Source organism: Dreissena polymorpha, chromosome 14, assembly GCF_020536995.1.
Source record: "Dreissena polymorpha isolate Duluth1 chromosome 14, UMN_Dpol_1.0, whole genome shotgun sequence".
Taxonomy (NCBI): domain Eukaryota; kingdom Metazoa; phylum Mollusca; class Bivalvia; order Myida; family Dreissenidae; genus Dreissena; species Dreissena polymorpha.
In genome coordinates, this window is record NC_068368.1 from 7,954,703 (window position 1) to 8,026,791 (window position 72,089).

The 72,089-nt window shown below is 32.2% G+C and overlaps 2 protein-coding genes across 2 annotated transcripts in view; one reads left to right on the top strand and one right to left on the bottom strand.

Moving 5' to 3' along the window:
* The first annotated feature begins 31,764 nt into the window (after positions 1 to 31,764).
* LOC127858586 (uncharacterized) lies at positions 31,765 to 49,966 on the top strand. The gene is made up of 6 exons (XM_052395789.1): positions 31,765 to 31,868; positions 34,326 to 34,409; positions 46,640 to 46,780; positions 47,135 to 47,266; positions 48,134 to 48,219; positions 49,738 to 49,966. Exons 1-6 carry the CDS (start codon positions 31,851 to 31,853, stop codon positions 49,964 to 49,966), a joined length of 690 nt encoding a protein of 229 aa, XP_052251749.1. The 5' UTR covers positions 31,765 to 31,850.
* A 20,292-nt stretch (positions 49,967 to 70,258) lies between these two features.
* Positions 70,259 to 72,089, bottom strand: part of LOC127858588 (neuronal acetylcholine receptor subunit alpha-9-like) — a 10,924-nt gene continuing 9,093 nt past the window's right edge. Inside the window, exon 5 of the mRNA XM_052395790.1 lies at positions 70,259 to 70,390. Coding sequence (XP_052251750.1) covers positions 70,259 to 70,390 — 132 coding nt within the window. The remainder of the gene's footprint in view (positions 70,391 to 72,089) is intronic.

Below are 72,089 nucleotides of genomic sequence, written 5' to 3' on the forward strand. Positions count from 1 at the left end.
CCGTCATAATAATTCTTTCCAAGTTATAATTTATTTTAAAAAATACGGTCTTACTTTTTATGGTGACGTATGCATTTACGAGCGAAATCGTAAACGGGAATATCAAAATTAAAACGCGATTCGCTGACGCGGGAAATGAATGCCCGATTATGCTTATGCTTAAATATATATATGCAAGAATCATACTTTGACGTAGCATTTTTTAGCAAATCATGTGCAGCATATCGTAGCTGCCCTGGTGAGCCGGACAATAGCCCTCCCGAACATATAAGGGCATAGGAGGACACATGCCTCCCGTACACACGCCTTACCTGACATCCGCCCCTTATTTACATTTTTATCATTCATGACAAATTGAAAGGGGCGTATTCCGGATTGAGATTTGTTCTCAAATATGTTTTGGTGCAAAATTTTGGTGCACGAGATTTATACAAATATGTGTAATGAAGCGTTATGTGTTAAGGAGAAATAGACGGCTTGTCGATGTATCAATTTTGCTAATTTTAGTTTTTCATCGTTTTAGCCAATGTTAATCAGATATTACAACGTTTTAGGATCAGTATTTGCTCTTTCCGAATTTTTATAAATAAGTGTTGAAATTCAATTTTATTTAAATTTAAATCTGTTTGCAAAACATTTGAGTGCCGACTCGAAGTACGATGACAATGGCGTGTTTTGAACTCTCGAATTTAGTCTCCAATATCTCGAAACAAGATTGCTTATTCGTGATTTTGAAAGCACAATATGGGTATGATTGTTTTCAATTGGATCTGCAGATTTTCACTGCCCCCAGTACCTCTACCGTGAGTGGGAAATCTTAGCGTAAATGATCAGATAAGTGGCAACAAATCAGTGTATGCAATTCGGTATCAGCTTTAACCATACTTGCCGGTTGTTTGTCTAGTTTTTCTGGGATAAGCAACACTTTTTTTACTTTGGGCAACGCATATTTGTTGGAAACATATGTTTCTTTTTAAACGTATAACGTAAGGCACATGCATAATATTAGCTTTGGGTTCAGCAATTTTCTTCCAGTGCCGCTCCCTCCCCTTCCGGTAAACATTGGCTGGTCCAGTACGAACATGTTTATTGTGTTCTCACTCATAGCTGTTTATCATTTTAACGTCCGTATAAGCGTGAATTTTATCTATCACCTTTAAGCATTAAGTCACACAATTAATACAAATACGAGGTATGTTTAAAATGCAAATAAAGCTGAAAGAGCATGTCCCGTTAAAGGAGCCTTTTCACGTTTTTGTAAATTGCCAAATTAAAAAAAATTGTTTCAGATTTGCAATTATATAGAGGATATTTGTTGGATTCGGTGGATTATCGATTTTAAATCACGAGTGATCATAGAAAATGCGCCACGAGTGAAAATATATATTTTCTATGATCACGAGTTAATTAAAATCGATAATCCACCGAATCCAACAAATTTTCTTTTTATTTTATGCTTTTTTCACCGTTTCTATACATTGTTAAAGAGTTTAACTAAAGAATTTCGCCGGGATAATGACGTCATTTCGTAAAAAATTGACGTCATTTCACAGTTAACAGTGAAATTATCGATAATTTTCACTGATAATTTTCACTGTTTGAAACAGTGAAATTATCAGTTTTAATTCACTGATATTTCTCTATAAACCACCGGAAAGCATAAAATAAATAAATATAAAGCGTTGCAACGAGAAACAATTGCATAATTTGGAGAATTCTGTTGTTGTCGTTATATTTTGGGATTCTACCAGGATTGCTTATACAAAGTATAAAATACATCACTCATTGTATGAGCACGAATGGCAGAGTAGTCTAAACATAGACTTCTACTCCAGGGGTCAGTGGTTTGAGCCCCATTAAGGGTTACTTTTTTTTTTCTTTAATTGTATTCTTGTTTTTTTTTACTGTTTTTTAGATCCAATGTTCACATTCATCAATATAAAGCATTAAATGACAAACTTCAATACATGCCAACATCTGTGAAAAGGCCCATTTAAATGTAAAGAACGCTTTCATCTCGTAACGTGCAATTAAAAAATAATGTCAATTTACGATGGGTAAAAGCTTCACCGAAAATCATTTCTTGATGTGGTCAATCGAAATTATCAAGATCTGCGATGTACAACCTACTTCTATTATAGGCAATTTATATATCATTTAACGGAATTCATAAAATCTTAAAGCTTTGGAAAGAGCATTATAGTTAAGTGTTTAACCGATTCCCTGGCGTTTTTCACCTTGGTCTTCAATTCTTGTTTTGTCGTTGAAACTGTTTGTGTATACAGCATTTAAATGCACCTCTGTGAATAAGATTGAAGTCGTGATCATATCGCCACATTGGTGCAAAAAGGTACCACGTGACATTGAAATTAGAAGGCACATAGTACCTTTTTGCACCAATGGGGCGAATTATGACAAGACGATATAAAAGCACTAAGAGAAACTGACTCAATATCTACATGGCATTGCTCATCCGCGAACACTTTACTCTGGATGATGTAAGGGGTAGGGCCGATATGCATTTTAGTCGACTTGAATGTTTAGTAGAATTAGTCAAACAAAATAAAGTTCATTTGTGTGAACTGTAATGACCATTTTTGCGACTAAAGTCTTAGTTTAAACAAAAAGTAATGGACAAAACGAATGTATTCATTTTTGTGGATGTTATGACGACCAAAATATAATAATATTCGTTTGACAAATATCCATTTTTTATACATAAATGTTTGAAGCTGTTATTTTATTGCTTAGTACTCCTCAAAGGTAAATACTAACGATGTCAATTTAAGTGGCCGCAAATAAGTTGACTTTGCACTGACATTATTTTTTTTATAAATTTAAAAAACTCCACATCGAACAATTAAGAGTTGGTTAAAATACTTTACTGAGATTTCCAAATATTCGCTGTATCAATTGAGTGCGTAAGAACATCACTTTGAAAGTTACGTAACGTTTAATAATAAACCTTAGAGACAACCCAGTTATATTTCGCCATACGCAAGTCTCAACGTTTTCTATGCATTCATTCGTTAAGAAAAAGAAAAACGCTAGCAGTGTAATTTTCTCACCACAAATAAGTACATTTAATATACATCATTTTGTGTTGTTATTTAAGTTTTCATTTTCTCAATATCCTAAAACTGTTACTTAATGCTTGTATCATTAGGCGATATAAGAAGAGACAGTTGGGCCACTAGAATAAAAAATACTTTTGTTTACATACGGATTTGGATATGCCTTGATAAATCACGAACTAAGCGATAACACCTTATTTATTAATATATTCAAACTACGTATTATTGACTGGAATACACAAAATTGGCACTACTCAATACATATTCAAGTCATTGTTATCGTTGTAAATGTTTTAAAACGCATCTAGACCCCAAGATATATCTTTCCCTGAATATGCAAACACAATTTTAAATTGCTTTTGCACAATTTCGCAGTGTTAACCATTAACTCAAGGTTAAAAATTTGTAGACATTTAAAAGTACCTTTTGAATCGCGATAATTTACTTATTGTTAAAATTGTAACATCGCCAAAATTAAATGCAAATGCCATTTTTTGAATGTGGTAAGTGTCGTCATATAAAAATTTATAATGTTTGTGGTACTCTTCTAGAGAGAAATTAACCGATTTTAAACGACAGCACTATTAGGAAATTCACATGTTACCCATACCATTGTATTATATTGTGTTATGTATTATGGGCCGGTTTCCTTGATTTACTTAGTAAACTGTTCTGTTCTGTTCTATAAGTTTAACCAAACTTCTAATTCAATATTGTCAGAAACATTTACCAGCATAGAAAGAAGATTCATGGTTACAAAAAGTAAGGTACATATTTTGTACATTTAAAATGTACTCCTTGATTAATATTAATGATAACGATTACACTTTCTTTTTTTGCGAAAACATGTAGATAGTGCACGAGTACTACACAAGCAGTGAAAATATACTTATACGTTTATTTAAAAAGGCGTTACAAAACAAATCAATATTTTGTAATTAATATTTTAATAGCTGAAAATTCTAGTTCAGGTTTCTCTTCTAGAACACAATCATTAATAGAACATCAAACATCAAACTTAAATGATTAAAAAAAAGAAAACACTAAATATAAACCTGTACGAATAACTAAATGATAATCGTATTCAAATACGTAAATATGTTGTAAATAGTTTCGAGAGCGAGCGTGTATGCGTGCGTGTGTATTTGGATACCTAGAACCACTTGATATTTTAGGAGGAAAATTGAACAGCGTACACAATGAATATATTAAATTTACTACTCAGTGTCGCATTGCAGGAAAGAAACTATTTGAGAGAATGATGGCAAAGACGGATTACTGACAGCTGGCAAAGACGGATTACTGACAGCATACGTTCAACTCGTATATAATTACACGTCGGTCAAGAGCTGAAAAATGGAAGCTTTCTTCTGTTCAGAGGCGGAAGTGTTATGACGTTTAGTCTTCTTGGGCCATGATAAAACGGAAGAGGGATAACGGTTTATTAGACCTAAATTTATTTTTAAAAGACGATATTGGTATTGATTGTTAAGTTTTAAGTAGCACGTTATTACAAAGTGATGTAGTGAGGTAAGAAAACAATTTCAAAAAGTTTATGCGAGAGAAAGTGTTATCCAAAATTAGTCAGCATTTCGCACGATGTAGCCTTTGCTTAGGGAGAATGTCAAGAAGAAATGGTGGTGTAATTCTTTTTTTGTTATTTTTAAGTTGTTCGAAGTATTTGAAATCTGTAAAACGGCTGTCTTTAATAACTTACTTTAACTGAATACAATAAAGGATCATTGATAAACGTGTGCTAAATGTATAGGTTCATTTCAAGCGTCAAGAACATATTACATGATATTAAAGCATGTCTTGCCTTATGAAAGGCGAAAACAACTAAGACAGTCTGAAGCAGCCTATTGTATTCATCTGAAACAATACCAGTCTATGCTATACGTAATATGTTCAAACAATACATGATAATACATTTGAATACACCGTTTCAGTGCGATTTTGAAGCAATTAATCATTTTATAGTAATTCTATAAAATATAAGTAATTGACAATAATTACTCTATCAATTGATTTGTAATATTTATTTACTTATTTAACTATACCGAATGTTTAATTTAAAAAAATATTTAATGAATCATTTTTTTTCAGTCAAATTATGAAATAATTATAGTAAATTTAAAGATAAAAAAATTATTTCTACACAACGAGAAGTGTTTTTGAGATTTTTATATTGGTACCACATCGTCCCCCTCTCTACTTAAGTACTATTCCTAGTCTGAAAATGGGGCCGCCTTAATTTTATTTCGCATTAACATGCCGAATAAATATTTGAGTAAAAACTTATGTAACATACACATATGGGATAATATTAAATTACATAATGAAACATGCGAATTGTGTAATAAAGATATTTAACAAACTTCTTGTTTAATAACAATAAAATGATGTAAATCAAATATATTCTTAAACATCTGTATATATGCAAAATATAATTCCAACACAATGTAATGAAAATTTAACCGAAGCATATATCATATTACTGTACATAATTCATGTTCTAGACACTATACTAAAAGCATATACTGCATAATGACAATTTAAAATCAGACAAGTTTATTATAACAATATTAGCAATCAGTATGTATGTTACATTTGACCTATTTCTTAAGTACACTTGTATTCAGAAGTTTCCCAAAAAGATTGATTTATATAGCAGATAATAAGAGATTAACTTGGAAGCACCGATCGCTATTCCAGTTGCCCCGGGTTCGATCTATTCTATATAGCGGGTTTCACTCTCAGTTCAATAAGACAACAGTGTCCATGTTCTAAAAGCTGAATGTTTAAAGCAGGATAACTCATTTGTAAGCGTTTGTGGTATACACTAGATTTAACTTCTTACTTCATGTTTATTCGCTACCATGCTGTGGTTTTGATGTAATCGATTTTTTCGTACCTCGTTGGGTTGGAGACGTGTATGCCGTTATGCCTGGGGTCTCTGACATCTGTGATATGTTCATTTGTAACTGTGGATGCTGAGATTTGTTCAGTCTTCGAATTGTGTAAATGTTAATAATTGACTTTATAAGCCAGATTTTTCCATAAGATGTTATTTTATCGCGGCTTTGATTAAGGGATATTGGTGACTGCAGAGGATCGTCTTCAATGAAATGTGTATGTCCAACATTTGACCACGTAAATGTCGTTGAACGTATTTCCCTTCGTATTTGAGTTTCTGTACGTGTTTGCCCAAGCAATGAAGCACACTCGTATTTAATGGTCTTTGCCGTGATCATTTAATTTGTTTTATATTACTCGCTTTGCCGTCTTTTTGCAATTACAAACCAAACAACGGTTGCTACAAAGGTAAGCTAAAAAAAAGATATAATTCAATGCAGCAACAAAGTCTTCCCATCCAATGTCTTTAGTAGGATTGTTCTTTCCTCCACGTTTACACTGACATTTTTGAGCTAACCGATAGAGTGCCATAAATCCTTGGCCAATTGTGTCCTTGTATTTTTCTCTGGACGCCAGTCGCGATTCTAACAGTGACATTATGACGTTTGCAGTGCCAAGTGCTATTATTGCCGTGATGTAAACTGAGATGACTGGAATGGTGTCGGAGTTCTTCGGAATCTCAGATGCTGTTATTATTAAAAACACGGCCAAAGACAGGATCACTGTGATAGTGTAGGAAGCACGCTCCCCGGACGATATCGGAAGTGCAAATGTGAGGACGTTTAAAAACGAAAGTAGGACGATGGGGATGAGTATATAGAACACATAAAATGTTGACTTCCGCTTCAGCTTCATCTTAAAATTCACAAAACCATCGTCTCTTTCCGAGTCTGCTGTTGTGTCTACCTAAAAGCATACAACAAGAAAAGTGTAATGTTAGCACTATTATTACGGATAAATGACTGTATTATGGAAGCATTGACATTTGACAATGAACAAAGGAACTAAACAGACTTCATACATAATGAAAATTTTAATACTAATTTTAATACAATTCTAATTATTCAAGAGTAAAATATATACTATGAAGTATTTTCTATTGTGTTATGTTGGTACTTTATTAGAATATAATGTGTATTTTTGAGTATGAAGACGATGTACTATTGTATAAGTCTGAATAAACTGCGTCTGTCTGTCTGTCTTTTTAAAAATGAAACAACGTTTACCCTCGACCATCTTGAATTTTCTTCAAAGTCTTCCATGTAAATGCCTTTAAGTCCTTCAGTAAATGCTACTTCTTCGTTATTATAGCTCCATGCAGAAAACTTAAGAGGACATTCCTGTGTGTCAAATGGACAATATGTGATGTCTACTTCACACGTGGCGTCGAGAATCTGTACAAATAAGTATAAAATAATACATTCTAATATGTGCATAATGGTACGTGCTATAAGACTAGAGTATGATGCTCAAGTATTATATTTGTATTGATTATCGCTAAGGAATGTGTATTGTATGGTAAATAATATTTTCTAGTGTGTTTAACAAGTGTTTTTTTAACCGTTGAGCTTCATATATTTTATTTTTCTACTTTGTATTCAAATGACATTTGTCAACATCGTATGTTTGTTTGATTACACATCGCATGAGATATTATTATTTAAATATTATTTACCTGATAAGGTAGCCAGACAACTGTTCCATTTGAGTCAACTTTGAGCAGCAAATCACTGGTTCCCAAACCGGCAAACGTCCGAAAGGAATTATGAAGTCTAATGTCCGGACGCCATGTATCATTTTGTGGCTACAATTTCAACGTGAGAGAAACAATTATATTTCCCTCTTCCATCCGAGTATGGAAAAAGTACAAGTCTAATAACTCTAGACCAGCGTTCATTTTGAGCGAAGGAATTTTTTCATGCGATCATGTTATGTTAATGATTTCTTTGCATATATTCTACACAAAACAGCTCGTTTCATTCATCAGATCATACGACTATTTTGCGTAAATTGGCAATGTAAATATTAATATCTTTATTTTCAAGGTTATCTTATCAATTTTCTTATACTATTACCATTACAATGATGTTTAAATTCCATCTTTATAACAAATCGTACATGTTGATAGAATTGGTATACCAATGCAAAAACTTCCAGTCCTCCGTAGTCGTCTGGATTCCAGTGAAGAAATTCATCGGTCCATTCTAAGTAAAGCCAACAACTGATCTTCAAATTTTCTTCTCGCTCATCGAAATCAATTATAGCTTCAACGGAAACAAAAACAATTTCATTGGTACGTAAATCTATGTGCAAGAGGGAATTATTCCGAGTTATGCCGTGATGCAACGGGAGTTTCAATTTGTTTAAATTTGAATCCCATGACAAGGTGACATCATTATTAACATAAGAGTTTTTCTTTCCAAGATTCTAAAAACATTCTGCACTGAAGCATTATGATATATCTATTTCCTTAGTAAGACTGAAAAAGAGTGCATGTACATTTTTCCAGACAATATTCAATACTTCTGAGTTCCATTTTGCATAACACACTGGAATGCCAATGTTTTGAATAATTATTTAAGGCCTGGCTTCTATTTTGTGAATGTAAGTTATTATATCAACTAGGGGCTATTTACGTGACAAACTAGATGACGACGTCAATGCAGAGACAATTATTTTTCGCCGTGACGGTGACAGAAAAATGTCAATCAATATTAAAACTAAACATACCTTAAAACTGGTAAAAAAATAAAAGAAATACATAACAGCAACGGGAAAATGTTGGATAGTAATTGGATAATGCAACAGGCACAGTTTTAAAAGAAGAGAGCTATTATAAGAATTTCTTAACTTTTAATAACACTTTCCGAGTCGCGAAATTATATGGCAATCCAGAATTAAAAAAACAACTGTAAACAACCTGAAAATATATGTATATAAATCCAATGAATAAACTAGTTCACGTAAATTTCGATTTAAATTAACCCTACATATCCCGATGTCAGCGATCTGAGATGCAAAATGTGTTTTCGTTTGGATAGATGGTTTACCTAATACCGTCCCTTACGAACGACGACTCTGTTTCGCCCTTTGTTAAGAAGATACTCAATGACGACAAGTCGGACGTAGTATTTTATTTAATATTAGAACATTTTTTTAAAACTTCGAACGAATCCAAAACGTGTTTCGGATTGTGTGTTTGTAATGCAAAAATATTAATTATATGAATTAAATTTCTCACTGCGACATGTTTACAGTCTGGTATATCGAGTTTTGGGAGAGAATGGTAAGCATCCGATACAGACGTTAATACACACGATTTTGGTTTAAAATAAATTTCTATACAGGGATTGACGAACAGAAAATGGAAGTGCATATCGTTCAAACTTTATTTTGATACGCATTGAATTGAAGTTGTCATTGAGTTTAGAGTGTCGCTTATATTAAATGTACTGTTTGTATCACTATAAACGTTGATATAGTGTCACCACTCTAATCTAGTTTCTGTTGGAATCGATATTTTAATTACCCGCATATTCTTTTCTAATTTCTAACCATAGAGATACCACATTCTCGATTCGTTTTTATTTCTTTTCATATTTTCATAAGTTTATGTGGAACTATTTCTTTAGTGACACAATCGATAGGTATTCGGTCGCAAGGAATGTTGTGTACATGTATATAAAAGGCCCGACCAGAATAATTATTTTGTTATGTCAATTAATCGTTTGTCTTTGATAAAATGTGTGAACAGCATATTTAAAATGAAGAAGGATAATCGAAAACATGGTTGGTGCGAGATATAACGAGATATTTAGAACGTTTATCCTGCTCTCTAAAGCTCGCCATATTTTCTTATTTTATACCTCATCAAATAAACTTTCTCATACTCGGCACCAACCGTGTTTTCTCTATATTTTGGCTTGGGCACTTGCAACAAACAAACCCGTAAAGTGATAATCATTATTTTATCCCGCAAATGTAACTTAAGTTTAGAATAACAAAAAAATGCTTTTGTGTTAATATTAACAGATAATAATACCATTAGTTTTATTCTTAGCAGTAAAGCTTATATATAGTGACAAAAAAAGGAACTTAGATTATTAAATTAACGATTCTGATGTTCTCTTTTCACCACCATTTAAACGTTGTTAAAAATATATCATGCAACTGGACGTTTAACTTCGCGTATGGTAAACACATTATAACAAAAACATCTACTGGGGGCTTTATTATTCCGTGTAGTTGCTAGACATATGAAGTTGAACATCTTCAAATGTAGAATTATACTGTATCACCGTGTTTTAATTATGTAAAAGATTTATAAATAGAAAAATAAGATACGCGTGAAACCTGTGACATTCTTTTGGTTGAAAAACATTTCACTTACAGGAAAAAATGGAATTTGGAATCAGAATTGGAAGTTTTAGGTTCGCTTTGTTACGGGCCGCAGTAAAGTTTATTTTCTGAATGCTGGTAATTTTATATACATATATACGAATTAATGTGTTAAGCAGCAAAGCAATGTATTTTTAAGGTAGTAAGACTCCAAACAAAACTGTGGTACTACTTGTGCTTCGCGCTTTGTTATAAAAATAAGTTTAACACAATTTCTATAATTGCTATTCAAAAAGCTTGGACGCATAGGTACAGCAAATGCTATTTAAATATCATGTCGTAAAACAGGAGAAAATATCCGCTAAGGATATAATTTGGTATACAATAAATGCTCGGGTATAAACAAAAGCACATGATTAAATCTGACGTTTTTTTTGATTGACTATGAACATGTTTTAAATAAAAAAAATAGATGAGAAACATTCTATTTCTATTGACATTACTACGTTTTCATGAGACATGGTATATAATCGTTAAGAAATATTTTTGTAGACAGTATAACAGCAAACAATATTTGCATGTTTAAAAATGTATTTAATTTATACACACCAATAAAAAATACAGTAACATTTAAATGTAAAAGTTTGTGTCGCAGAAGTAAACGGAACTTAAAAAACATTTAATAAGGTTACTTACAATTAAGACCTTATTCAACCAGAACCTCAACAGCTCCATTCTGATCTTTTATCAGACGAATGTGTTTGCTATATCCATCTGTTTTGAACAATTTAGCGGTGTAATGTTTAACATCATCCGCTGTCTGAGACGCCACATAAGACGTGACCAGATTTTATATTAGATACATGAAATATTTCAAATATAATTTAACTAATCACTATTTAATTAAAACAGTACAATTAAAATATAAGGAATTGAGATCAATGTTATGATTATCGAACTTTTAAGGAGGAATGCAGAAACAAACATCCAAAGAAAACAAAATTGCAAAATAGATGTGTACGCCATAAAGCAGCTAGATTAAACGATATGGAAAGGTAAAGCCCAGGACAAAGTGCGGTTAGGTTAACTGGCCGCCGTGATACGTATAATCGACCATGTGTTGAAAATGGCGTAAATCTAACACATAAATTCACTGATTCACTGCGACCGTCTCTTCACTTTACTGAAGTTTTATCTTAATAATGGAATATCTAACCTTAGTGCATTTTGTTTAATATTCGTATTTTGCTTAATTTTCGCAGATGTTTCTCCGACCGCACGAGTCGCTCGCACTTCTACATTCTTGCAAATAGAGGAGGAAATCGTTTTTGAGCCACCAGGTCATTGCAGAATCTGCGTAGAAGGCACAACCGTTAAGATCCGTAAGATCGTTCCAGTGTAAGATATAGCATGTGTTCTATGGTAAAATCTACAAATTCTCTTTATAGAACATTAGTCATCAAACTTTAAATAAAACCGAATAATGTAAGAATAGGGTTACAGGGTTGTTCATGGGTTGGGTTAAGTCAAAAGTACAAATGAATAAAAATGGAAAATTGGAATAATATGCTTTAATAATCGATTGCAATCCTTTAATTTAAAATGGGCTTTTGTAGAACTATTCAATGCAACCATTCTGAATGCTCTAGCGTTATACATGTATTAAATCTGGCACAAGTTGTTCATACCATATTTTATTTAACGAGTCCAGGATTTTTTAAGCAAGCGAGCCATTGGTGAGTTTAATAAAATATGGTATGAAATGACAACAAATGTAATGTATTTTTATCACATGATTTAAAAGGTGCAAATTAAAGAAATATTTACACAACCGTGATGATTCGTGACGCCTTTTGACGTTGCAACGGCATTTCATCAAAATAAAATATGATTGGTTAATCTAACACAAACCAAACTATGAAAACGCCTAAAAAGTATATTACACGTGTTAAAAATAAAAATAAAAATATTCTTAATGGTTATATAACATGTGAATCAAGGTAAATCATGTGATTAAGTATTATATTTCATTAGTAAAAAATAACAAGCCATGCAGGAAAAGGCTTGCGCGTCACATTGTTTTTCATTTCGACGTATTCCAAATGTGTCTTATAATACTATGGTTTTACAAAGGTGTCGCATTGTCGCATTGTTCGCATTTTTCAAAATATGTGTTATTTCATTTTTAAAACGGTCATGTTTACACTGACAATTAAAGTCTCTATAACGCTGAAAATCAACGAAAATTTCGTAAAGAATTTCGTAAAATAAAGTTAACACCTAAACAATGAGTGTTCCTTATAGCTAGAGCCACAATTTCAACGCTAGATGTGGTATGATTACGTAGATTTTTGTAGATACAAAATGCTCGTGTTAATTTATTTGTGACAAAATTATTTACATTTTAATTTCCCGCGAATATATATATTAATAGGACACACGAACACTAAAATGGTACCAATACAAAACAATAATAAAAACGAGCATTTTGTATCTACAAACATCTATTTTACCAGACCACATCTGGCGTTGAAATTTCGGCAATTGCCATAAGGAACAATGATTTTTAATTGTATAGCTTTATTTTACAAAATATTGTACGAAATTCTCGTTGATTTTGAGTAGTAATATTACTTTAAAAGAAAATGCGTGAGAAAAAAAAATAAACTGAAAAGAAGTAAGAATTCTTAAGCGAAATGGTCCGGTTATCATTCACTAGAATTTCCGCTCGTTTATTTAATAGCATAAAATAACTTACTTTCATAGCATGTCTATTACTTTACTAAAATTTCGCTTTATTGCAATTTTAGTGAATACAAATATGTTTTAAAATCGTTTAAGTGAAACTGTACATCTTATTTTTGTCCACTGAAATTAATAATTTAAAGGACAATTTTACGCTTTGTTTTCTTCAGAAACCACGTGTTTGACTATGTACGAAAATAGATCAAAAAAGAAGAAAGAAGATGGGCACAGCGTCTTTCTCACGGACGTTTTTACAGCTCGGGTCTCTCGGTGTACGTTGGGAAAAAGCGCGAAGAAATGAGTCCAAAATCCTGCCATCTGATAAGATGGGCATTAATTAACGAAAATAAACGACAGTATGGCAGATGAAATAATTTGTATCTGACAATTTTCAGAAACAGCAGTTTGCTTTAAAAATTAAAACAATTCAAAATTGTGGTACAATTTTATTCACATTTTGTTTGTCATTCCTACGTCTTATATAAGCGTTGTTTAAGTTATTATCACATACCATAGAGTTTGAGACCTAGCCGCCGATGCAGCATATTGATTAATGTGTGTATTGATCTAAATGAAATATTCCCTTCGATATTTGATATCAAAGAAGTGTATTGTGAATATTCATCCAAATATTTAACATATTTTAAATTTAATGCTGGTATGTTATTATATATTTTGTGTAACATTGTCATCTACTCAATATGCAAGATTAAATTCTATACGTTCAAAAGGGTGTGGGCTTAGTTAAGCTGTTCAAATGTAAACTGCCGCCGTAATTTGAATGTCTTAAAAATTGATGTTTCTTAATGAATGTACAAAAACAAAACGCTAACTTGATTTATTTATTTCAAAACAATAATAGGAAATAAGGATTTGCGTGTACAGTCGATTGGTGTATAGCAGATTTTAGTGAGTAACGGATAGGTTAAACGTTTTTTGCAAAATACTTTTATTTATGTTAAGATTTATAGTTTTCTATGAATTGAATACAAAAAGCCTATCATTGTTAAGTCGATTCATGGTTTTTGTTGACGTGTTTCAATGTTTACAACTGTTTCTTTTTTCGAAAGCAAAACAAGGTCACGTTATGTACGCACCGTTTTTGTGACGACAGGAAAAGTGCAGACGAATGGTTTCTTGAATTTTGCAGATTTTGTTTGGTAAACATAATGTTCATTGATGTAATATTTTAGTATTATGTGTCCTTAACAAAAGTAAGAATGCTCAGAAACCAAATTGATGCGTACCATATAAAATAAGCATGAAAGCTGCAACTCGGGATTTAGTGAATAACGGACATGTGGTGACCCATCTTCAGGAATGTGGGGATTGTCTCAAAATAAATATAAACTCAATTGAAGTTGTCCAATTCAAATGTGGTTAGCGTGTGGCTATGATATTATTTTGTAAAAACATCATTTTTAATGAAAAATAATCAAATTATAACGCAAAATCGATTTCTCTTAAAACATATTTTTCACTATCAAATCTATATATATAACAAGGTATTCAACTCAAAATGACCCGAATATAGGGTGCATCGCTTTGAACAGCCATTACTTCATCAATTGTGCAGCGATTTCCATGAACTTGGTCTTATTAAACGCAAACATGAATTTCCTTTCTGGAAATGTACATATATTGCAATTTATTACAAATGCTGTGCCAAATTTCAAGAAATAATACGATACACATGTAATCCGATAAAACCTAAGCGATCCGGTATTTGCTGAATCAGTGTACCATGAAATTCGCGCTGTAAACAAATAATATTTTTTCGAAAATTTGAAACCGCTGGCATGTTTCAATAGGAAAGACATGTTTCTATCTTGGTTTAATGGTTTAATTACTGAATGACGCTGAAATGATACTTGAAGTCCTTAGCTATCCGTTATACACCAATCGACTGTATGTGTTCACAAATCAGCAATATCACAGATAATTAAATTAAATCACAGTGTTAATCATGAGAACAGGTTTAAATATCATGACATAATCACCTTCAAAATATAAAATAAAATAATAAACATAAGGTCATTAAAGCGTATTACTCTCCCTGATAACCATAACGGTATTGCTGTGTACAAATTGCACCTATACGATCAATTGAAATAAATCACTTACTGTACATTGGATTTTTTGCACAATCAAAAACTTGAAAATCAAAGTAAACAACTAGCGTTTACTCGTTAAAGCTTTTTCTTAAGGTGATGGCATATTATTACTTGCAACTGCATTAGTATTTTCCTTTTCATCATGTTTGCAAAAGTTCTGATGCTATACAAATTCGGCTTGTGAGTGCATGTCTTTCCGCATTTGCATGCATGGCTCTTGGCCCCAAGATGCATAGACGTGTGATCATCATATTGGTCTTTCCTATTCATTTGATGTCCGCATGTGTCACATTTAAACGTCGCTTCTTGATGGTGTGTCATGTGCGCTCTTTGGTTTGCCATTATTGCGAAAGACCTCCCACATGTATCGCAGGCAACATCTTTAGCTATCCCCACGCTTTTTGAAAAGCGTGGGGATATTGTGGTGATCTCCGCCGTCTGTCTGTCCGTCCGTCCGTCCTGGCCACTATCTCCTCCTACACTATAAGCATAAGAACCTTGAAACTTACACACATGGTAAATATGAGCATATGTGCGACCCTGCACTATTTGGAATTTTGATCTGACCCCTGGGTAAAAAGTTATGGGGGTTGGGGTGGGGCCGGGTCAGAGATTTTCACTCATTTTTTTATGTTATTTTACATTAAATTCTTCATTTCTACACCGATTTACTTCAAATTGATACTGAACATCTCTTATGACAATACGGTCAATCTCAACTATGCATGGCCCCATTACCAACCTTGAGGCGCCCCGCCCACATAGACCACGCCCACCCAAAATTGCCTTTTACTATAATTTCTTTATTTCTACACCGATTCACATCAAATTGATACTGAACCTCTCTTATGACAATACGGTCAATCTCAAATATGCATGACCTCATTACCAATCCTGGGGCGCCCCGCCCACATAGGCCACACCCACCCAAAATTGCCTTTTACTATAATTTCTTCATTTCTACACCGATTCACTTCTAATTGATACTGAACTTCTCTTATGACAATACGGTCAATCTCAACGGTGCATGGCCCCATTACCAACCCTGGGGCGCCCCGACCATATAGGCCACACCCACCCAAAATTGCCTTTTACTATAACTTTTTTCATTTCTGCACCGATTCACTTCTAATTGATACTGAACTTCTCTTATGGCAATACGGTCAATCTCAGCTATGCATGGCCCCATTACCAACCCTAGGGCGCCCCTGGGTCAAACATGCGGCGTGGGGATACGCGTCGGCCTCTGCCGCACCATTTCTAGTTTCGTTATGTACTGCATAACTACAGGAAAGAAAAGACCAGTTTGCATAAGAAAACATACAAGAAAAAACAAGAGATCTTAACGTTGGACGCGGGTGCCTCACATTTTTGTAGTTCAATACAAAACATTGCTGTAAAATTCATTAAACAACTGGTCAAGTTTTTTTCATATTTTATAGAGTGACTTGATGTTTCATGACGCAAAAGATAGTAGGTTTAACTTGATCCAATGCGAATGTTTTTAAACTTTTGCCATTCTAGAGGATAAGCAATTGGTCACATCCGCCACTAAAAACGGTGCAACGAAGTTTGAGTATCGTTTTGAAACTCATGTCCCGGCATGAAATCGATCCATCTTAATATGTCAAACGTTGTTTTTTTTATATCATAAATGACAAACACAATCGAATAAACCTGTTTTTTTTCTTTTTCAAAATGCTTCATACCAATTGAGTATACATTCCGTGCGTTGTCAATGTGTATGTACATTTCTCAAGAGCCATCATTAGCAATTGCAAGAATGCTAACGTAAATATTTACCGATTTCGAAACAATTTTTGTTGCAATGTGTCGGAATAATCGGCTATAAACAGTTATAAAAAAACAATGGTTGAATAGTCATCTTTGCTTAAAAACAAAATGTTTTTTTCACTCACTTTTCTGAAAATGCCTAATATTCAAAATACCATCTTACCTGTGCCTTGTTAAATTAGCTTTGCTGTAGAACATCCGTCCACAACATTTGTACGGCGATACCCCCGTATGTTTTCTTTCATGATAGCTTAACCCTGAGGCGCTTCGAAAAGCCTTGCCGCAAATTTGACACAACCCAAGTCTGAAAATAAATATTTACCTAGCTCTTTAACAATTGTTACGTGAAACATAGCATAATATTTTATTCCGTGAACATATCATTTTTTATTTACGCGTTTATTTATTAACATCTTAAGTGGTAAGCCGTACAGAATATCGTTCATATTCCAAATGATGTTTCTCAAATTTCTCCTGCAATAATATGGTATGACCTATGTTTATTTTATGAAATGTATGACACAATGCCTTTATTCCGAAAAAACTATCATTTAAAATCATTCACTTTAAAATAAAGTCAAAGGGTATTAGAGAAAAGTAGGTAGTTAATTTATAAAAGTAAGATATCATTACACTCGGATATCGATTCCGCATATGATAGGGTACATCATTTCAAGCCAATAACTCGAATTTAAGTACGAGACGAAAAAAGTTACTCTTACCGAGACAATGACGCCGCCATTTTCCGCGTTCCATATCAAAATAAAACCACATGATTCCTCGCAGTGATGATATAATGATGACAGATGCTTTTTTCGGTCCTGGAAAAACAACAGTCAAATAACTGCTTCGCCTCACAGAAGTACTCAAAAAACAAGTGCTTCAGAAGTGTTCTCTAAGAAATCCGCACTTGCAAATTAATACATTAATATTATGTACAAGACAGTGTTTAGAATTACAAATTCTAAGAATATATCATGTGTGTATAAATTGCATTGTAACTTATATATAGTTATCTAGTTACCCAACGACCAGATCAACGTATAGAGTTCAAACAAAAGATAAACAAATAGGCAATGACTGTGATGAGACACAATGTGTTGTCTCCCTTAAGCAAAACGTCATAAGATTGTCCTTTTAGGCACTAAAAGTTAAGCGATTAGAAACTTACTATATATAGCCGAAAATAATGATGTGTAGGAGGTTGATATGTTTTTCATTGTTAAAAATAATATACACTCATGCATATGTCATTCTTTTTCTGTATTGTTCTGAAGTGGTAGTGTTCCATGCGAAAGAATAATTTCGTTTAACTATTACGTTGAAAAGCAATAATGCTAATGCAGGCGCCGTTAATGCGCGGGCAATATATTTGCAATCATACCATTATTTTAAACTTCTTACTTAAATGTTTTCTAATATTGTTTGAATGGGGTGCGTGACATCAGTGCCGTATTACATAACCTTATTGTTTCGGTGTGTATGGATTCAGTTACAAATGATCAATGGCGTATATTGATTGCACGTTTATAAAATAGGCATATTTAAAATTTCTTTCTCCAACTGTTATTAATTACCCGGCATTGTTTAATTAATGATATAATAAAGTGGGAGCATGAAGGTTCTGACTAAGTTTAACCATGGTAGTAGATCATTTACACGTAGTTTGCATTTGTATTATGTTAAAAGGACAGACCGAACATATTAGCTTTTTTCCGAGGTTTAAAACCTGATCGAATGTATCGGAAGACTTCTGACACATCGATCGTGTTGCAATAAAGTAGAGACTAATGGTATCGCTTTCGTAGCCTCTAAATTAACTACACAAGTATACATTTTGGTTTAACAAGTTTGTGTTGACTCGTTTTAAAAGCGGGATAATATAAAGGAGCATTTTACAGGTACGTGATGTAAACATTATTAATGACGCGATTATCTGTTATTATTCGTTCATTTAATTATTCCGCTAATATATAATGAATAAAAACATCTTTAAACAGGAATCAAGAAACGGTTAAAGGTACAACAAAATATGAATATAATTGTAAGCCAATATTTGTCATAAAAATGCATTTTAATTCATATCATCACAACCAAACGCGAACCACATATGCAAATACTCATTTCATATAGATTTGCATGTAATTGATTTATATAAGACACTTTAAGGGTTTCGTTTCATAGTTCATGTAATGCATCAGTTGTATTAACTCCGTCGTGTCTTTTTGTTATGTTAAATGTTAAAGAACGTTAGTAATGAACGTTCTGCGAATCTCTATCACTTCAAACACCATTAGACGTATTTTTTCGTAAATTTAAAAAAATCATTTTCCGACGCGATTACTTTCTTATTGCCTTGTTGTTGGTGTTTTCTTAGTTTATGTTTCTAACTTATTAATTTGCGTGTCCGAGCCAATTGATCTAGTTCCAACACCACTTATATATGTATCAATTCCTTTTGTTTATTCTTCTTACTGTATTTTTCTGACACTTTGCTACATATACTAAATTGTTTATAGAAATGCATGAATTTCATATTTATCCATTTTATTTCTTGATTAATAGTGTTTATAAAATACCAACGCTGTTGTCTGTTTCAGGATGCAAGTAGTAAGTAACATGATATGTTTTCTTAATATCTCAATTAAGTTTATTTTTTAATTAAAATGCCTCAACAAAGTATTATATTTTACACAATTTAGTAGTTAAAAGATGCATTTAAATGCGCGTTTGATAATTCATTTGAATTTTTGTTCACTCTAAGACTTTATATTTAATAGCAACTTTTCGACATTCCTGGAAAGCTACAAGCACTTTCAAATAGTTTGTCTGCTGACAAGACAATCAAAGAGTACGTTAGCAATGCGGTATCTGATTCAAATGCGTCAATTAGCTCGTTCAAAAACATGATGCAACATGAATACCGTGCGCTTAGCGAACAAAGAGAGTTCTTGAAAAACACTCGGAATGCCAGTGATGTCAATGTGTCAAATCTTCAAAAATTTTCCGAGAATATGCAGACAGCAGTAACATTGTTTTTGGACACAATTGAACATGTACAAAAACGTGTTAACTCTAATCTTGAGAGATGTAGACGAGAGGCGAAAAACAAGCATGCTAGAGTAGAGTTTCTAGACTCCGAGCAAGAGAAGATGGAAAAAGAAATACCGAAATTAAAGAGCGATATCTCGGTAATTATTATTTAATTTTTACGATCTTAATGGTAATTTTGTAGTTGACATCGTAATGACATACACATTGTACAGATATTACAGTATGTACGATGAATGAGGAATAAGGGTCACTAAGCGACCACTAAAAATGTACGAACGAAATATTGAAATAAAAAACTGTTGTGACAAACTGATCACAAAGCTAAGGTTATCATACCTTCGATAGTTTGTTTTTCATCTAGTTCTCGTAGCTTAAAAAAATCACTTACAAAACACAAATTAGTAGCATTTCACAACGCCTCATGCGATCAGAAACTCAAATATTAAACGTTTCATTATTCAATTGCAATTCGGTTTACCTCACAGGAGAAAAATTCCTCCTTAGAAGATGCACACAGAAATTCCAAAAAATTCAATTTGACTCGCCGTGCCTTCAAAGATAAGCCCGAACAAATAGTGATTATCTTTGGCTTGCATATTACTTTAGAACAAATGGCTAGAAACGCGAACTGTGCTACGAAGATATGGCATCATTTCTTAGATAAGCGGCGTTCATCCAGCCCAGACAGAGAATGACGTTCTTGGTGGAGAAAAATCGTCACCTGAAAACATTTTGTGATGCAAGAAACCAAGCAGCCATTGTTAGTGGATTTCTAATGCTTCTAAAGCTATACATTTGTATTGCATATACTATAAAGCATAACTTGAAAACAAGTCATTCCGAAAACAAGCAATATGTACGTATTAAAATGATTGTGAGAGCTTGTTGCAGACTCATAAGATTATCGCGCAAATTAATCGATACTATTGGAATATTGATATACATTTGGACAAGTTGTAAGACACACATGCTTTTTACATATGAACTTTTCAAATATTCTGTAGGACGCTGTGTCCGACAAGAGCCAAGTTATTGTTACATATTTTAATTGATTTTTTTCTGACTATCCTTCTTTTTTGTGGAATTTATTATTGTACTGTTTTGTACACATTGTTTCGTCATTCATAATGCCTTTTGTGTACGTGTAATGATATGCAAAGGTGAGCGTAAAATATAAATAAGTGAGCAAAGAGCAACGCAATAGTTACTCTATTTTACACTTTTATACCTGAAATATGTTGATTGCCAGCAAACATTTAAATTTGTTCCACATTAATAGTTTTTTGACAAAATATATTAATAATTATGATAATCACTCCAAGCAAATATGCAGATTTCCACATCTTTAGCGATTTCGCCATATCAACCGTTATGCATAAAAGGCGAGTGAATGCTTGCTCGTGCTTGATCTTGCAACTGACCCTTGCAAGACGGCTTCTAAGAGACTTTTGGAGCTGCTATTTCATTCTTTTGAATTCTAACGCAGTGACGAGATCCATGCTGCTCAGAAGCTCTTATGATACAAACTTTATGATGCCGTTTATCCCCACTAGCCTGCAGCCCATCTTGGTTAAAGTTACAAAACGTATGTATGCAACAATTTCCAAAAACGAGTCTTCGCCATTGCGTATATGTAAAGGGTAGAACATGTTTGATTACATTGAAACATAAGAATGGCGAAATATTTTGTATATGCCCTTTCGTAGTACAGGGGATACCAATTTACAGTGGTTTCTAAATAGAATTGTACGTAGAATTATAGCTACAAACTCTTTTTATTTAAAATAGGATATGCAACTTCAGCAAACTGTATCTTTTTAAAACTAAATGAGAAACTATGCAACTATGAAACTTTCTTTATACCGGGAAATGCAAATACAAATGGGTGTTTAAACGAAATATTTGTTTTCATAAAAAAATGATTATTTATAATTGTAAAATAAACAAAAATAGTTCCCTCTATTGAAGCTCCAACATCGTATGTGTCCTTGCATTGCCTAAATGTCCTAAATAAAATTTACTATTTTACTATTTAATGATTCCTGTAAAAATAAATATTGGGAACTATTGTTACCCCTTTTCCAGTAGTTGTGAAATACGACTGAAGAAGTATTGTATTGTTACATATTTCTTTTAAAAATATTGTTTGTATTGTAATGTAAAAGCTATTGCTTGTTTAATGTATAAAATGTATTATAAAATAATATAAGTTGTACAATCGGTATGGAGTGGGATGCCCTCGACCATGAGTCCTCGAACTTTCATTCATCTAAATTTTTTGTCTACGAATACCATAGTATTTTGTTCTATTATGTACATATTATTGCCGTTTGTGTTGGGCGTATTCTTGTTAAAGTGAGTTGTTCGTTACCGAAGTAATATATCAAACCGTTCTTGCATTTTTAAGATGCGATTGTTAGTTGTTATTTTTGAAAATTCTTTTCCAACAGCTGAACGTTATATATTCCCATGTGACAAGTCTACTTCGTAAGAATATCAATTTGAATATTGACATTAATTTCTGTAAATTTGTATCTTATACATCTAAATTGACATCTAATACCAAATAAAATTCTTGCGATTTGTCATTACCAAATCTGTACGATAATGTGTTAACTAAGAAAACTATAATATAGCGCAGAGAGTTTGGTGCAATCAAGTTTTCCAACCCAATTAAGGATATTCTAAAAAAATATTTCGCGATGTAGTAGTTGATAGTCGGTTATGCTTCACCATGCGGTGAGGTGAAAGGGTAATAGTCCGTCCAATTAAGGCAAACGGCAGTTATCTGTGATATGTTTTGTTGATAGTCATAGAGATTAATACTCTGGGTTTTATTATTCGTATATATCGGATAATAAACCAGTTCTTATATTAAAAACACCTATATGTAAATATAAGGTGCAATATTGTTCTATAGTATTGTCACGTTCTTTGAAAAAACTCAAAATCCCCATTATTGAGCCTTGAATTTGGTGATGGAATGTAAGTACAACAAATATAAAAATATTTAACCGATTTAATAATGGTCTATCGAATTTTAACAATATTTTAAGGAAAAAAAAATATTTTACCAATATATTTTTTTAATAAGGTTTTATCATAAACAGTTATTCCCCGGCTTGTCCACCTTTTTGCCCCAGTAAGATTGTAGTCTATTAATATCTGTGCTTTCAATGTTTTGACTGTTTTAAGTCTGCACTTATTTTCATTGGTCCATGTTACAAGTAAAAAATGTCGTTTTGATTCTTATATTCCGGAAAGGCAATATTATTTAATTTCCGCACGTATCCATTTGTAGTCAACGATTGTTTTTCGCTGTCGATTTTCAAATTTTTATGTCACGATACCATCCGTATTTTTCGTTCACCAGAAGCGTCGATCTGACCCATTTTGGTGGTTCTGTCCGCTGCCCGTTCCCTGTCTAATATGAACTGCTGGTTTCGTCGCTTGTCGCGTGTAGCCCTTGTCTGTGGGACTCTCATACTTTGATTTTGTGACCTCAAATCCTGGTTTCGGTCGAAAGAGGTTTTGCGTAGGTCATTGTAATGTTGAAATAACGCTACTATTGGCCTCTTTTTTCCATGTACTTCCTGTCCTATTCGATTGACTCTATCGAGTTCGATGTTGTTTTTTTTTAATTTTAATATAAAATATCGACCATAGACCGATTTTTCTAAATCTAAAAAGAATACAATGGCGGGCCGTCAACTTAAAAACCTGGCGTCCAATTTTAAACAATAATAAAGACAAGCCATTAATCACTTGTCAATGCATATAGATCATTGAACTTCTGAAACTGAAACTGTTAATGAGAAATAAAACATAAATAAATATATTGAAGCGCGGCTTAAAAAGGTAGTCATACACCAAAACTTAATAAACAAAACACTTACCTCAGTGACAAAAGTCAATATAATGCCGCTTTCAATAAAACACCAATTAAATAATAATGACTTTACAAACAGAGTTGTAGATAATTAACAGCAAGGTAGTTTTACAAGGAAGGCATCACACTGTTGAATTATCAATACTTGATATCATAAGATTTGGACATTATAAATTGTATGAGCATTGCAAAATTAATATCAACTGGATTGCTGATTTAGCCCATTTATTTTATATCCGTTTTATAAACAAAATGCTTAATCAACTAATTAAAATATTTTTGTTAAAATTTACGCAACTGTTTTTAAAAGTCAAACATAAAAGATTAATGAGGCCTTCTATTATTAAACGACGATTTTAACGAAACATTGAATAATATTAGAACGGAAAACACAATGATGTCACATTTTATGATATAAAATGAAGGAACCAATATGTGTTGATGATCATTGGTGTTACAGAGCAAGCAAATAGATTGAAAACCCAAACGAAGGTTTTATTTTAATATCATTTTTGTTTTGTGTAAATATTGATGTAATATTAGATAATAAGTTATGTCTTATAATTCATTACACAGAACAAAAAAGTTTGATACGTTTTATTAAAGTTGCATTTAATCAGATTGATTTTTTTGTTACCTGCATCGATAACATATTTGATTTTTTTAATGGGATCTTTCAATTATATATCCAATATAATTCACATTTCTCTCTTTACAAACTCGGGGCATATAAGAATCCCTAAAAACAATACTCAATTGTCATGGAATTAAATAACTTTATCTGTTTAAGTTCACTTCATTACGTGTTATCAATTATAAAATAGGCGATTGTTGTAATTACACATTTTAATAAAATAACGGTTTTTCACACCAGTTTCATCATTCTGCCACCGTTGTTAATTTAAGATATCGCGTGACGCGTCGAATTTTAGAGCGAGGCTGAACATGTTACTTTCTTTTGCTGAGAATATCGATGATTATATACATGCTGATTATGTTAACATTCTGGATTTTTATAAGCACTAACATTGGTTACAATCATGTTAGATATATGCATACAGGCATGATTGTGTTTAGCAAATAAATTGATAAGTAGTTATAAAAATAAATATTCTAATAAATAAATTATAATTCAACGCCATAATATTTAATACCATGCGTGAATAAAAATACCAGTTACCTATAAACATCAGAGAAAATACGGTTTGAAGACTAAACATAATTGCAAAAAACAAAGATATACATGAGCCGTATGAAACAATCCAAAGTTTTATAGAACTATAATTCTTAAAGGTATCGGTGATATTTGTCATGAACGATCGAAAGTGTAAGAGGTGAGTTGAATAAACAATAAGACAAAACACTATAAAAGGCGAAGTACATTACACTTTTTAAATGTTATATTAATTTTATTTTTAATTGAATATATTATCTTTTACATAAAATGACAATATTGGATAATTATAATATACAAGTAAATTAAAGGACATGGTGCAAACTGCACTGTCTATGCATGCGTGATTATGAACTATGCATGCGTGATAATGAATAATGAATATATATCATGTAATATCAACAATCTCTAATGTTTGTTTATTTCGGAAACATTATTTAACTCCGTTGTGGTCAACAAAAATGCTTATGTTGTGATTATGTTTTCCGTACACTAACGTACACTCTTTACAAGACGATGTTATAACGGAGTTGCATTTTACCGGTACCTTCTGAATACGTGAAATTGTAAGCATTAAATTATATAAAAAAATATTTAAAATGTATAAAGAACGTTATAAGCTATTCTGACATTTGTTCACAAGAACTTTCGTTCCTAAGCTAATTTTGACAATGCGGACATTTGTCGGTACGTTTTGTTTACAAGCCGGGCATTCGTTCCTAAGTTTTTTTGACAACCCGGACAATCTTTCCTACATTACTTTGACAGTAATTTTCCTACAATTATAACACTACCTTAACTTTTAAAATAATATACTACATGTACAAGTACATGTAGTATAATAAAGTATTGGACCACTCCTTTAAATTCACTTTCAAAGTGGAACGAACACGGTCAGTCTGCGCTATGCTTCGAGAGTCACTGGTATGCAAAGAAACACACAACGGTGGCTATGAAGTTAAAGTCGATTTATTTGATTAATGTTTAACGTTTTCATGTTCATGCTCATGGAAATTTATTTTAACTGTATGAAAAATATGATAAAAATGTTCATGTAAAAAACATGTGATAATAATGAAAAGAATAGCTTAATCTAGGAATCGATGTCTTGTGTGTAAATTTAATGTTGGAGCGAATTTCCGAGCTGACAAAATAACGAAGGAACACATGAGCAAGCTGTCAAAATAATATAGGAACCATTGTCCGGTCTATCAACATAAGGAAGAAACAGAAGCCCCATTGTGTCAAAATTTTCGAAAAAACGATTGTCCTTGGGAACAATTGTCCGGCATTTTTTATTATGATTAAACTGGCGAACATCTATACAGTTTTAAGTTTCTGACAAGTTCTATGGACAAATTTATGTAAGTATGACCAGACATCTGCACCCTTCATTGTATCTGAAAATGGATAATGGTAACGAGATTATGAATTTTTCTGAACAATGGGGTAATAAAACCACATATCGATCAATCAATAAGATTAGTGATGGATTTTTTATGAAAACCGCGATCAAAATGCTCAGACGAAGAGTGTCAACATGTGTTCAATAAATGAATAAACACAAGTACTTTAATAAAAAATTATTTAATGTATTGACACTTAAAATTGGAAATTTATATTTATTACTAATCTAACGATGTCTACAATATCGTTACGTCGCCGAATGTTCAAAAGCGTGAAGGGTTGAAATCAAAGACGGCGTTGCGTGGCACTATTAGAAATGGCTACACGTTCAGCCCCGTTCTGGAATTCTGCGAGTCAAGTTAGTTCGCGCTCTTAGCAATTTTGGCCAATTGTGAGAACGGACTATTGATTACCTGTTGACTAAAGAAAGCATTGGTTTATTGTAAGCAACTTTACTGTTTGTGATTATAGCGATCATGCCCCGTTGCAGTTTTAATTGTACTGTTATAAATATTCACCTAGTTAAGATGCTTTCACTGATGTTAAATATAAATGGGACAACTCATTTAAAGATGAATTTCGTTCAGGAATAATATTTAGACTTCCAATATCGACTGATATTGTAGAAAATATCATTTGTTCTAGTATTGGTGAAAAAAATAACGTGAAAAAAATCACGAATACAATACAAAATGTTGCGGATTTATTGATTTCAATATCACATGTTTAGAGTAATAAACCAACGTTTTATGTTGACAAATGTATAAAACACGCTAATTGGGTTGATATATACATATCTTTATTAGAGTCTCAGCATGGTTTCACATACATACAACAAATATTATTTACAAACAAGGTTAACCATGCCATTCATATTTGAATTATACGAGACTGTAATGTAAGCATTCAAGTACATACAATAAAACTTATCATTAAAACTAGCATTTGCAGTGCCTTTAAACTTCAAGTGCCCCTTTCTAATACTAAAACATCCTGTTAAAGCACATAAAATATTTTAGTTAAATATAAAAACAGCACATTTATACTAAGATAAAATAATATAAGACAAGCTAAGATATACCATGTAAAGAAAAGTTATATACAACAAAAAAAGTTAAATTTGTATGTACATCAATATTAAAACTATACATACAGCTTTCCATTTCTACTTTTTAAAAATTAAGAAGCAGGTTTTGGCAACATCTCGAACAATTGCATTGGTGGAGAATACAAATTTATCACAGTCAGACAGTTGACTAAAATTGCATTGGCCTTCATAAATAGGGAGTTTCGTTCACTTATATATTTTAGACAGTGTATGATAACATGTGCTTCGTTTTCAATTACATTGACGCAAAACGGGCATGACCTTTTCTCAAATGGCTGGCTGATATATCTTCCAGTTTCTATTTAAAGTGAAGCAACTCCACATCTGAATTTAGCAATTGCTGATCGGTGAGATAGAGACATGTTTATAGTGCAATACAGTTCAGGCTCATAATAACGTTTAATATGGCTATATGTTCTAATTGTATTTTGCCCATGGCCGCTTACACTACTTTTTCTGTCAATTGATAACTGCCAGTGGTACATGTGCCTCTTAGTTAGCTCATTTGACACTTCCCTTAACATGATTGCCTTGCTAACCGAGCTACAGTCCCAACTATACACGTCTACCTGTAGAGACCGAAACATGGTTTGACAACGAGTGATTAATTGCTCGAAATCAATACCATGACGCGTTACGATGTTTTAATTTGATTAAGTCTGATTTATATTGAATTAATTTGTAAGAAAAAAGTCATTATAAGAAGTAAATTGACAAGAAGAAAAGAAATGTATTTAAACGAAAAGTGATAAAAAATAAAAGTTGAAATAATGAAAGCCTAAGGAATGTCTTAAATATTTAAAATATTAAAAACAAAACAAATGGCAATACAATTTCAAACGAAAATACATTCAATGATTATTATTTTAATTTGAATAATACTTCTTCTTACAGTAATAATGCAAAAGCTGAAGAATTTTGTTCAATAATGGTTTTAACGGTGAAAATTGCAATTTTCGAGAACTAGATCATCCGATAACGGCAGATGACGTTAGGAATGCAAATGAACCATTAAAACGTGACTAAGCGGCTGGTAGCGAATTTATTTTAAATGATTTTTTTCCTTGATTGATATCTTATCCAACCATGTGTGTGATATGTTTAATAACATTTCTGTTTCTCGGCATTTTCCCGATCAGTGGACAGGAGGAATAATTATTTCTCTGCATAAAACGTGTTCGTTGATGATGTCAGTAATTATAGAGGGTAAAATGTTATAAAGTGTTTTTTAGATGTTTACAAAAGTTTAAACAAACGTATCGAATTGTTTTGTGACGATAATGCCAAAATTTCAGATGCATAATGAGGATATAGAAAAGGATGTTCAACTGGTAACCCTATCTATATTTTGATGTGTGTTGTACAGCATTTTAGATGAAAACACACTTCGGTTTGTTGTTTAAGTTGTTTTGCTTAAATGTATTGATGGCATATATCGTATTACATTATGATTACAAATGTGTAAATCCGATGTGCAAGGTAAATTATTGGAAATAATAAAACTACATATGAAAATATTAAATCTTGTGTTAAGTCGTATTCTGGATATTTTAATTCTGCTGTCGGTCTAAGACAAACAGAGGTAATGTCCGCGGTTCTATTTTACTGTTTGTAGAAGATTTGGATTTTTTTACAAGATAGCACACTGTCTGGCTTATATATAGACGATATAACCTTAATGTTATTGTATTGTGCGGATGACATGGACATTTTAGGTATTTCAACAGAAGTACTAAAAAAACATTTAGATAAAAAATATGTGTATTGGAATTATTTTGGAGTTAATGTGAACGTTAAAAAAATGTTTTTTCGCAAAAAGGGAAAAATTCGACAAGAAGAAAATGGCCATATATCAATTATATTGGCACTGTTTTTAATTACACTGAATGTTTCACTTAATATCAAGAACATTGGTTCCAAAAGCACGTTTTGCTATGAATAGTTTACTTAATTAATGTAATCAGTATGATCTTAAGCTGAAATTATTTTGTCAGTTTGATTCTTTGGAAAGGTCTATTTGTTGGTTTGCCTCTGAAATGTAGTTTTAAACTAAATTAAGAGATCGAATGTATTCATTTTAAATTTTGCAAAATACCGTTCAATGTGAAAATAAACTCATGTAATGCTAAAGTATATGGTGATTAAGCTAGATACCCTTTATATGTAAATATATATATGTACGTATTATATAGTATTGGTTAATTATTATTTAAAGCAAAATATAATTATACAAATTGTGTATACATAAGCATTGATTGAATGTAATAAAGGTTGCAAAATGGCTTGCGTATGTTAAACAACGGTTAAACGAATATTGATTTCGCTATTTCTTAAAAATGCATATATACCTAATAGTGTATGCGAAAATGCATAATTATTGACTCCCTTTAGCCTTAATGGTTTGGTATTATGCCTAGAAATTCTATTATAGATATGAAAGAATGATTAAAACTACTATTGAACATTATTTCTACTTACATAATAAGCCCATGAATCTACGTTGTCCTGCATTATATTATCGAGGAAAATGTTAAACAAGATAGAGCAGACATCCTTGACGGATGCCCACTGATGTCCTTAAAAAGTCCCCTGCATTCCACTGAGAAGAACTGCGCTGCTGGCGTTTCCTTGGAATTTTTGAATGACTTGCACCAGCCCTTCGTCATTGTTGAATCCTCTAATAACATGAGTTAGGCAATCATGCCACACGCGGTCGAAAACTGTCTTAAAGTCTATTAAGTTGTGGAAGAGCTCACGTTATTGTTACACGTGTTCCTCAATGATGACTGCAGATAATGATCTGTTCTACTGTGGCCCGCACACCTCGGCCAGCAGTTCCGCGGCGTGAATTTTCATTCGGAGGAGGATGATGCTTGGCATGACTTTGTTGGGATAACTAATGAGTCTGATGGTGCGGTTATTCTCGGATATCTTGAGGTTGCTCACTTTCGGTAGGTGGATGACCAGAGACTGGATCCACTTCTTAAGCCATTTCCTGACCTCATGATCTGTTTGCATAGTGTCTTCATTGCTGTAGTAGTTGCCTCTCCTCCATACTTAATCAGCTCAGAAGAAAAGTTGTCTACTCCCGAAGATTTTTAAGACTACGCGCAACCTCCTTCAACTCTGCCTTAAGTATAGACAGACTTTCGTCGTCCGCTTCTGGTCTGGGATATTTCTTAAGGAGACTTGAGTCTGGTTGAAGCGGGTTTTTGAAGAGGTCACTGCAGTTTTCAGTCCATCTGTTTAGGACTGCGGCAATCTCCGTCAGTGTCTGCAATAACACTGGCTTTGGGCTAACTGGTCGTAACGGTCTTCAGGTTGTTGTAGGCCCTCTAATTACTGCATGTGATAATCTCTTTGTCATTGCTCATTAATCCAATCCACCTTGGTCTCTTTCATCTTCTTCATCCATGTTCGCTTTCTGAAAATCTGCCCTAGATTCCAGGCTTCTTTTGCCACATAGGTCCATGATTTCGGACGTCACCCATTGGTTGGTCTTTCTTCTCATCCTCCCAAGAATTTCTTCGGCCGATAATCGCAGCACATCCTTGATGTGGTTGGTTATAGTCGATGACATCTTCTTAGAGGTTAAGACCTGCAAACTTGCCTCCTATCTGTGCTTGAAATACATCTGCTATCTCTGGATTTAAAAAATAATAATATTTTCCCCAAAATCTAATGCGTGTGTTCTTAGTGATGCGCTTGCTTTTTTTTACATCAGCTTGATTGTGGTGAACACGGAGTCATGGTCACAGCCGATGTCTGTGCCAGGAAACGTTCTTTAGTTCGCCTTGTTGATGCTGGACTTGAACCGTTGCGGCGCCAGTATAAAATCGATCTGGTTGTGTTCATTCCCGTCTAGAGCACGCCAGGCTGCGTTTCTGGATGGTTTGCGTGAGTACAGCGTATAAATTTAAATATATTTAATACTTAATTATGTTTAGTGTGTGATGGGTTATTTAATTCCGAACACGGTGTGTTAACGGTAAAGCCCCAGTCCTGTACAAACTCGTGTCAAACATAATGGTATAATCATCATGATTATGTATGAACCATGAATTATTTATAAACGTTTAAGCTTAAAATCGTTTCTCTTCGAGCCGAACCCAATAATCAAGTTTTAAAGTCTGTCAGTAGTATCGATCCATTTTTAAAGGCCTGTGGTTATACTAATATCGCAGTTCGAGTGCTTGCAAGAGTATTCCATTTCTAGTCTGACGGATTAAAACGAAACATGTCGTCTGAAGCCCAGGTAAATTATGTTATTACTATTATTAAATTGTTTAATTTCATTAATTTCCTTCCATAGTGCGACGAAATTTAAGTGTGTGCCGTTAATGTAGAAATAAAGAATATTAAGTTTCAAATGCATTTACAATGTTAACTTACATATAATATGTTTGTTTTGTGATTTATTTTCTTGTGATACAGTTTTTGGCATGGCGTTTGATACTGTTATATTTAAAACATTATACATGTACATTTAAATTATGTAAGTTTAATAAATAATATATATTTTTTGATAAATATATTTTAATTTAACTTTAACATGTTAACGTATTATAATTCAGGTTAAAACATCTGGTTTATAAATTGAATCGTTTAAATATAGGAAATATTTGTCTTCCTATATTTGTCAAAAGAAAAGCATACAGGTTCTATTTAGTCTTTTAGTCGTATGTTGGTGAAAAGCAATGATCTAGTCCATATGCTACGGGCACAATATACTGCGTAGTATCCTGTTACCTCCGGAGCATTGTTATTTGTGTAGCTTTAGTGTAAATAAACGTGGCTTTAAATGATTACATTGCAAACTTGTTAAGAAAATACCAAGGACTCCCCGTTTAACGATTGCAATGCCGCTAAGGAGAATTCCAGCTGAAATTAGTTGTACGTGCTGCTATTTCGAACGTGAGAAGTCACTTGTTTTCTTTTTTGCATCGATTCGAGTAAAAATATAACCATCGCGACATTGTGTAAATGAAAAGGTGCTTTAAACAAGAAAAAGACATAAATCGCATACTTTTACATGCCTTCGAAGTTTGTATGTAATGTCCTGACCTATAATGTCTATAACCTGCGTATATGGATTAAATAAAATAAGTTGTTTTAATGCAAAAGTGCAACTCACGCTGATTTCAATAAATAAGCTCCCAAAAAAGAATTTAATCGCAACATACTGACACGGCGAATCGTATTAAAAATTCTTTACGACAAAATTAAGAACATCCATTTGTGTGAGAAATTCTTGATCCATCGCACATTCATACTGAACAATTTACAATATATCACTAACTAAATAGTCTCGTTATTAGAAATGATTTAATAGAATGTAAATAAATTAATGTATATGTGTTTAACAGTCCTGAACTAAAAATTGGAAAAAAATCGCCTGAAATACATGTTATTTATTCCATCAGTTTGTGAGGTTCCACTTTTTTTGTAAAAATGTTACAATAATAGTATGAAATGCAATAAGAAGAAAAATAACACGTATACAGAAAACATCAATAAAAAATGATCATGGGGCGAGATATATACTACATCTATAGTAAACACATTAGATCTCACTTACATTGGCTTTTTAAAGTGCAAATATTTTTTTCAACTGGATTGCGGTTTTGAAACCGAGTAAAACTATCGACTGTAGAAATTTAATTGTTTTAAGAATATTTTTTAGACTAAAGCTATGCCCAAACTCACTAAGTGACATATATATATATATATATATATATATATATATATATATATATATATATATATATATATATATATATATATATATCAGTGCTCCAGCTAGGCCTTAATCGAAGGGCGCCGCGCCCTGCCCTCCCGAACCTCCGCCCTGTCCACCCGAACCTCCGCCCTGCCCCCCCTCCCCCCCCAAAAAAATTTTTTTTTTTTTTTTACATATGATTAGTCATAAATCTCTTATTACATTGTAATTACTTTTATCCTCATTGTAGACATTATATTTGAATGGTTTAATAATAATGGGAATAATGCAATCATTTATAACATATAAATTAACATGCATTAGGAAGCATTCCAGAAACACCCGCGCGCTCGTACGTGCCCTTTTGACAAAATACTGCACGTCGAAAGTTCCCTTTTGACAAAATACTGCGCGTCGAAAGTGCCCTTTTGACAAAAAAGCCCCCCTGCCCTTTTCAAATCCTAGCTGGAGCACTGTATATATATATATATATATATATATATATATATATATATATATATATATATATATATATATATATATATATATATATATATATATATATATATATATATATATATATATATTTCAGACAATTTACATGGGATTATAATACTTTAATTCCTATAGAGACCTATATTAACCATCCATTGACCAAATGAAATGTCCATCTTTAATTAGGTGTATGCATCTTTTAATTGTATTCTTTATATCCCATTCACACGGTTCAATTTTATAGTCAAATTGTAAGCAATAAAATAGTTTTCCATAAAAGATTTTAATATCCATTTTATATTTTATAATTTGTATCTACGTATGTGATTGTAGAGCAATTCAATATCAAATATCGTCATCAATATGATATACAGCGGTTTCAATAAAAAATGCTCTTATAAATATTTTGATACAAAATTTGACCTGCTTTTTAATGTGACGTTCGCGAGAACGATGCATATTTACATATAAAGATCACGCCAGTCTTATATATTTTAGGAAAAAATGTCTGATAGTGCCTCAGCCAGTTCGTCTCATAATCAAAATGAAACACCGAGTGAGTCACACGTATCTAACAACCAGGTAAATTTTATATTTAAAACAGTGTCAAAATATATTTAACCGTATTTTTTATTTAACAAAATAACATACATTTTCCGAAAACAAATTTAATGTAGCTTACCTACACATAACAAAATATGTAATAATACAACAGTTAACAAAACTTATACACGATAATGCAAGTCTTTAAAATGTTTTGCCTGGTCATTATAAATGCGTTCTTACTCTGAATTTACGACGACATTATTGTCAACGTTGTTGTTTTGTTTTTTACTTAATCTTATATCATTATATGAATTTAAACGAGAAATTCAAAATTTAATGTTATAAGTTGTTTATAGTGGTTTGATATTTTTTTTTACTTGAATGAAATTCATAACGACCAACCGAGACTTGTCTCGTACATACTCGTATAACGCAGTATAATCCGTTATATCTAACAGTTAAATAGGCGATTACATCAATACATGACATCACAATATAAGGCAAACAGTGTTCTTAGGACCAATTTATTTTTCTTCAACTGTTCTATTTGACAGAAAGAAAATAATAAGTATATCAAAATATGTAATTGGCATTCTCCATTATTATGCATAAAGTCCATTCCAATTTAAAGATAAAAGCCGTAATATAAGTTTCTTTTTTCAGGACTCAGTAATAGTAGACACTCATTCTCAAATTAATTTTGATCACTGTCCATAAGAATCACAACAACCAACCTAATTAAGACTCTGAAAAACAAAATATCAATGATAAGCAAGTTCAGTCGTGACGCCCGTGTCTTTATCGCTTGATATATATTCACCTTTTGAGAATGACTTTTAATATGAAAATGTATATACAGTTGTTAACTTCATATGATAGTACCCGAGTTGTTTATATTAAACTCCTGCTACAAAAGTTAAGGTCGCAGTTTCGTAGTGCGCATTATGTCCACCTAGCGACCGGGTGGTCGATAGTTTGATCACATTGTGGTCGCGTTCTTTCGATCTCACTCCAAGAAACAAAGTACTGATTCTACCCATGGAACGTACTCGAGAGCTTTTCAATAAGCCTTAGGCTGTCGATGTCATCGGGCTTACATAAATACATAATAATAATAATAATAATAAAATCTTTATTTAAAGAATATAGACTTGTTACGAAATACATAAGATGAAATTATATAATATGCAATTTATGTAATACATTTCTTATTTTCAACAAGGTCTTTTAACATTATACAATTTACAACAAATACATCATATTTCATCTTGAGCAATAAGAACAAAACATAAATAAGCATATGCATGTACACTTACAATGATATATATCATAATTGAAAACAAATGACAGACATAAAACTACAATTACCATTTATGCAAGAACAGTATTTAAACATTAAATTAAGGTTATTTACTAAACAAAAACATGAAGCATGTTCAGTTTATTTTATAAAGTGTGGTAGAAAGATAAGCTTTTAATTTTTCTTAAATGTCAGTAAATTGTTTGTTTGACGTATAGATTGTGGTAATAAATTCCAAATTGTTGTGCTAGAAAATTCAAACGATCGTTTGAAATAGTTTGTGTTGGGTGTTCGCAAGATCGCAAGTTATAGTGATTATTTTGTGAAGGTGTCAAAAGGTCACGTATGTATGTTGGGGTTTGATTGTGAAATGCTTTAAATACAATAACTGACGTGAAATAGTGATTACGCTGTTCGAAAGTCAACCATTTTAGATCTTTAAATATGGTTTTTGAATTGGTGTTGTACTTTTTATTTAAAATATGTGCACCACAACGCTTTTGTAGTTTGACTATTCTATTAATTTCCGTTTTTGCTGCTGAACTCCAGGTAACGCATGCGTAGTCGGATATAGGTGAGATTTAACCATTAAAGAAGAGGTTACGCATTTCAAGGGTTAACTATGGTTTTATTTTTTGCAGAAGAAACATTCGAAACGACATTTTTGAACAAACGCTGTTAATGTGTAGTTTCCAGGATAAAGTATTTGCAATATAAAGGCCAAGAAGTTTTTGATAATTTACTGTTTTGATCACCGTATTTGGAATTTTAATTTTTAGATTCGTTAATGTTTGAGCTTCCCGTTTCGACCCTAATACCATACAAGTAGTTTTTAGTGGATTAATAATCATGTTATTAGTTTTGCACAATTCATTTACAATGGAAAGTTTTGTTTTTATATTATTTTGAACTGTTTGAATATTTGTTCCAACAGTATGCAATGTTGTATCATCCGCATACATTGCAGAATTATATGTAAGATTTAGTGAACGATCATTAACGTAAATAAAAAATAGAAGAGGTCCCAAAAATAGATCCTTGTGGAAACCAGCAATGATGCTTTTACAAGTAGAGGTAGTGTTTTCTGCTAGGTCGCATGACCTATCATTTAAATGATAAAGTTTTAATTTGTATAAAAGAACCCTATGGGCCACAAGATCAAATGCTTTTTTAAAATCCAAGAAAATTGTACCTACCAGATTTCCATTATCAATTTGTTTAAGCCATGAATCAACTATATTAATCAATGCTGTTTGACAAGAATGATAGTTGCGAAAACCCGACTGAGTTTTGTTTAATAGACCTTGAGATTCTAGATATATATATATGCAATTGTTAAGCTATAGTAGGTAAAAGTGATATTGGTCTATACTTATTAGGATCTTCTACCGATCCCCCCTTGTATAAAGGTATAACGTTTGCAATTGTAAGCATGTCTGGAAAGGTTCCATGTGATATACAGTTATTTATAAGAGCAGTGATTGGTTGTATTATGAATTCTTTGCAAAGTTTAATAATGCGGGGCCCTATACCATCAGCCCCAGCAGATTTGTTTGAATGTAATTGATCAATTAAAGAACAAACTTCTAATGAAGTAATACATGTGTACACTGAACAGAGAAATGCTTAGAATCTAGCTTAGCATCTAGATATGTTTTTAGTGAGTTGAAATCGTGTTCAGTAAATTTAGTCATTTTAATTACGTGCATTAGCTACATTTGTTTTACCAGATATTAATTGATCATCCTTCTTTATTACGTTTGACAAGATAGAGGATTCTTCGTGTTCATTTGATTTTAATTTAATAGTTTTCCAGAGCGATTTCGCACTTGTTTTGTTTTGTACCGCATTCGAAAAATATTTTTTTAGCCTTTTTGATTGCACTGTTACACTTATTACGCCACAACTTATATTGTGGTCAATTAGATTCACGTTTATATTTATCCCTTAAAGACCTGGCTGGTTCACGTTTTCGTTGTACCAACCAGGTTGTTGTAATCTCTTCACTTGTAAATATTTGATAGGGGCATTCTTATTAAGGACTGAGTTCAATATGTAATAAAATACTTCAAATGCCTCATTAGCATCCTCTATTGTTTCAACTATATCAAAATGAGCATTTGCTAAGTCATTTTGAAAATTGATTTCATTAAATTTGTTAAAACATCTGTACTTTTAATAATAATAATTTTATGATCGTCTGTCTTAACAATTAATTAGCACATTTAAACTCAAACTTACTTTTTACGAATTTATGTTTCATATTCGTAGCAATTCGTTGGTATCGTGTTATCTCATTGTCGACAAAACGCACACTCGATATTTTGGATGCATCCTCTTACAAGGTGTAAACTATTTCACAGAATAAAAGGTAAGTATAAATTTTATGTTACACAAGCTGTTCCAAAATTTGTTTTAAAACAATCAATGTAAACACAGTTTAACATTACGTGACGAGAGTATTATACAATTTTTTATATAAAGGAATAATTTGTGTGCTTTATATTCTGAATAATCAATTTAAGACTTATAATTAAAGGAACGTTTGCACAATATTCCTATCGCATGTAAAGTATTTTAACCAGCTGCGAATGCTTAAATGCCGTTTACCCAGTTTAAGTATAGACATATATGACATAATGGAGAACAGTATATTAACTTAATATGCTAATAAATTGAAAGTATACTGTTTTATAAATAATAATTAAAAACTATTATGAAAACTTATTTGGCCCTTGTCCATTGTTTACAACCCACATTGTGAGATTATCAAACAAAAATAGTTTTATCTTATTTATGTTGTATATCACTATTGATTAAATACTGTTTTAAACTTGTTTGTTTGAGGAACGTTTTACCTTACCTCATTAAGTAAAAAAAACGTCTTGTAAATAATCTCTTTTTAACAAGTAACAACCCAAAAAATATATAGGACATAGGAAAGGCTGTCGTATTTGCCGTGTAAGGATAATATATGGCCAGTATAAAATAGTATTAATTCTACAAATCAAGTGATTCATTATACAAGTTTATTTATATAACTTTTATCACAACCAGCTGCTTACCTCTGTTGAGTCACATAATAAATTCGCTCCATTGATTTCTATAACTATTAATGTTAACCTTAAATTCTAACCGTAAATAGTTTGACAAAATCACACATAAGAAGGAACTTTTTAACTCGGTACGCAGACATAAATGCGGTTTTAATTTGTACATGTATCTCTGTTCCGTGTGTTACTTTTTTTTTAATCGTGTCCATAAAGCATGTGATGATAACATAAGGTTTCACGTGCATTTTGAAATTTTCTAAAGACTTTACTCGTACGTAGCACACTTGAACGTAAAGTATTTTTCGTAATAAAAGGTGTATATCACAGAAATATGAGGAATGTTTAATAAGCATACATATCTTTACAAAATACACAGTTACTTACATAAGATACCAAACAGTATTAAACATAATTTTGATTTAATGTTATAAAAGCATTCTTTCACGGTATGTTAATTCTATTATTGCTACGTCTCGCACAACATATGCGAGTCAGAGGTTTTAATTTAATTATATCAATTGATTAACATAACATCTAACCAAAGCAAACAAACATTTATCCCATATGATCGCTTAATATTTAAATAAAAATGACAAGATAAGTTCTTTAAGTTACGTTTAACTTAAAACTGAAGAAAACTGATAAAAACAGCTTCAACATATAAACAGGTTTATATGACATATATGAGAAATAAATGCATGTTCACTGATTATAATTATTTAACAGTAAAATAACATGTATCTGTGTTTGTGATGTTCGTGTAAATGCGACATAAAATGTATACCAATACATCCTAAATTTAGTCTTTAAACAATCATACTACAAAACGCTAGAAAAAAAACACATCTTACACCAGCGAGAACAATTCTTGTTACCACCCGCAAGTCATTTATTTTAGGCGTCTGACCAATAACCTATGCAATACATGCAACACAATATAAAATATAATCAATTATAGATTAAAGGCACCTTAAACATCCCAAGTGTGTGGATGTAAGTGTATGTGTGTGCGTGCGTGTTTGTGCGTGTGTTTATGCGAATTTAACAAGAACATGTCATATACGTTGAAACAAAAGTAAAATACCAATTATGATCTATAAACTCATTATAGTAGGTTGCTTTTTACTTTTGTACAGTGTATGTGGTTTTATAATTAAAGATAACACTTTTTTTGAAACGATGCGCATTCAAAAGGGCATATCGACGGTGTTTTTGCCAGATGTATGTTTTCTTATTATACATTTATCTAGTAACAATTTCATATCGATGTAATCTACTCCAATTAGAATTTTACTTCACTTTGTCAGTTTATCAGTTTAGAGGTACCTCATGTTAGTGTCATTTATAGCAATTATAGCGATTATAGTACGTCAGATTTTCCGAATTTTTACGAAACAAAACAGGAATAGTACCTGGGTGACCTGCTATCAAAATATTTCAAGTGTGTGCGGCGTATGTCGATCATTAAAACGATTTTAATCACAGGTAAAAATACTTTAGCTTGCAAAGGCAATGAAGAGCGTGAATTAAAGAAAGCTTGTGAACAATCTATTATTGATCAAGCTAATGCGGATAAAAACAACTGGAAACTGAAATGAGCATCATTGAAGATGAAATGAAAACTTTGAAAGATGAAGGAGATAAAATATTCAAACAAACAGGTAATTGTGACTTCCCAATTCAATATAGGTCTATCTCTGAAAGTAAACACCTCTCTATGACCAAATAAATTACCCTGCATCAGTTGTATACAAAAAACTTAAAATATAATATTATTATTATTTTATTATTCCAAGTAAAAGTCAATATAAATCAGTATTAATTGCTATCAGTCAAAATACCATAAAAGTTAAAACCGTATTTATATATTTTTTTATTGATCGATTTATTTATGAATTTATTTATTAATGTATTTATTCATTCATTCATTTATTATTTACTTATTAATTTAATAATTTGTTATTTTTTTTACAATTTTAGTATTTATTAATTTATTTATACATTTCGATTCTTGAAACAGGAGGAACATATGTGTCAGCTGTTCCTAAACAATCAGTTGCTGACAGAAACGAAAGTAGAAGAGTAGAATCCGAATCGATATTTACTGTCATCTTTAAACTTTTGAGAGAGGTCTTCCGAATGCTGAAAGCCACACCAAAGTCCGCAGATGTAAGTGAGTTAAAAAAGTTCCTTCGATGGTTAAGAAGTAATACGCTACTTTAATCTTTTGTCGATACAATAACTCTTTGGAATATGATTATAAAGTCATAGTTGAGGGGACGACTAATATAAAAATAACCTCTTGTTAATAGACAATAATTCTTTAATTTATGGGGCCATTTGGGCCCGTTATGAAATGACTACAAGATAACCAAACTTATTTAACGATAGGAAAGAACTTTCCCAAAATTTCTTAGAAAATAATCTTTTCGCCTATCATGACCATTTTCTTGATTGTCTCCCTTTTTACGGGTAAACTTACCCACCAACAAGTTACGACTAAGAGTGCGTTTCACTAAGTTGCGTACTCAAATAATTTCCGTAAATTTTGCGTACGCAAATCTTGTTCTTAAAAACGCGTTTCACTAAACAGCGTAAATTAACGCAGTGCGTAAATTATGTCGTAAATTTACGCCAGATATGTACTTCGCGTAAATCAGAAAAATTGGCGTAACCTCCCGTTGTAATGAGGCTGAGTAACCTGCGTATTAGGGAAAGCGTACCCTTCTGTCGTTTTAGCATTGTGTGTTGTTGATGTTGTACTGGGATTCTTAATTCTCATTTGAATTTATTTCAGTTAATATGTATGTATCTGGTTTTGATTTTGTGAGGGCTATACTGTAACCTGATGATAACAATGTGATATCGTAATTCTCACAAAAATCTATTCCAGATATTTGGTAGTGGTATTCAGTATATGAACCATACATTACTATTCATCATGTTTAATTGTAAATTGAATCTACTCAAGCTTGTATGTAGATGTCTGGTTTCAATTATGTGAGGGCTATACTGTAGCCTGATGATCACAGTGTGATATCGTAATTCTCACAAAAATCTATTCCAGACATTTGATAGTGTTGTTCTGGGTTATAATGTGTGTGTGTTGTTCAGATTTTATTTACAGGTCCCACGCCCCTTCACGGAGTCATTTTAGCTGGACCTTTCTGGATTATAATTAGACAAGATACAGGTTATATTAGTCTTTGACTGTTTTGTCCCTAATTTCCAACATGTATATTTATCCTGATTACCTATTTTCCGGGGTTGTAGTTAGTCGAGATGTGTGTAGATAGTTTGAGTTTTATTTAGTACGTCATTGGAGAACGAGTGGCACGGGCACGCGGTTTATTATCACGCTTTGCAAGGTACAGGTTTTGTCTATATACGTATTTTTGATATTCCGTTATGTTAAGGGAGATAATTTATTCAAGTAAACGCGAGATTTTTTAGAATGCATTTTTATATCGCTTATTTTATTGCTTAAATGTGGATATGCAGCTAGTTTTAAATTGAATTCCACCAGAAAAAAAAATACGGAGAAATAAATATTGAGATCTTATTGTGGGAAAAAATGTACGAAATACATTCGTCACAATCGGCTCAGGGCGCTTATTTGTCTTTGATGCATGTTATGAAATTCGTCTTCAATGTATAATTGTTTTTGCCTATTGTGTGTTATTGTAACATATTTTATCAATATATTACAATTTAACACAATCATGTAAAAGACCGTATAATCTCGCTTTACAGTAGATACTATTGCAGACGATTACTTTCTTACGCGTCCGCGCGCACCTGATAGGCTAAACAACACTTACACGCAGCGTAAATTTTGCGCACATTTTAGTGAAACGGCGTACGCATGAATTTACGTTCGGCGTAAATAATGTGCGTAAACCTAAAGCTGCGTAAATATTCGCTATGTTAGTGAAATGCACTCTAAGATACTAGATTTAAACTAGTGCACCAGATAAATATCAATGTTTCCTGAAAACATGTATGCCACGAAATACTTTTTACGCATAATGTCCAGGCGTTTCAATATGTGTAAAATACGCTGCTTCTTTGCACCGTTCTTATTGTTAGTTTTGGCACTCACGACTTATAATGTTGCACAAATACCGCTGCATTAATATGCTTTCCTTAGAGTTTTACACAAACTAGAACTGGTAAAAGCATAAGGCTGTTGTTATGTTTTTATTGAAACAAAAACTTATATTTTATAATATTTTAAATGAAAGAGTATCATTCATTTTACTCTTAATGTATGTCATTATTAATGCAAGTGTTCATTATTTCACCAAAGTCCGTTTATAATAAACGCACTATTATAAAAAGGTATAATTTCCTTTTCAAGGTCGATGAAAAGTTACAAAGATTAGACAACTTCGAGTCTAAAGCCCGAAATGCAAGGAAAAAACTAAGTGAAATTCAAGATAAAATTGACGAGAAGCAGAAATAAATTGATACAAGAATGCAGAACATGCGAAAGCTTGGAGGTTCAGGTTTGTTTATGACTGACTTCACTTTACAACTCAAATTAGCTGACTTAAAAATCATAGACTGTGGACCTGCTGATAACACAAATGCAACTGTGACCACAAGATCGTTATTGTAACCAAGTATTCACGGTTTCTGCGACGTATGAAATTCGGCAATACGGACGGTATAGTTGAGGCTACCAAAGAAATAGAAAATGTCAAGCAGTCATTAGCGCACATGTTTTCGTTTTGGGAAAGCATGTCGTCCAAAATAAAACATCTCAAACTAAAACTTAGTACGACGGAACAAATTGAAAGATTAATGAAGGATGAAACCAAAGCATACCAAGTTCGAAAACGATTTGAGGGCTATGATGAGGCTAGTTTTCAATTCATTCAAATTAAGAGAGTTAGATTGTTTATTTACCCAAATTTTAACAATATTCTAAAGAAAATGCATAAAAAGATATTGATAATTTTTTTAGAATTATACCGTTCATAAAATTCAGGATTTTTTAAGAATGCTGAACTAAATTATATTCCTTAGTTTTACAATAACGATTGGTGAAACGCTATTATTCCCTTTTAATCTCTAAGTCCTTGATATAATGTGGTGGTCATAGCATAAAAAACATGTTTGAAATCTTCTGAACACAACATGGTCATAGTGGTGTGTGTACCGTCCGTTGTCAACGTTTACTTCGATATCACATATAAAGTCGATCTGTGGTGTATTATTTGCAAACTTTGTTTAAAACTGTCCGATTATATCTCGATTATTGTAAAATGGTCCATAACACGACGAAACTAGTTCACTTGGACACATTAAAGTAAAAAAGATATTCAATATTATACAAGTTAAATTTAAGCCCAATTGTTTTGATATTGTCTTAATTCACGATGTTTTATTCAATTATTGTTCGTTAAATATGTAAATACAATTCGTTTTGAGTGCAAGTTTGATAATATTTTTATAAGACACCCGATGTAAGAATAAGAATGATTGCGTTGCACCATAATAATTTACGGAATATTTGTATTTACATGATGACCTCCTTAATGCAGATGAGTGACTTAGAGCTACTTTGGCCATATTTTGTCAAAATAACGCTGGTCTGAATGTTTCCAGCGTTTATAAACACATTGTATAGGTATGGTTCCTTTATTTTACCTAACAGGTATGCAGGAAAAACGGGGAGACATTTTTGAAGTATCGGAAAGTTAGCGAAAACACCATCAGGACATTCTACAATGTTGTGTCCCTGCCATTTGAAGACAAACCGCAAAATCACCGACTTCCTATTTCCGGCAATTAGCTATTTAATTACAGCGATAATGTAACTTTTTTTTTCGTAAATAATCGTTTTTCATACATTTTATTATTAAACTTAATATAAGATAATACTACACTTTGTATTTAACTCAAAACTCTCGCTAGAATTTGTGAGTTTCTATTGTTATGTTAACTTATATTAATATTCAATCGTTGGCGAAAACAAAACGAAATACAAAAGACATGTATGTATGTATATAAACGCGTGTACAATGCAATTAACACGAAGATTTTTCAGCGTGGCTGGGTGTTTAACTTTAACACTTCATTTGATCTAGATATCCTGAGCTCTATTATGCAGCGAGGAACGTTAATATCATTTTGCAAATTATTGCAATATTGGGAATGTTTGTTATTGTAAAATATATACCTTTTGCTTATTTTTATCACATAAAATAATTTTTTTTCATACGCGTGTAAAACACAGTTATCAACGAATGTAACTATACACTCTTAAACACAAAATAATAATGGCTGTTTTTCACTGTATAAAATTATTAGAAATAAAAAAAGTATTTTTGATTTTAATTCAAAAGATCAAATAATTATGTTATTTGACCAAGATATGAGTCGTAATCGAGAAATATCTATGAAAATGCGTGAGCGCTTAAATCCTGTGCCGATACACACGCATCAATGAGCATGCATTAAATCATAAACCAGACAAATTCAACAAATACAAATTTTTTATGTATAATCATATTATTATTGTAATTCGTTGTTTAACATTTTTCTTTTTTTCAAACAAAATTTGAGTAAAGTCGCCAGAAGATCGATATAGTATTCATGTTACCTTGTTTATAGTAACTTATTTCACGAATAATATCTAATACTTTAATATTTTATTTAAAGCTTGACATCTCCATATCAACGTTTAAAACGATTTGAAAGACATGTTTTGTTGTATTTTTAAATTAGCATGAAATTCAATAGCTGTTATTGTTAGGCTTTGAATTTAAGTTTAGGACTATCGAATGTATTGCACCTTAAGCAGCCTTGTGTCTCAATCATTGGATTGTAAATATGTAGATTGTGTACATATTATTGCTATTGTTTTTATTGATTGGATTTAGTATGATTTGTCATTTTTATGTTATATTTTACCGTTTTATGCGTACAGGATGTATGTTGATCGTCAAGGCTTTATGGCTTTACAAGACGAATAGCAATGTCGAAACATCAAGACTGGTACATGATAGAGGAAAGTAATATGCACAGAATTTTCAAGCCGTACTGCCTTAACGTGTATTCAGATTTTGTGGAGATAAAACCTGGGCGCATCCCGTAGCTATCACGAACGCATGTAATAGATATCGTTTGCGCACGTCAACCTAACGCATGCATACTTAATACTTTTGCGTTCGCTCTTATTAATGGTGCGTGCGCACTTCAAACTGCTCGCGTATTACTATCGCGAATGCACGTAATATACTCGCGTGCACAATTATAGATAATGCTAAACTATGTCATATGTTACCAAAAGCCATTGTTTATAGCACATTTTTGATCTAAATTAAACCGAACATTAAGTTATCACAATTAGTTGGGACAACTCTACTGTATTACGCATAAAACTAGGCTCAGTATGTGGTTTCATTTTATCATTGTCATTTCTTATTGTATTTTTTTTCAATGTTTATTATACAATGTAATGTTATGAAATTGTTTAATAAAGTATTTGTGTAGTTGTTTGCCTTTTAATCTTTTAAGATACATTTTGAGTTAAACACCGGATATCAATGTATGTGAATATAAAAGCTGTTTTATTCTTCTCGATGTATTGAGTGTTAAAAAATAATAAATGTATATTTATGTGACAGGTTTGTTATCAATACATCACTAACAAACCTGATCCATTTAGGTCGAACTGTTTAAATGGATTCATGTATCTCACAGTGAACGTGTTGGAAAATATTCCCGAACTATTAGCTGTTACCACACATATGTAATACATAACATATATCATAACTTAAGTAAACAATACTAATTATAGTGTTATTGCTAATATTTGTAAGAAAATTCTAACATATGTGTGAATTATGAAGTATGTGTCGAACTATTGCTTCGATCGTGTTTTGGTATTTTTGTTGTTCTAGCAACTGGAGCAAGCAGAAGCAGAACATAAATTAGGAAAAGCGTCATGCACAGAGCAAATTGTGGAATTTCAACGCAAAGAGGCACATGTTCTTGAATTGGCTTATGCCTATGTAGCTGATTATCCGAACGTTTCAGAAAAGGTATGCAAATTCATAAATGCTCCTATTATGCCTTCTGCAAATATTTATGCATCTGAAAATTTCTTCCGTTCTTAACAAATTTTACATGACTTTTAAATAATTTGGTAACGTTTGAAGATTGGAATAGTATTTTGTTCGGTAATTCAAGCATTTATCATATCAGAGCTTTCATTGGAACAAACATATTAACAGACAACAATAAAAAGAGTGTTATTTGTCGCAATTTATAGTAAAAATACTGTAGGTTCGGTTCATCGCGCTGTATTATACTACATTAAAATACAGAATATTATTGAAATTATTGAAATAATATTTACTTAGTGGTTTATTTCGATATCACGACACTTATTCAAGATTCGCATGGCTGCGCATGACGCTCGTACTCATCAGATGACAGCATGCGGCGTCATGAAAAGTGTCCGAATGACAGCCGACCACATTCATTACATTATGATCCCGATCGTTCTGGAAGCAATTGAGACAAAGGTAGTGTGTGAATTCTTACTCGTGCTTTTGCTGTTGCTCTCCTGACTAGTTACTACTCTAAAAATTGCAAAAAAAAGTCGGATAAAGAATAAAAAATTTACATACATTTGTGGATTGTTATTATACTACTTACTAAATCATATTGTGAAGTTTGATGGATAAAATTCAAATGTTCAAGGAATTTTTTAAATGACACTTTTATAATTAATTTTTAGAAATTTTGTGATAAACGTATAATCATCAGAATAAATGAATCAAAAAGCGTGAGTATCGGCATTATGGACAATATGTAATATATATATATATTTGTGTGTTTATGCAACTATTCTTGATAGTGCGTTTTATTTCAGATCATTCCAAGAAGTATAGTTTTCCCAGTAATTTTATTAAATTTCATGTTTGAAAAATAGCACTGTAAACAAAAACAATCCATCAAGCCCAGCAATTGAACCTCAAACTTTAAATTTACTCGAATAAATACATATTTTCCTCCTAATTATGAGAAGCACGCAAGTATTGCCCCACTTCAATAACATATGTGCAACAGTGTTGTTACTCTCATGTTTTGTTCATGCGATTGCAACAAGTATAATGTTATAATGTTTGATATGTGTTTATAACTAGTAACACTGTAATTTACAGTTTAAATAGGACTAGAAACTATTTTATCCATGTTAAATGCTTGCAATATAAACTTACCATGAACTGTGTATCATTTGCATTTAATGCTAAGTATTTTTCTTTCTCAGTTTGTAATATGTTAAGAGTCTAGATTTTCTAACTGAACATACATATTCTTGGACATGAACTAGATTTCGCCGTGTTTTGCAATTCAATTATAAGGTTGATATATTTTACTGTTCAAAGGATTCAGAGCTTATTGCTGACGCAATTGCTCTGTCGCTTGAGTTCATTACCGAAGTCCGACAGGAAGTCGTGGCTTTAAAGGACAGGTAAAATGTCATTCTAAATTTAAACTATTTTCAGCAAAATCGGCATTTTAAGGGAAATATGGTAATCTGCAGTTTTATAGTAGTTATATTCAGTATATTGGTAAGCCACAGAGCCATAACTAGAAAAAAGGTTGACGATTATTTAAATAAAGCATACATTATAATATGATAATTATACTAGACTTATTTGGACAACCTGTCGCGCCCATAATGCAGAATGATAGTCAAACGAAAACACTCATATATTGGCATGAGCTAAATGCAAGTCGGTTCGGCCAACATTTCATGAATTGATTATTTTACAATCCAAACAAGATGAACAATTCTAATATATAATTTATCATATCGGATTCCTTGTCTTGCAATGGGCGTTTAGAGTACATGAATTGTAAACCCTTGAAGACCAATGTTGCAATTTCAACAACAAAAAACGGTTACACGCTTTTATCTGCCATTTGTATATTAAGTGCAAAATTGCATTTATTGCTTCAGACAACTTGACAATTGACCTTCAGGGTGTCATTAACCCCTGAAATATTGATTCATGTCTAGCGCATATTATAGTGTTTTCATATGGTGATGATTTGCAACAAGCGATTTTAAAATTGTCTGACGAATTATGAAGCTTAAGTACGTAAAAGATGTGTCATGCCCATATTCAACATTGGGCCTGATAATGTGATATTCACCTTCACTTTGAAATCGTGACGCTTGCCACAGAGTCAGAACATAGTGAACATTTACGTAGAATTATTTTAACATAACGCGAAGTTTGATAAAGTAACACAACATTTAATGTGTACCATTTATTTTTACTTTAAACACTACTAGTATATTTGACCTTGACAAGAGAGAAATACAATGCTTGGCGTATGCCACGCCGTTTCAACAATTAGATTATTGGCGGCGGGTTATTTTAAACCCATGACATGATTCCTATAATATTAAATCTAAATGAATAACCTTGACATCTTCATCTTCGTATTAGAACTTTGTTTTGCTTTTTGTAAATACATTCTTCTTCACACGATGATCATTGTGGCAAGTTATTTGTTTATTCCTAGATTATTGGTAATTTTCTTCATAGCAATATCTGTGTCATGCGCACATTTGAACTTTGACATGTAATAATGAAAGTGGCCTTTTAGTAAGGGACAGAGGGTTGCAAACGACAGGCCGTCTCCATGCGGTGCTCAATTTTGGGAGATACTTTTCAAATGCCAAGTACTATAAAGTTACTGCCAAGGCAAGCTGCATTATTGTTCTTTTAGATCTGTTACCTCTATGCTAGAAGATGATGTTTAACATATAAGCAGGGGCATGGACAAGATGCTATACACGCCATCTCCGAAATGTTATCATGCGTTTAGTTATTATAAAACCACCAGATACTTGATAAATTTATTTATAAAATGCGAACAAAGAGACGCACGCATTCTCATACAATTAATTGCAACATGACAATCCCAGGAAGGCTTGACAATAAATTGCATTTAATAAATTTATGCTTCGTTTCAGTTTTGAGAACTTCAGGGAATTTGAGAAGGTCAAAGAAGACCTCAAGAGAGAAATTCAAATGGCTAAAGAAAACAATCGGCTCGACAAGGAAATCTTTGAACAACACATACAAAACGAACTACACAAACGCGCTATGGACAGATTAGAAAATAAAATGGGTATAATGCTGGAGGAAATCAAAAGATCAAAAGAAATTAGAGAACAATTTTTGTACAAAACCTGTTGTTGAATTTTTTCAATTGATATTCGGCATCTAACAAACCCTGCACGATGTGACCTTGGCTCAAAGTTGCGACCATATCACACAGTGCATAGTCGGTTAAATGCCATGTAACACATTTATCTTACCGATTACTTTAAAGAATGTACATTTACATGGTAAAATTACAACATTTAATAGTGTTTTGTAACTTAAGATTGTGTTGACATCTTTATTGGTATTTTCCCATAAATATTCAATAAAATATACAAAGTGAACTGTTGATCTTGATTAAGAAGTTTTGAGACTAAAAACTTGTTTTATAAACTAACTGGATTTTATTGAATACAAGTCCCACCATTATATCACAAGAATGATTTTTCTGACTCAATATGCTTGTGGTCTGTTATGGGATAATAAAAGGTCAGTTCGTGATCGAGATAAACCATTGGGGACAAAGATTCAGCCCCAGGAAAGATAATTGTACTTCACGCTTAAATGCCATATATATATCAAGGTTCCGCTTCCGACCATTGTTATATATTTGTAAAACACAATTAATATTATTTTCAGAGAAAGACGGACACGTAATGGAGATTGCTTCATTTAAAAACCAAAGAAAGGTTAAAGAACTTCAAATGAAAAAAAGTATTTAATATTTTATTATTCTATTATGCAGTCGCCCTATTCTTGAAAAAGTTATGTGTGTGCCTACTATAACATCGTTTTGAATTAGGGTGTTTTATAAAAACGTACGTTATAACCTGCAAAACGCACAGGTGTCCAGCATTCAAAAGCAAGATGGGTTTTCAGATATTTTTACATGCAAAAACAATTTCAGAAAAATGATTGGTAATGTCAATTTTGAAAACATTTGTATCAATAAAATAAGCATCAACACGATTACATTTAGATGTGCATTATGGTATAAATGTATGTAGTGTGTACGATAAATATTGTATTTTGATCATTTAAGCGCTACTATGCGACACAACGAGTCTTGACAATGCATTGGAATGCTATGCGGGACTGACTGGACAATACCAATTCGTAACCTCATTCTGGGAAGATATGATAGCCGCGTTTGGGCAACTCAACGGGGTTATGAAAACTGGAAGGCTATTTCGAGGGCTAAAAACTGATTTACACATCTCTAGACTGACGCAAATCTGCAAGGATGCATCAGAGGTAATTAAATGTTATAATACATTATATGTCATGTTGACAATATTTGCTATCGCTTCACTGATTTCATGTTTGAGGCATTTACCATGATGCCTTACATTTAAAAACAACTAACATTTACATAAATTGATATTCACATGCCATAGTAGCAACTGAATCATGTAATACTTAAGGCAATCTATGAAAGGTACTTTTCATAGATAGTTTCGAATTGTTCAAGGTTTGATGTTAATTTTATATCATTAAGCAAAAACATTTTACTTCAGAAAATAAAAGTTGGCCGTTTAGTAATAGTATAATGGTTATGCGATGTTTATTAAAATCAAAAAAGGTTGATTTTGTTCTTCTCAGAATATACTTTTTCCGACAGGCTTGTTTAATCCGCATTAACAATTTCATTTTTTGTTATGTACTGGCATATCGACGGTAGTTCCAAAAATTGAAGTTGCATTAAATGTAATACAAGTTTATGCACTGTGAATCTGTGAACTCTTTTTTACATCATGTTAAATACTTTGTCTATAACCCGTATACAATTACGTGTCTTATTCAGCATAAAGGATATCGGTATTTCAAAGCACACGCAATAACTTTGCGTTCAGTATATGCAAAGAATGGGTCACCAGAATCAATATACCATTGTAAACAAAAACAGTTACAACTCACGAATAGTTGAACATTCATCTACAATTTTTGCATCTTGTGTGAATTTTATACTTATATTGAATTAAGGTCATATATTATATTAGATTTATTGGTAGTTATCCATTTTCCACCACCGTATCATTTTCCGTAATATCGTGTCTCAAAAAACATTCCTCCATTCGCATGTTACTTTTTTATTTATTTATCATGTATTAATTTATTTGAATTCAGAATATGACATAATTTTGTGTTAATTGTGCAAGTTGGTAAACACACTGCTGAAGTTATAAACATATTTTAGGTATGGAGATTAAAATGTCTATTATAAGTAATGTAAGGAATGTATGTATTTTTTTGCGCTGAGAACTTTAAGTGAGTCTCAACTTATTATATAAATATTATTAACTTTATTTCACTTAATATATTATATAAAAGCTATTTTTAAGTGTATACAAGAAAAAATAAATCTTTAAAATAACAATTGATTACTTTTAAGGTTAAGGCACATAAATATCTACAAGCACCCTTGAAGATATTTAAGTATTTAAATATCAAGTCTTATTTATAGGGCTTCATACAGACCATTTTCCTTTTTATTTTCCTTCCAGAAATGGTTGTTTATGTCTAAAACATCCGGAATGGTTGAACAAGCTTTCAGGAACAATGTGGAGAGGAATCTTGCCTTTATGTCAAAGAACTATAACAGTATGACGCCCGAAGAAAAAAAGGACAGAATCGACGAACTTGAACAGCAACTTAAAACTATCAATAGAGGACTAGGACAATTTTGTAAATAATTGTGTAAAAATTACTTTGACACTTGCGTGTTGTTTGACGTGTTTTACCATTATTCTTTCAAGACATTAATGAGATCAGCCAGTCATCCACGTATGGTATATGGACCTCAATCCTCGAGTTCTGTCATGTACTGATGGGACAGAATCTCTTGAGGTCCTTAGTGTATTCAATTTAGCTGTGCGTAAGGGAGAAATAAAATAAAATAAAATTGGCTTGTCTACCTATGAAGCTTAAGAAAATATAAAGTTTTACGGAAAAAAGATGCTTTTAATTTGAATACGTTAACTATATGTTATGTTTTCTAACGGCAATATGTGTATATATTCATTCAAATATATATTTTTTAATATACAATTGTAAAAAGAAATGACAGTAGCAAAACCAGGAATGGTTCAAACATGTACTTGATTAATGTAACCATTCATATGAGTACCTATTCAAATAGTGTAATGTTAAAGGAAAATTAAAATAAAATGACACAGCTTAATAATTATGTACATGTTAGAGACGCGGAACATAACAGTAAAATACCAATTCAAGTATTTCATTTTAATTGTATTTGTATCCCGATTGCAGACTTTATATTATATCGAACTTATCTTACATCGATATATTTGATAAAGATATGTTTTTAACCCACGTACATCAAAGTTGATAGTTTTGCAACAATTGTATTGAGAAAATAACATAAATTGATTGTAATGTTTAGTTTGTCTGTGATTTTCTAAGAGTCTTGTTGCATTGTGGTCACTTTGCTATGTTTGTCAATAAAATGGTGACGGATAGATTGTCTTATGTTATTAATAGATTGGTATTGAACGACGGACATGTGAAATTTCTGCAAATCTGCAAATATAAGCACACCGTTTACAATCCAACAATTTCCGAAACTTATCAGAACACAACAATTGCCGAAGAAACTTACAGATGAATGACTGACATCAGCAGCACATGCAAATCGAGTACATGAGGGGTTTTTACATTTCATTAAATAGCGCGGGTTTACAAATAAAAGAAATGAAGACTGATCGACCGTTAAATCAGTCATTTATTCGAACATCAGATCGTATCACATGTGGAATATTGTCTCCCTGAACCATTGACCAGTATTCAACATAAAACGGGAAAACATCGTCTTCAAATGATGTCAATAGAACTAGCTATACATGAAAATTGAAATCTCTTTACTAGTAATTATGAGTTAATATTTTCTACCATTCATAAAGTATCCCATCAATCTATCCATAAGAAGTATCTCACCTAACAATACATCTATGGAGTCTCCCATCAAATTACATATTCATTGAGTTATCCTTATGCTCATATCCGCACACATACTTTTTTAATGGAGGCAATGTATCAATATCATACACAATACAGGGCAAAACATATAAAACCTGTTAAATATTAATGGTAAAAGCTTGGGTCACTGCCTTTGAACGATCGTTCAAAGCGTTCAGTACTTTAGTATATTTGTTAATCAGTTTTATAGGTAGGATATAAGGACAAACGTTTTTGCTTTTATTGAATAAACAGTGACGGGAAGGTCCTGTCGAACTTAAGTTCCATATATATCATATTTACCTTCGCCTGTGGGCAACTACTTGAGAACTGAAAAAGCGAACATAATTCAAGTACACAAGCCTAATGATGAAAGAAAAAAAATCCCACCAATGAAGGTAAAGTGTAAACGAAATAAGGTTATTTTATGTATAGCTTTTAAACCTCGTGTTTTGTTGTAAAATGTTAAAATTCGAGAACAGATACAATTAGAACGAAAAAAAAAATGACAGTTTGTGAAAAGAACTTATACCGACGCATTTAAAGCGCTGTTTTATATTCGTATGTCAAGCCCAAACTCTGATGTACTGGCAAGTATATCGAAAGAAACCCTGCGGCGCTTTACTCTACCAGAATTTTATCCACACATCTATCAATCCATATATCCATACATTTATTTGTTCATCAATTCATATATCCATATAAATAACCATTCATGCATCAATATATCCATCCATCCATTCGCCAATCTATCCATCCATCAATCCATCCATCCATCAAACAATTAATTCATCCACATATCCATCCATACATCCATCCATATATTGATCATATATTAATAAATCACAGATCAATAAATCCATTATCCATTTATCCATATATCCATCCACCCATCCATGCATATACCCATTCATATACTTATCCATCCATCTATTCATATACCCATTCATCCATCCATTTATACATATATATATATATATCAAATTATCCATACTTCAATATATACGTCCATCCATTCATCCATCCATCCACGCAATCACACTACCATCCATCAATCCATATATCCATCCATCCATTCATCCATGCCATCACGTTTTATCTATCAATACAGGCGTCCAGTAGTCTATCTCTTTATCTTAGCAGTCGACATTCATCAATTACTTTTATGTGTCATTCTTTCAAAAAATGTCATTTTATGGAAGTTTCAAAAATATTGAATCTAAATATACATATACTTCCCTACCGAAATCATCAAAAAATATATAATCATGTAACTGGGTGATTTTGACATAAATACATTCAATAAGCCTGCTTTTACATGCAAAACACAGGTACAAGCTAACACGTTTTACTCTTTGATAGCGGATTTGTATAAAGTGAAAAAGAATTGCCGACGCGAGGATCAAAGAGGAATAAAAAGCACATACACAACTTGACCTATACAGGTGTATGTGCAATCAATGGAAAATTGTGACAACTTAAAATTTATCTGATGACTTTCAAAAGGACCGTTCATAAAAAAATTATCAATCTGAAGTGTCATGAAAAGATAGCCTTTGCTTATGTTATTAATATGTTAGCAACCACTGCATCTGGTAAGGACTGTTTATTCTATTCCATATTGGTAAACCTTTAAATCATGTTTGAAATTAACACTGTTTTAAACATATTTATCCGTACCAACCAAAGTCTTATAGATGCTACTTACCATAACTAATATTGAGAACATGTTAAACAGATATTTCTCATTTTGTGTACTTTAAACATACTATGTTATATGCATAATATATTATGTTTACAATGAAAATAAAAATGGAATAACATATAAAGACTTGTTTGTTCGTTTTAAGTTTTAACTAAATATAAAATATATTTTGTAATACGTGAGAACAATTTAATTTACGAATGGCAACGACACCATTAATCAATCGAAATAAGCGCAGTTTGAGTTACACAATCGTGGTATATGTCTTACATCCATACTTCAATATTTGTCTTAGATCAGTTAAGATGTAAAAAACACTATGGTAATAATTTGTTCAAAACAATAATAACCTCATAGAAGATAATGGATTATGTAAGGGATTTATATTCTTTATACATTAATTGTTTGAGCCACTCAGACCCAGTTGTAATGCGTAAAAACGTACTCTGGCACTTATTCAGGTGAGAGCAGCATGTGTCGTGCATCTCGTTTTTTTTAAACGTACGGAATATTCAATATTTAAATAAGTAAAATAAATATACTAGTTAATACGTTGATTGACATAATGGCAATATGAAATTCAAGCAACGTTGTATCGCAATTCGCTAGTCCGTCAAAACAATTTGCTCTATATACAGTAAGACCATTGTCGTTATCAGTCCAATAATTTGAATAAGAAGATACGAAATCTATTAAAACGTCAAGATATTTGCAAACATAATACAAATGGATGCTGCTATCGAAACACAAAAGCACTAACCGAAGTAAAATAATATTTTCTAAATTTGAATGGGTTGAAATGCCAGGTAATGAAATTGATTAAATATTCATTTTCCGAAATTAAAAACGAAATAATCATCAAAAGCTAAACTAAACAATACACAATATCAAACTCTGTGCGCAGTAATGGCAACGAAACATCTTTCCCGCCTTAAACGTCTCATAACAAAAGGCAGGACAAAATTAAATAGACATTAACAAACGTATCACTAAAAATGACAATTTTTCTATATAAAAACATAATAACATATATTTTTGATATTAAGTATAAGATTTCGTTATAAACATTCTCAAGCAATTAATAGGGGAAGTTTTTTATATTAAACATAACATTGACTCATTTAAAAATAGAAATCGTTGCAAAAACAAACACATCCAGGACCTCAAAGTGTGCGTAGTGCGTGATCGGCATCTAAGTTTCAAACGTCACACATTATGAAGTTATTAACAGAACGAGTCTCGAGGCCAATGATATATACATCTCTTGGACAATCTTAAAAAGAATAAAAACATAATCAACATTGTAGAATTTATAATGACAGAAAAAACTATATAAATCGTAAAATAAAGTAATTCGATGCATCGAATGTATTTCCTTACGATAATTTGACAAATTTTAAATTTAGACGTTTTAAAGTCGCTGACCGTAAAAGCATCGAAAAGGCGTGGTCTTTTGCAATAAACGTGTACGTGTCCAACACCCACAGACTGATTGCATGTGATTACATCAAACATCAACCTAAACAGTTATTTTAATCCATGCGCATGTTTATTAAGTTTTTTCCAAAAAGTTATTGTAATATTTGAATAAGTGTTTGATATTGCGAAATATTTACATACTGTTAACGTCATGAATGCGTCATTCCGATTGAAACTGACGCGACGTCAACATCTGTGTTGCGTTACAGTATGCGTATGTAATGTCGTCATAGCAACGCTAAACTGTAGCGTAGACATGTAATTTATACACCATTTGATTCGTGGATAAACGGACAATATGAAACTGAAAAAAAAAATTTGATTTTTTTGTCATTAATGCAGGTTTTGTCGTGGAACAGCTCATTTATATAAAATAAAGAAAGAAGTTATTTGCCTTTACAGACAGCTAGTTATCAAAACTTTTACTACATTTAATGTACAAATGCATTGAAGATAAGTGTGTTTTTTCTCAAAGTCAAAACTCTTATCATTTGTATGGTTTAGAAGCTATAAGGAGCAATTCCATTTTAGGAAAGCCGGCGTAAGATTTGTTGTGATTTTATACATGAGAACAAGTTTATGTTTTCGGCGCCGAGTATCTTATGTTTCCCACCCAACCACTCTGTAGAGCTCAGTAATCGAGACAAGTCTGGTACAAACCGATACAATTCGTGCTGCTCATATTTGATTTTTTTCACCTTTTTATAATTACAGCAATTATCAAAAACTACGTTGGACTGTTCCATTATTGTTCTTATAAACGAAGTGTATATAATTTCTTATTATTTTCCGATCGAGAGTATGTTTGAGGCGGCGCATAATATTAATTCGTTTCCAGGCTGTGTTCTTGATGTGTGATTTATATTCGTGTCATGAGCAATGATTGGCTATTACTATTCCTAAATGTTTATGGACTTTGACTTCTGGAATGTGTGTGTTTTTCATACTCAAAGCTGGATGGATTGGTCTGTTTTGTTTTTGGGAAATTAATAACGACCCTGACTTTTTTATTAGATTTGACCAACCACTGTTCAGCCCAGGAATTGATTTTTTCTATATCAGCTTTCATAAGAGCCGCTGTTTCAACAGGATAATTTACAATCATGTACATGCTTGTATCATCTGCGAAGAGGTTAACACGCGGACGTATATTTGAAACAATGTCATTTATGTAAATTATGAACATCAAGGGACCGAAAATAGAACCTTGAGGGACCCCGATCGATATATTAGCACTATGCGATTCGGCGCGTGGAAGTAAAAGTTTATTATGTTTTCGATTTGATATGCAAACACTAATCCAATTCAATAAGTTGCCTCTGATACTAGAAGATTGGAGCTTATATGGAAGTCCTTTATGCCAGACTTTATCGAAGGCCTTACTTATGTTACAGAAAACGACTCTCACATCGAGTCCGTTATCCAGGGCTTTACAAAATGTTTCGTACAAATACGATAGTTGATTCACGGCTGAATCACATTGGATAAAGCCAGATTGATGTTGAGTGAAAAACGAGTAGCATCGAAGAAAATTTAACATGTGTTTGTTAATAAAGGATCCTTTCAAAAACATTTCAAGAGTGTTAAGGAGAGGCATTTGTCTGTAGTTAGACGCTAATGACGGGTCGCCCTTTTAAAATACTGAGCACACATTTGCAAATTTCCAAGAGTCTAGCATTTTACATAGAGTCAAACTTACATTAAAGGGATCTTTTCACGCTTTGGTAAATTGACAAAATTGAAAAAAGTTGTTTCAGATCCGCAAATTTTCGTTTTAGTTTTGATATTTGTGAGGAAACAGTAATACTGAACATTTACCATGCTCTAATATAGTCATTATATGCATCTTTTGACGATTTTAAAACCTAAAAATTATAAAGCGTTGCAACGCGAAACGATTGAATAATTTGGAGAGTTCTGTTTTTGTCGTTAAATTTTGTGAAACTACGAAGATTGCTTATATAAGGTATAAAATACGTCAAGAATGTGTACTCGGCGGAATAGCTCAGTAGGCTAAAGCGTTTTTACTTCTGGACTCTGGCAGGACTGCAGGGGTCACTGGTTCGAAACCTGCTCCGGGCAATGTTCTTTTCCTTTTTTAAATTTTATTCTTGATTTTTTACTGGTGCTTTTACGATCCAATGTTTACATTTATCAATATAAAGCATTTAATGAATAAGTTAAAAAATGCCAAAATCTGTGAAAAGGCCCCTTTAAAAAGATTGCAAATTTGGATTTTTAACTATTAAAATGATTCACGTAAGATGCGATTGTCAATCCCATCAGGACCAAACGCTTTACCAATTTGAGATTTTTAAAGGCGTCAACTTCTACGTCGGGCGTTATTGAAATAGACTGAATGATATATTCACAATAGTTATTTCTTTCTGATAGGTCTTCATTTGAGTCGTAAATATCTTACTACATAGCGAAATACGCATTGAGTATGATGTTTTCCTTGTCAGTATCATCTGTTTCAAGATCCCCAGTTCTGTCGTCACGTACAGGTGGTATTGATCTATGTGCTATAGGTAAAATAAAATTAGGCAATGTTCTCCACCTGTCTTTTGAGTTAATATTTAACGATTTGAGTTTATTTGAATAGCAGATTAGGGTGACAACTTGATAAAGAATATCGCGAAATATGGTCAGTGAGTTTCTGAGCCTGTTTTTTGCGTTTTTGTTTACGTATTTTGGATTTTTAAAGTTATTCATCCACGGGTCGTCTCTTGTCCTCATGCAGATCTTTTTATTCAATATTGACTTTTATGCAACATCGCAAATAACGTAAGTTACATTTGTTTAAAGATAGTTAAATCGTCATGGATTAATTGGTTTCACTGTACATGTAAAAGAAGTGTTCGTAATTTTTCATAGTCACCTAATTCATATCGCTATATGTGTCGGTAAAAAAATGCAAACAGGCTTGTTTTATTTTGCTATGGCGAATATTGGGCAGTGATAGCGTATGTTGATGTTAAAGGAATTGTTTGCCTGTTCCTGATATTAAAATTGATTATTGGTTATTAACAAAAATAAGGTCTATCACAGATGTCGAGCGTTCCGTGTTATGTGTTTGCTCTTTAATGATCTGCGTTAAATTGTTTTGTGTGCATAGTTCGTCAACTTTCCTTGCTGAAATTAATTTGCATCAAGATTGAAATCTCCTGTAACAAATATATCATTGATATATATGTCTGTAGCTAGTATCAAATTCATGTATATGGTATCCGCATATTTTTGGCGATACACCACTCCAAATAACATATATTTATTTTTACGAAGCTTCATTTCTAGCCATATGCATTCTAGACCGTTAAGTTCGAGGTCAATTTTGCGTATATATGTTAATGATTCATTAATATAAACGGCTACTCCGCCGTGTGGATCTAGTGGTCTGTCTTTACGAAATAGCAAAAAATAACCTTCAAAGAAGATATCACTAGATAAAACTTTACTACAGAGCCACGTTCCAGTAATCACAATTACATAAAATTTATTTCAACTCGAGTATGGAAGATCTGTTTTGTTGAAATACTTTGGACATTGTAATGAACAAGGATAACTTATTTTTAAAGCATGTAGAATACTATCTTCCTCGGCACTCACGCCTGAAAGGGAACTGGTGTAAGAGAATGTTAGCAAAGAACCGGGATATATCACCCCATCGTAATAACATAATAGTTAAGAATAGACAACACGCAATAAGGAAAAACATATACTTATTTATGACACTGGAATTGCAAGTTATTTAGCGTTTAAAAGTACTTCATAAAGCTTCTTATACACAAAAGAGTTATCGTTTACGAAATTGACAACACAAAAGTGTATTTTTAAATGTACGCCTCCTTAATTTTTGCGAACAGTTTTTAAGTTTATACACTGCTATTTTCAAAGAAAATAACCTTTACAGATACTTTCCAGATTGATTCAACAATGACTTCCCTCTTTTATAGTTGTTCATTTACTTTAGTGTTGTAGTCTGTTAATGTATGACGTCTAATAAAAATAGGTTATATCGTTAAAACACGTCATTAAGATATAGAAGTTGAACCAATATTTTCATATCGTAACAAACTTAGGCAAGATTTGGTATATTTAGTTATTTACAAAAACTATGAGTACTTTGCATTATTAAAGATATAAACTGTAATTAAATTAAAAATAGTATTCAAAGTGTTGAAAGTCCACTGAAGCTATGTTTTTTATATACATTGCCACATTCTATTTCACATATAACCTACTGTTCAGAAACAATTATTACTGCAATATAATAGCAGAATGCGACTTCAGTGAAATGCAAATGATACGCATTATAAAGTTGCTGTTCAAATACGAACAGAGCAAAATAGTTTATTTCGACTTAATCATTTAAAGCTCATTATCATAAACATACATATGCGATAACTGCATGCGTTTCAATTAATACACATATACCTCATTTTGAAGATAGACCAATTTAATAAAGAATAACATACAACATGTTTTCGCGGGAATTGCATATGGATGATGTTAATTTATAGTGACCGAATAATGTAACAACGTAGTTTAATAAAGGCAAGACGTAAACAAATCATTATGTGCTTATTGTCTTTGTGAAAAATAACATCGATCGAATATGATAAATGTAAAACATTTAACTAAGAGTCATTTCTATTTCTATCATTTCTAAATCGTTTCTCGATGTCATATTGTTTCGTTTTACGCATGATCTCGAGACAAGATCGGATTCATTCTTTTCGCATTGATTTGCATAGTTTATGCAAAAAAGCATAAAAACAGAAAAAAATATTTTATGAATTATCATGATACTATAAGAATTATATTGCGCAGTGCTTTTAGAGTCTGGTACACGCGACTGCCTAAACACAATTTCAATTACATACACACATCAATATGCTTAACGCTGTTACTAACTAATAAACTTATGAAATATAATCCAATAATAGGAATCTAACGAATTACCTTTGAAATTTAAACAATTAAAAATAAAAACAAGTGACCTACTTTTCAAACTCCATTAGATAAGGGGTTACTACAAGATCATGGGAAAACTCCATTCTTTTCTTGACGCAGTCCCATGCAGTTATGCATGTACTGTTTCCCTTTTTTACTTCTGTATCGCTATGAGCAGGACGTCCTCCGCCATTTTCTAATTGATCACATTATACATGAGAACAATGCCATGCGTTCGACGCTGTTCGAAGCTTATCTCGCGTTTGCTTGCAAATGTTCGGATATCGTCGCAAGAAATTTAATAGGAATATATTGTCTGACAAAAAATAAAGCGAGTATTTTGTATTTCGTTAAATGGATGTTACCAGACAACATCTAACGTTAAAATTGTTGCTTTTGCTATAAGCAACACTGATTTTTTATGCAATAACTTTATTTTACGAAGCATTTGTTGATTTTGAGCATTTACGGATCTTTAAATGCTGCATTTTGGGGGAAATGACATGTTTTGTAGTAATATTGTTTTGTGTTATTTATATCCCATTAGTAAAATTATTTATATTATTATATTGAATTTTATGTATCTTTTGATGCCTTTAGTTATTTTTCACACTAATTGTGTGCCTTGTGTACAAGTCCCTGTACTACTGCAGAACCGTCTCAACATGATTCCGTTTTCGTTTAATTCCGTTCGGTTAAAGGCAATACATTAAGAGACTCTTCAATCTCCACACAGAGTTGTCGTTCCTTGCTGTCACATACACCTCTGCGAAAGGCTCAGCATGCCATCTTGCCTAGGATTTGGGCAAAACCGAACGATTGCATTCAATGTTTATTTGATTGGATATTTAAGATCGCATGCATTGAATTAAGAATTGTGACTTTTAAATTTACGATTCATCGGGCAAAAACTTGGTAGTATTAATGCATCTCCTTGGAACTATTTTTTGCCCATTTACGCAGGCGAAATCATTCCGTACACTTTACAAATGTACACAAAATGGACAAATTTGAGTGAAGTTAGGCATTGCTTCGACGTCAAATGTGTATTTACAGAAAGTAGACGGTCAGTTCTGTTGTATTTATCGGACAAATAAAGTGACCTTATTTTGCTAATTGTATACGGGAAAATAATTTTTTACCATTTTACATTTTTAAATTCATGTTTAGAATTAGTTCTGGCTACCATAACTTTACATGTCGCATTTAATGATTTTTGACTGGCGCGACTTTACAGGTCTGTCAATACTATATAAACTGTACACTGAAGTTTCTTTAGCTAGTTTAGAATGTGAGCAAATATGATAGTAATTTTAGTATGGTCTAACATTATGATAAGTGCTTAGTAGTTGCAATAATACAACTCCCAGCTATTGACCCTCCGGGTCGCTGGGAGCTGTACGTATATACTCATAAAAGCTCAGAGCATTCAAGAAGAACTAAAATGCTTAGTAGTAGAAGGCTCTTGAACATTATTCATACGGACCAGTTGGTTTGTGTTACAAATTAAAATATTTCAGCATGTAGACTTTATAATTATTACTGTATTACCCATGCATACTTTTTTCCACCCTTTAAACTTAAAGATGCCATCCATACACACCTGCTTTTTACCTCTGACAAAATAAATGTGAACTAATTGGACAAAAACCAAAAAGTGCTCTCAGGCTAGTGATTTAAATATATGACAGTAAAGACTGCCTGTGAAGAACGGCATATTTTAGATGATCAAATATCCTCCATGTTACAATATGATCAGGCTCCGGTCGTTGTCGGTTAAGGTGCTACATCAGTACTTTACTTGAAAGTACCCCGGGTACTCTCTGAAGTATACTACAATTTACCCGGCTTAGGAAATTACAGTTAATTACAGTTAATTACAGTTAAAGGCAACTTGCCATACTCGGGGGTATTTTTTTAGTATATTTTCCATACCCCGAATAAGTTGTAGTATACTTAAGAGTACTTGGGGTATAAAAATGTTGTACCTGAGCCGACAATTACCAAATGAGCATTAGTGGTTACTGTCCTTTCTCAACACTCCAGTTTCAGAAGAGCTTTACTGAAATTACAAAGATGAGTTCAAACATTACCACCACCTGTGATTGTAGCGAACAGTCAAACTTTGACCTCTTCATTTATGGTCATCTGTCTGATCTACATGTAACAGGAAATTCCACACTTCAATTATTTAATTATGTTGTACTTGTACTGATATGTTTGCTATTGGCAAATGTATATTTTTAATAAGAACTGTTCGCAGACTGAGATCAAAAAACTATTTATTTTTTTCTTATTAGATTCCTATTATTATATTGGTGTTTCAGTATTTTGATATTTCAATTGTGGTGGTCAAACAAAATTGACATAATTAAAAAAAACATGAGAATTACTTCTGGGATATTAACAGAGAAAAACAAAACCATACTATCTTGTTAGATTTTAATAACAGTATTAAACACCTGTGTTTAGGAGATACCGTTCAATAAGGATAAACACAATACTTGAAAAATATATCAACAATGCAAAAAACTGAAGTTAAGCTGTAATGTATTGCAGATTCACAGATGTGTGTTATGTAAGAAAGATCCAGTGAAAAATGATCTTAAGGAAAGTTTTACATTATACCACAGATAAAATATTTTTTAAGGTTAATAGTCTTAAAAGTGCTAATTTTCCTCTAACATGCCCTTGTATTTCAAGATAGAATACTTTTCTTGCCAGAGGAAAGAGGTCTGGGTTCAAATATCAGCAGGGCTTCAGAGGAGATGCATATGGGACAAATTCTTATATTTGCTTTTATTGTATTTGCTTTACTTTATCCTAAAAATCAACATGCAAATGTATTAAAAAACAATCTTTGTTTCTACATAAATGAAAAGATATCAGCCGTATGAATGGACATCATTTTAATTCGTTTTAGTCACTTAAAATATTACGCACAATTAAAATGCAAAACAATAACATTTATGGTTTCAATATACTCAAAACAATACAAACACAGCATAGTGCAAAAAAAGAGAGAACAAAATAAACACAATAATTACATGTATGAAACAATTTCACAATTTATAACAATTCAAATAACTTGATAATAACTGATTATAGTAATGTACAGGTATTTTAATACATCTAAGTAATAAAAACTTGACAAATCTCATAGTATGACTCAAACAACCATTTAACCATTAATGACATTGCCTAAAATTCTTGTTTATCCATGACCACATTTGTGAATTTAAGGTTTGAAATTGTGGGTAAAGGATAAGAATTGTGTATGTGTTCACATGAGCCGCCTAAAAAGAGGCAAAAACAATTATGGGTTTACAAATGACTTCTGGATATCTTCTCATTGAACCCCTGCAGTATGTGGCTTGGAACTGAATTCCCATGTTGTTGAAAAGCCATTTATATTTTATGTCCTGGGATTTGTAAAAGCAGATCAGTGTAGGAATGCAGCTACTTAACGTTTTCTGTATAATGTTTCTTCATTATCACTTATCCCCTTTTTAGCATCACTTATCCCCTTTTTAGCTCATCTATTTCGCGAAAAAAAATTATGAGCTACCGGTATTGTCATCACCTGAGCGTCGGCCTCCTGTTAAGTTTTGTGTTTAGGTTAAGTTTTGTGTTTAGGTCCACTTTTCGCATAAAGTATCAAAGCTTTTGCATTGAAGCATGGCACACTTACTTACTATCTTGAGAGGACGTGGCGGGCAAAGTTATGTAACTCTGACTGGCATTTTACAGAATTATGGTCCCTTTTAATGGGCTTTTATACTTAGAAAATTGATAATTTTGGTAAGTTTGTGATTAGGTCCACTTTATTCATAAAATTGTACAGCTATTACTTTCATACTTGCAACACTTACTGATTATCATAAAGGGACTGTACAGGACAAGTTGCACAACTCTGGTTGTGATTTTGATGGAATTATGGCCCTTTTTTGACTTAGTAACTTCGAATATTTTGTTAAATTTTGTGTTTAGATCCACTCTACTTCTGCAGTATAACGGCTATTGCTATCAAACTGTAAATACTTTCTTACTATAATGAGGGTACTGTACTGGCAAGTTGATTTTGACCTCGACCTTTGAATGATATTGACTGTCAAGATCAAATTATTAAATTTTGCTAAAATTGCCATAACTTCGTTATTTACGATCAGGTTTGATTCATACTTTGAGAAAAACAACACTTACCTAACACACCACAATGGACTCCACCCAAACCATCCCAGGCCCCACCTCATCAGAATCTCCCCCCCCCCCCCCAAAAAAAAAAAAATATTATTTTTTTTACATGGTTAAAAAACACACACAAATATTTATTTTTATTATTTGATTTTTGAAAGACTGTCCAACCATTCACCCATGAATCCCCCCACTAAAAAGAAAATAATTTTTTATTTGTTTTAATTTTTGAAAGAAAATGCTATTAATGACCACATCCCCACACTATACACCCCTCTCCACCCTCACCCCCCCCCCCCCCTTTTGATTAAAGTATTTAGATAGGTCCCTTCACCTTTAAAAAGAAAAATAGATGAGCGGTCTGCACCCGCTGGACGGTGCTTTTGTTCACATATGAACTCTTCAACATTGTACAAGGGGGGCTGAATTTCTTATGTCTGATTTGGACACTTTTCTAATGTTTATGTTACTGGTGAACAAATGCCTTAATATTTATGGGGAAATGTTTTTTTCAATAAATATCCATGCAGTGTATTTCCTGAAAACAGACATAATGTCATATTTATTCAAATTTTAAGCTATACATTAATGATGGTGACATTAGGTTTTTCATTATTGATATATTTTGCATACAAAAATATAATACCAACCCTTGTCATTAGAGTTGTTAAATGGCAAATTGACAGTATATCACTTGACTATTGCCTCATTTTGAAACAAAGCCATACAATTTGATTCTATGTTTATAGTCTAAAGTGGGCCCAAACCTTTTTGATCAAGCGGAAACTTGTGATTTGAAGTGTATGAAAAATAACTACCGTAACCCATATGACGACAATACCTGCGTTATTCCAGAAACAAACTTGTACCGGTGTTCATGTTTGGTGAACAGGTGTTATCCAGGAAAAACTTTTTAACACCTTCGGCACAAATAAGGCTGACTGATTGAATCAACCAGTGATAGATTCGTTAGAATAATAAGAACTTATATGGTAAGTGATTTTGAAAGCATTGAACCCACAGATTAGTAGGTTTTGCAAAAATCTAGGTTTTTTGGAGTAAGTCTGTACTTAAATTGCTTGAAGAGACTGCCAAACAAGTATTTTGTTTCGATTAAGATATAAGCACTTGCAATATTCATCATACAGAATGGTGATGTTTCTCTGATTATCAATAACTGCATTGATTGAACATTGTGAATTTGATGTTTGTCACTTATACTACCTTTTTATATTGTATATATTGCTCTTTTTAAGATTTATTTTCAAATATATACCCAGTAATTGTAGATCTTAATTATTCTGTGACACAAAAATGTAGGTTTGTAAACATCAAACAACCATATCCATTTTAAAATGATGATTTAAGACTGATATAAGATATGCTGGTATGAGATGGTTTTCTTTAATGCAGTGAATGTAATGTAACCGTCGTGCAAGAGATTGTTTAGTATACTGTAACCTTCATGATGAACGCTTGGAATGATCGTGACATGAATGAGACGCTCTCATAAAAATAGTCCGTTCTTAGCCCATCACAGAGATGAATGTAATGTAATCGTCGTGCAAGAGATTGTTCAATCAGAGGAAAGATCGTACGCAAGTAGCTGATTTGGCGTAAGTGAGAACAATATTAACTGGTGTTCTAATTGGCGGTCATCGGCTGATTTTTCAATATTTTCGTCCGAACTTTTGAAAGCTGTGTACATTTACCATACTTATTCGATATTATCCTTACGCGCAGAATGATAAACTATCCATTTAACCGCGGTATAAATCCTATAGATGAAATATTAATATTTAAAAAATGTTATTCAAGACTTGACAAGACTGGTTTTTGTATTGTCAAATGTGGAATTACAGGATTTTTTTTGTTACACGGTAACACGGTCGATCGAATTATTTGGTGATTTTCTATTTGATCTGTGCTAGTTTTGATCCCGCACGAAATCTACACGCAGAGCTCGATCTAACCTACGATGATGTATCTGGTATATTCAATAGTTTTAGGCAATGCCTTTGAACATCAATCGGGCAAACGTCAATGTAAAATTGGCTTTGAATATAGTATTCCTGTGTACATGATATCTTAAACACACCGTGCCATATGATCCATATATTTAATGTTGGTTACTTGTGAAGATAGGAAGACACCGATTGAATCTGTGTTAAACATGGTGTTCTTGACCTTATTACATGTATATCTAAAGTAAATGTTTATCTACGATAATCCCCACTGATATATTAGTTTGCCGCGCGGAAAGGAAGGTCCTTATCTATTTTGTTGTTGAAATGTCAAAGGCAACCGTTATATGTTAGTCGAAATAGAACATTTTGTTTTCACATGTTATCTAAGACACATTTTAACCTTCATGCAAGTTAGTATAATAGTTTCTAAGAAGACTTTTTTCAAATAAGTTGTTTTCAATATGTAGCTTTAATTCAAACCATGTATTGGACATTTTATTGTTAGTTAACATTTTAATTTGTTATTCTATAATAAAGTGCCTGCAATAATTCGTTGAAATTACTAAAGATTACAGGTTTCGTTGTTAAAGAAATACAAGAGTTAGATACAAATCGATGCATAACATTGTAACATTTTAAGATGACTTTTGGTTATGCAGGCAGCTAGTAAGAGGTCAATGTCACCTGTTTTTTATTCAATATTACAATAGTTTACACACAATATATAGAGTAAAATTGAACCAGTAATATTATTTATAAGTATTTATGTTAGTATTAATGGACTAAAAGGCCCTTGCGATTATGAGCTCAAGTTATCAGAGGCAATCTCCTAATTTAACCAGCAAGAGGGGCTTGGCTTTTTTCAAATGAGTGGGTAAGGGTGTAACTCATGTGTGTCTATATTTCTTTTTGGTTCTGAAAAAAATAAAGTCATATTATTGAGCATAATGTTTCAATCGCACAAGACTATTTCATTTACAAAGTTAGTTGTGTTTTTCGAAAAAAAAGGCTTTGCTGTTTTCTGATTGCTCGATGATAAGTGTTGTCGATATTTTCGCTCTGTAATGCGACGCGAAATTATTTTGCATCTGGGTCGCTGGCATGCCATGCATCCGTGAAAAAAAACATTCCTTATTTCCCAGTTTCTATTAATAAAATGTATTGAAATTTACATTGTGAACAAATAGACGAATTCGTAAGGTATCTTGTAATATGATAAATATTTTATAGATATGCATACGCGTATGCCATGCAAGACTTGTCAACATCAAGCTAGCATCTTAACTACATGGACAACAAAATCTCGCTTTAACCCTACGTATGCAGCGTTTACGTTTACCCCTGTTGTATTTTGTGTAAAACTACTGTATGAGAAAGCACATTGTAAAAGCTAGCTTTTATGGAAGAGAATTGAATAAATACAATAATCTTTTTCGCCTATGAACATTTATCAAAAGTGCACTCTTGTCGGCATTGTTCACTACTTCTCTGATTGTTTAACAATAAATTATTTGAAAGGATCATATACAACAAGTGAATACATGTAAGCTGTTGAGGCGACGGACCATCTGCTTATTAAATTAGGGCAAATTATTAAGCAACATTAAGCGGAAAAATCAATAAAATTCATTCGGAATTTAAATTAGTTTCAAGGCGCGCCACAAGCCAAACACTTAAAATAATAAACGCAAAGATGAGTCTCTTTAAATTTCACTAGTTTTCATACAGATTGTTTTAGGTTTTTACTAAATTTGTGCATTTTCAAATATCAGTTCGTTGGCACTTAAATAATAATTAAAAAGGAAATGGTTTATTTTCACACTGAAACATTATATTTTTGTGATTTTTCAAACCCAGCAATTTTGATAACTCGTCAGTACAAAGTGCGAGACATATAATCATAATCTAGCATGCCAATGAATTGCTACACTCCAAAAACAATAATTATTGAAATCGACACATGTGGAGCTAATAATATCACAAAAACATAGTTAAGGCTTTGTCCGACAAAGTTTGCCACCGTTAATACAAGTGTTTAATTTATAATATACATATCTATATTTTTAGATTTAGTGACACTCATGCAATTGCTTAGATATCTAACCACAATACTTAAATTGTGCGATTGATGTTCTGTATCAGGGCTTTTGTTCTATCTTCTATCCTCGTGGAAGTCAGGCTGTCGTAGTGAGTAGACAGGAAGTCATAGGTCTCATCGAGGTTGGCCTGGGACCTTTCATTATCCTGGCAGACATGGTAACATATCATTTAAAGCTGTGAATTTGAGTTTTTAGGCAAATGGGTGCGGTATAGTTATAGAATACAATAATATTATGTTGACGCTTTACTCATTTTAACTTAATGATAACAAAAAAAAAGAAAATACAATTAAAAACATCTACAAACATGTTCGGCGTTGGCGCATATCTCTCTTAATTTTTTAATGTGAAGTTCAGTTCGTTATCTTCTGAATAACTCGTTTTAATGTTCCTTTCTAAATGTTGAAGAGCCATTTTCAAGTCTTCCCAGAACATCGTAGTGAAATCCACGTATATGTAATGTCGATCTGCATACTCAACAATCTTGGCAAGAATCTGAGCATCGCAATTCACTCCTTTGATAAAGTCAATGTCATACTGATAAAAATGTGAAATAATAGATATGCTATTAACATTCAAATATTACGGAAACAAAAAGCTCAGACAAGGTTGGTTGGGTGTTTGGTTAGTATGTTGATTGATTGATTGATTTATTTATTTATTTATTGATTGATGTATTGATGTATTGATTAATTTATTTATTGATTGATTGATTGATCCATCGATTGATTGATTTACGACATACAATATCACGAAAAGAAAGACATTTACCTGTTTTTTTAACAGTTCTTCAATGTCAATTGGGTTTATACGCCTTTCTTTTTTAAGAGACGTGACCATTGTTTGAAATTACATCCTACACGTCCGACTCCTAGGGATAGAAATCAAAGTATCCAAGCATTCATTCATCCACACCCTTCCATTATTCCATCAAGCCATCCATCAGTCTCTCTTTCTAAATACGCGACTGTCTTAAGCGTGCATGAATCTCTTCTTAAATTAACGCTGTGCATTAATTCCTAAAAAAAACCTACTGGTGAAGTTTCACAGCGTTTTTGATTCTGTTGTTTTTTAATTGAACAACAAGCTAATAACAATACATTTACCAAAAATAAAAAAAGAAATTATATACATCGTATGCTTACAGTTTTTCACAAAAAGTGGGGTATGTAGTGTGTCGATGTATGTTAATATCGTAATTGACAGTTTGTCAACATATGTGCATTCATTACGTCTTTGTGTTTTATTTAATACGGTGTGAACCAAATCGTTTTCTTTTTTTAAGTATTGTTCTTTGGATGTTTCCGTACACATTGAGATTCTGTATATTAAAGCTGCGAGTAACCAATCCAAACATGTGTTGGGAGATAAAAGTGTATTTCGAAAGTTTTGAGGATGTTTAGCAGAGGTATGAATATGGTGGTCTCGAACTGTTGATTATGTGAATGGCACGAATCAAGATGTGTCCATTTATTTTATACAGCAATGGAATTTTATTGCGCGTGCCGAAATGCATTTTATGCTTGTAAAGTATGCTGATGTTTGTTGTAGTTTTTGTTTTCGTGTGTATATAATATCACAAATCGTTCATAGTAGTATGGTGAATTTATCCATCTACATATATTGATATACATCTTTCCGGCAAAATTGAACTGTCTTACTCTGCTTTTTACTTACCTCTCTCTTAGTTCTTCAATTTCCTTTTTCGAATCCAAAATCATTTCTAACGTCAAATCGATTGCTTCAGATATGAGTTCTTCGTCCTTAAAGAATTCAAAACTATAATGCTATAAATTTAACGTTATCGCGATGGTTTTTTGTCTAATAATAGTAATTTTTCGGTA

Coding starts and splice junctions, on each gene's coding strand:
- LOC127858586 (XM_052395789.1), top strand. Junction 34,410..46,639: donor CACACGTATCTAACAACCAG/GTAAATTTTATA, acceptor TTGTTGTTCTAG/CAACTGGAGCAAGCAGAAGC. Junction 46,781..47,134: donor ATCCGAACGTTTCAGAAAAG/GTATGCAAATTC, acceptor CACTTATTCAAG/ATTCGCATGGCTGCGCATGA.